The sequence below is a fragment of the Pristiophorus japonicus genome, chromosome 18, assembly GCF_044704955.1.
Source record: "Pristiophorus japonicus isolate sPriJap1 chromosome 18, sPriJap1.hap1, whole genome shotgun sequence".
Taxonomy (NCBI): Eukaryota; Metazoa; Chordata; class Chondrichthyes; family Pristiophoridae; genus Pristiophorus; species Pristiophorus japonicus.
The window spans coordinates 831,393-903,210 of NC_091994.1; the positions used below are offsets into that span (position 1 = coordinate 831,393).

Genomic DNA, 71,818 nt, shown 5'->3' on the forward strand with positions numbered 1-71,818 from the left:
GACAGTTGAACCGTTTACAGCAGTGTGACGTATTTCCATTTCGCCCGCAGAAGCCACTCTCTAAATGAGAATGCAGTTGCTTGCCGTGTCAGTGTGCCATCGACCCCATGCCCATTAGGAACGAGCCAAACACGGGACTCCCGAGGAAGGATTGCACAGTCAAGCCCATCATTCGGGGAAGGATTTGAATGTGCATCCCAGCGCTCGCGAGTTTGAAGTCTCAACCAGAACATTAGAGGGAACAAAACCCTCACGGGAAAATGGTCAGAGAGTCGGACCGGGAGTGTTGCATCAAGTCCTGGCAATTTCTTTTCCTGTTCGGAATCTTCAATCCAAGGGAACGGTGCATGGGTAGGTTGTAGGGCACATTAACTTTTTTAAAAAAGTCTAAAAATGACAAAATATATGATCTGTATTAAAACATCAGCAGGCAGAACAATCTAGTGAGTAGCTGAAGGGCAAAGTCCAAATCTATCGGCGATTTCAAAATTCTCATCCTTGTTTTCAAATCCCTCCATGGCCCTCGCCCCTCCCTATCTCTGTAAACCCCTCCAGCCCCACAACCCCCCGAATATCTGAACCTCTCTAATTCTGCCCTCCTGACCATCCCTGATTATAATCACTCCACCATCGGTGGCCGTGCCTTCTGTTGCCTGGGCCCCAAGCTCTGGAACTCCCTCCCTAAACCTCTCCGCCTCGCTACCTCTCTTTCCTCCTTCAAGACGCTCCTTAAAACCGACCTCTTTGACCCAGCTTTTAGTCACCTGCCCTAATTTCTACTTATGCGGCTCGGTGTCAAATTTTTATCTCCTAATACTCCTGTGAAGTGCCTTGGGAAGTTTCACTATGTTAAAGGCGCTATATAAATACAGATTGTTGTTGTAAAGAGTAGACGAGATGGAGGTAAACCGGAGCGGAGTGACTTGGCGGGGGTGCAGGTGTTGGGCACCAAGTTTGGGTTTTCGAACACCTGAAGGAGGTGGGGGTCCGAGAGAGGTAATAAGTTCCAGAGTTGTGGGGCCTGGGCAAGGGAGAGTTGAAGAGCAGAGGGTATGCGAGTAGTCTTGGCTTCGATACGGGAACATACCGCGTGGGATGTGTGGAGCGGAGAGAATTGTTACGCTCAGGGGAGGCACAGCCAACGGGTAGTTTCCAGGCTGTACATTTGATAAGCTCCTGAACTGACTGTATGCAACAAGTGGCCACAAACTCATTACTCCTGGGTGAAAGCTTGTACAGTAGTTTGGAAGGAATCTGGTACAGTTTTTGCAATAACATATTGTAGCCTTTGATCTGAGATCACAGAATGCCAATCAATCGAAAATCAGCCCTGTCTTCCACCTCCCAAATTGTCCCTCCTTGAAAGCCATGCTGATTGTCCCATTGGCACGAGCAGCCCTCCGGTATTTGCCCTCCTCGTGGCCATCCTTTCCGCGTTAGCCCAGGGAACACGTGCGGCAATGGGCTATTCCACTGTGACGGCATCGCACCAAATCTCAACGCCCCCCGCCCCCTCATCCTCACCTGAAGTCTGCACTTTCCGGGTCACGGGATGACACTCGGGGGGGAGGAGCCCTTGCTGACTGACTCCTATCCCGGCTCAGCAGGCTGTGGCTGTAGCACACTTGAGCGCTACCCTGCCTGAACTCAGCCTAGAGCGGGAGCTCGAAGCTGGGGCTTTTCCTGGCCAGCTGAGCAGGAGGTTGGCGACGGCCACACACCCGTGCCCAGCAGCGTGTGCCAGCTGCTTCCGGCGGGCAAAGGAACTGCGGGTGTCACGTAAGCTGAACCGGGATTGCCAGACCTCGCAGAAACACACTCCCAGCCAGCACCGCCATCCTGTAAGGGTCATAGAATCACAGAAATTTACAGCACAGAAGGAGGCCATTCAGCCCATCGTGTCCCTGCCGGCCGACAAAGAGCTACCCAGTCTAATCCCACTTTCCAGCTCGCGGTCCGTAGCCCTGCAGGTTACGGCACTTCAGGTGCACAGCCAAGTACTTTTTAAATGTGTTGAGGGTTTCTGCCTCTACCACCCTTTCAGGCAGTGAGTTCCAGACCCCCACCACCTCTGGGTGAAGAAATCTCCCCTCAAATCCCCTCTAAACCTTCTACCAGTTACTTTAAATCTATGTCCCCTGGTTATTGACCCCTCTGCTAAGGGAAATAGGTCCTTCCTATCCACTCTATCCAGGCACCTTGTAATTCTATACACCTCAATAAGGTCTCCCCGAGATAAGGGATCGATTCAAACTGCTTCCAAATCCATCCCTCATCTCCAAGGTGATTCATCGACCAATCAATTGATGGTTGCAACCTCCTATTTAAACACACATTACAAAAATAAAAGTGAAACACAGTTAGGATCTGGAGAAGACTTCTATACTGAGACCCAACACATAATGGCCATCAGAACCTCATTCCAAGGTGGATTTCAGAATACCACACAGCAATGTAGTGCAGTGATCACTTATCGCCCCTCGCTCAGTGAACGCACCCTCAGGTTATTCGTTTCACAAGTGGCAGATGTTTGTCGCACAGCACTGACCACTGGCTACCCCTTGTGATTGATGTTAAAAATAATTACGCTTTTTCAAAATTAAAGTGTTTTTGTCTCCCCCTCCCCCCCAACCTCCTCCCGTTTTACGTCCAACCTTAATTCTGGGGATGAATACAACATCTTAAAAAATCAAATACAGAGAATAACGTATACCCGGGAGTGAGTTACAGGCTGGAATCTAATCGAGGGGTTCAAATGATATAAACGGCAAGGACAAAACCGAGTCTGTTTAAATCTATTATTAGAACTCCAAAATAAAGAACTCCCTTGGTATTTCTCCCATGGATCCATAATTTTTATAAAACAATATGCATCGGTATTAGTGGGGACCAATATATCCCATATTATCATATTTTTAACAACATAGAGTATAATATAAATAACAGTGAATATTACACACTAGTATATATACTGTAAATAACTAACATTCTGTATATTATATAACAGCACATTTCATCGGTCAGTGTATATAGTACACGATACGTGATGCAAGTACCCTTCGGTGCTCAGGTTGTGAGTGGGTTAGTATTTGGGAGAGGCGAGTGGGTGGGTGGTGACGGATTGAGGTGTCACATGATTCCACGATGGGTCAGGTGACCAGACCTGGTGGAAACGCAGAGCAAAGCTGGCCAATAACTTGAAAAAGAGAGATTGCAATCTCATAAAAATGTGATTTTCAAATGCAGAAGTGGTGAGGGGGATGGGGGTTGTCACGGTCTCGCGGAACGTAATGCCCCAATTCCAGGAGCTTCCATTCCCCTCCCCCACCCACACCAAACTTGCCTGGGCTTGGGTACGTAAGGACTTGAGACTCCAAGCCCTCCGCGTTACTTGTACGGCCATTCAGTCGGCCCAGGATGCGCGGATTTGGCGCGTTTGACCCATTCTCTGGGCCTCCCGGATTATGACAACACTGGGTGGGCGTATTCCAGGAAGATTTCATCACATGACCTCCAATGACCCCACCCTGCCCCCTCACCCTCCCGCCATTGGTTGCCCGACACATCCGTCCTCGCAGTGCCCCCCTCCCCTTCCCTGCAGCCAATCAGAAAGCAAACAGACTCTTCGTTACCCCCTCGGCTGCCAATCAAACCCCCTCCCCCCCCATCTGGAGTATTTTCCCAACTAATAAAAAGTGTTAAAAAAAAATGGGGTGATAAAAGCCCCACTTGCAATTTATTTAATGCCCCGATGATTTGTCCCCTGGGTGTTGCTCGCGGCAATATCCTGGAGATTAATTGCTGGAGACTCCAGGCCAGTTCTGGAGGGGTGGACAATCACTATAGTACTCCCAAAACACTGCGTGACGCCTTGCTCTTTCACTTAATGCCGTTTCGGATTATGTGGAGATTTGTTTTGTTAAATAAAAAATTACACGAGGGATGATAAACCACCACAGTTAGCTGCCGTTTATCGAATATACATTGTACAGGTTGTCACTCCGTTACACCAACACCTGAGGCCTCGGTTGAGGCCCAGTCACAGGCTAAATCCTCTCGGCCAATCACATGACCTAAGCAACATAGCCGCACGTCTCAAGCAGCCTCAAAGTGTCGAGAATCTCTGACAGCTTCTCTCAATCGGCATGTCAACCAAGCCATTTGTTGTTTCTCCCCCCAGAGTTTGCGGATAAACAGTTGTACCATCGAGCGAGCGACTTTACTTGTTGTTTTCCGTCGTCCGTTCGGTCTCTGCTTTCTCGCTGGCCGTGACCTCTGGTTCCCACAGCAGGAACTCGTGCAGCAGGGTGTTCACCATCTCGGGGCACTCCATCATCACCATGTGACTCCCCTCATCAATGACTTTCAGGAAGGCAATCAGTAAGATCTGATTGGTGAAAAGAATCTGTGGTTAATAGAGGTTTGGTTGGAAAAACCAAATAAAGCCAATTATTATTTAAATAGAGAGAGATTACAAAGTGCTGTGGTACAGAGGGATCTGGGGGTCCTTGTGCATCAAACTCAAAAACTTAGTATGCAGGTACAGCAAGTGATCAGGAAGGCAAATGGAATGTTGGCCTTTATTGTAAGGGGGATGGAGTATAAAAGCAGGGAAGTCCTGCTACAACTGTACAGGGTATTGGTGAGGCCACACCTGGAATACTACGTGCAGTATGGGTCTCCATATTTACGAAAGGATATACTTGCTTTGGAGGCAGTTCAGAGAAGGTTCACTCGGTTGATTCCTGAGATGAGGGGGTTGACTTTTGAAGAAAGGTTGAGCAGGTTGGGCCTCTACTTATTGGAGTTTAGAAAAATGAGAGGTGATCTTATTGAAACATATAAGATTCTGAGGGGGCTCGACAAGGTAGATGCAGAGAGGATGTTTCCCCTCGTGGGGGAATCTAGAACTAGGGGGCATAGCCTCAGAATAAGGGGCCGCCCATTTAAAACTGAGATGAGGAGGAATTTCTTCTCTCAGAGGGTTGTAAATCTGTGGAATTCTCTGCCCCAGAGAGCTGTGGAGGCTGGGTCATTGAATATATTTAAGGCGGAGATAGACAGATTTTTGAGCGATAAGGGAGTAAAGGGTTATGGGGAGCGGGCGGGGAAGTGGAGCTGAGTCCATGATCAGATCAGCCATGATCTTATTGAATGGCGGAGCAGGCTCGAGGGGCCGAATGGCCGACTCCTGCTCCTATTTCTGATGTTCTTGACTCAGCCTAGCTGCTGTTGAAACCCTCATCCATGCCTTTGTTAACTCCAGTTACTTCAAAAATCTGTCCATCTCCACCTTAAATATATTCAATGACCCAGCCTCCACAGCTCTCTGGGGCAGAGAATTCCACAGATTTACAATCCTCTGAGAGAAGAAATTCCTCCTCATCTCCATTCTAGATGGGCGACCCCTTATTTTTAAACTATGCCCCTAGTTCTGGATTCCCCCACGAGGGGCAGAGATGGAAGGGGTTACGGAAGTAGATCACGGCCGCTTCTGAGTACAGTGTGACATCCGGAAACCTTGGGACCAAGGCCGTTCCGGGTTCCAGGTATTTCCGGATTTCGGAATGTCTCTGCCTGGGCCGAGGTCGGACCGCTGAGGTGGGGGAGTCTGGATTTCAGAACATTTTCCCGTTTCCGGATGACCTCGCCACGGATCGGTCCGGATTCCGGAACATTCCGAATTTCGGAACTCCAGATTTTGGACGCTCAACCTGTATATATAAAATCGGGGATGACAGCTTGATTGAGACGGAAGAGAGTCCATTACCTCAGCCATGCGTTGGTCTTCATCCACAGGGACAAACCTGTCGTGCATCCCGTGCATCAGCAGGACGGGTACAGTCAGCTCCGCATGGTACACCTCATCACCCTCGGGCCAGTACTGCCCGCTCATCATCGCCCGCAGCACGAACGAGGTTACCTTGAAAGCATTGCCCTCCTTCAACAACTGCTTCTCCTTGGCCCCCTGACGAGCAAATGCCGCCCTGGTGAGTCACCGGAAAAAAGCAAAGACACGAGTCGATTAATGAACAACACCCACGGGGTGGCCCGACCAGACCAGGACCGGACTATCACAAAGGCTCAACAATCGTGGAAAAGAGAAGGCTGAGGGGGCCGTGACAGTGTGTACGATGAGGAATAGGGGCGATGTAGAGATGTTTCCAAGTGTGGGGGAGACCAGAACTAGGGGGCCATCAATATAAGACAGTCACTAATAAACCCAATGGGGAATTCAGGAGAAACTTCTTTCCCCAGAGAGCGGTGAGAATGTGGAACTCGCTGCCACAGGGAGGGGTTGAGGCGAATAGTATCGATATATTTAAGGGGAGGCTGGATAAACACATGAGGGAGAAGGGAATAGAGGGATATGGTGATGGGGTGAGATGGAGAGGGGTGGGAGGGGGCTGGTGTGGAGCATAAACCCCGGCACGGACCCGATGGGCCGAATGGCCTGTTTCTGGGCTGTACGTTCCATGTAATGAGTTGATGAACATCTGTTTCGTGGGCAGCACTCTTGCCCCTGAGTCAGAAGGTTATGGGTTCATGCCCCACTCCAGAGACTTGAGCACAGAAATCTAGGCTGATACTCCAGTGCAGTGCTGAGGGAGTGCTGCACTGTCTGAGGTGCCGCCTTTCGGATGAGACGTTAAACTGAGGCCCCGTCTGCCCTCTCAGGTTTGATATAAAAGATCCCCGGTGTCCTGGGACCAACATTTATCCTTCAACTAACATCACAAAAAACAGATTATCTGGTCATTATCACATTGCTGTGTGTGGGAGCTTGCTGTGCGCAAATTGGCTGCTGCGTTTCCCACATTACAACAGTGATTACACTTCAAAAAGTACTTCATTGGCTGTAAAGCACTTTGAAACATTCAGGTTGTGAAAGGCGTTATAGAAATGCAAGTCTTTATGGTGATTGAGTTAGGAGAGTATCTCACTCTACAATGCCACCCAGTGGCCAGATGCTGCAACTACATTGTGACTGTTGACATAGCAAAATTGAATGGGAAATATTGAAGTAGCAATTTGGAAAATGTGACCAAAGATTGTGACAGCAGCAGTAAGGTATCCCATCTATAACCAACGTCCACATTATAGAGCAGAGGTCACTGGGATAGTAAACAGTAGCGCTGGCTGATCATTCCAGCTCCTCGCCCAGCAAGGCCAAAGAACAATGGTAGCAGCCAATGCTGCCCCTGCTGGGAGCAGCTAACTCAGCACAGAGCAGGGATTAAACCCCGGGGCCTTCCTGATCCAGGTCTGCACCATCGGAACCGCTGTGTTCATTTCTTGTGAGGCACATTAATGCTGGGAAATTAATCACAGCTCAACCTCGAGAACATAGGAACAGGACAAGGCCCATTCAGCCCCTCGAGCCTGCTCCACCATTCAATGAGATCATGGCTGATCTGCGACCTAACTCCATAAACCCGCCTTTGCCCCATATCCCTCAACACCTTTGGTTAACAAAAATCTATCATCTCCGATTTAAAATTAACAATTGACCCGGCATCAATTGCCGTTTGGGGGAAGAGAGTTCCAAACCTCTCCCACCCTGTGTGTGTAGAAATGTTTCCTAATTTCACTCCTGAAAGGTCTGGCTCTAATTTTTAGACTGTGCCCCTAGTCCCAGACTCCCCAACCAGCGGCAATAGTCTCTCTCTATCTACCCTCTCTGTTCCCCTTAATATCCTGAAAACTTCCATCAGATCGCCCCTTAACCTTGTAAATTCCGGGGAATACAACCCGTTTGTGTAATCTCTCCTATTGCTGCCAGTATCACATGACAGAAATTTATTTACATTTCCCATAGCAACCATTATAACAACATCAGAAATAGGAGCAGGAGTCGGCCATTCGGCCCCTCGAGCATGCTCCACCATTTAATAAGATCATGGCTGATCCGATCATGGACTCAGCTCCACTTCCCTGCCCGCTCCCCATAACCCTTTATTTCCTTATTGCTCAAAAATCTGTCTATCTCCACCCCAAATATATTCAATGGCCCAGCCTCCACAGCTCTCTGGGGCAGAGAATTCTACAGATTTACAACCCTCTGAGAGAAGAAATTCCTCATCTCAGTTTTAAATGGGCAGCCCCTTATTCTGAGACCAGGCCCCCTAGTTCTAGATTCCCCCACGAGGGAAACATCCTCTCTGCATCTACCCTGTCCAGCCCCCTCAGAATCTTATATGTTTCAATAAGATCACCTCTCATTCTTCTAAACTCCAATGAGTAGAGGCCCAACCTGCTCAACCTTTCCTCATTAGTCAACCCCTTCAACTCAGGAATCAACCGAGTGAACCTTCTCTGAACTGCCTCCAATGCAAGTATATCCTTTCGTAAATACGGAGACCAAAACTGTACGCAGTACTCCAGGTGTGGCCTCATCTTACAGATATCCAGCTCTAGCCATTTCTCAATAACCGTTATTAATTTCTCCACTTCCTCATGGAGGAAATTCTTGGTTCTTCTTGCACGCTCTTGCGCCATTCGTCTATTGAAATCAAACGCAGGTAATGTTCAAAGATCACACTTACACCTCTCTTACACCTATCCAGCACTCCTTTCCACTTCCTCAGCCACACAAACATCAATATTCAGACCTCACCTTTATATATGCTCCATAGCCACTTAGCCTGTCTATATCCCATTGCAGACTTTTTTGTGTCCTTCTGAGTTAGTTGGCCAATGACTGACCAAACCAAGTTGAGTTTTGTGCCAAGTCCAGTTAAGTTTTGTGCTGTTCACTAAAACCCTCCAGAGACTGGACTTGAGGTGCTGCCCAAATTAATGTCACAAGCCCCTCGACAGCTACCAGTCAGAAAGGATCAGCAATCCTCCAGAATTAAACTGACATCTCCAGGAATTAAAGATCAATCTCCCGGAACACTTTTGCCAGCGACACCTGGGAAGAAATATCAGAGGGGCATTTTTCAAATTTACGCTCAACACTTGCTTGTTCATCGATTATAATAATATGGGAGATTGGACAATGGTCGTTTGATCGAGCGAGGCGGTCGGAGGCAAGAGGTCAAATTTCCGGGAATACCTCTGTAATGTATTTGCTTCATGGGATCTTGCTTCAGAATTCACAGCAACACATTGCTATTAAGAACTAGTTGGTTTATCAGTAAAAGGTTTAACAATCACACGACACATTACCGGTCCATCCACCAGGCTCACAACCACCTGCCCCATCGTGGATCCCCCGAACCCAACTGGCTGGGGTTTTATTGAGTCTTGTGAACATCACGTGACTGGCTAAGCCACTCACAATGCAACAGCTCTACAACTATTTTAAACTAAACTTTTAATCAAGTGTCCCCTTTGGTAAGGGCATGACAACTCATAAATTTAGACACTAAACTTTAAGGAAGCTTAGCTCAAATTAAAATTTGGTTGCCGGGGGTGATGATGCACTCCAGTCCCTCCGGTGCCCACCTCTCGCGGAAGGCCGCGAGCGTACCGGTGGACACCGCGTGCTCCATCTCCAGGGACACCCTGGCTCGGATGTAACGACAGAAGAGAGGCAGGCAGTCGGGCTGAACGACCCCCTCGACCGCCCGCTGCCTGGACCGGCTGATGGCACACTTGGCCGTGCCCAGGAGCAGTCCTACGAGGAGGGCCTTGGACCTACCCGCTCCCCACCGCACAGGGTGCCCAAAGATCCGGAGTGTGGGACTGAAGTGCAACCAGAATTTCAGGAGCAGCCCTTTTAAATAATGGAACAGGGGCTGCAACCTCGTGCCTTCAATAAAAACATGGAACACGGACTCTTCCAGACCGCAGAAATTGCAGGCGGCCTGGGAGTCTGTGAACCGGCTTAAAAATTTATTGCACGGCACTGCTCCGTGCACCACCCTCCAGGCCAAGTCCCCGATAAATAAGGGGAGGACTCCCGCGTAGAGTGCCCTCCATCGGGGACCCCCGCCTCCTCCGGACGGCAAGATGGTACGCCATGGCGTGTCCGGACGGCAGGCGAGGGTGGCAAGGTGGAGAGTGTGCAGGAGCAGCCCGTACAGGAATCCCCTCCGCGCGGAACTGAAAGGCACAGAGGGGATTTCCCGGAGGAGGCTCAAGTTGTGAGGCGCCGGCTCCCGATGGAGGTAGCTCTACAAACCTGTGAACATACTCATAGGAGCCTACATTACAGCCACCAACCAGAAACATAGAAAATAGGTGCAGGAGTAGGCCATTCGGCCCTTCGAGCCTGCACCACCATTCAATAAGATCATTGCTGAACATTCACCTCAGTACCCCTTTCCTGCTTTCTCTCCATACCCCTTGATCCCTTTAGCCGTAAGGGCCACATCTAACTCCCTTTTGAATATATCCAATGAACTGGCATCAACAACTCTCTACAGCAGGGAATTCCACAGGTTAACAACTCTCTGAGTGAAGAAGTTTCTCCTCATCTCGGTCCTAAATGGCTTACCCCTATCCTTAGACTGTGTCCCCTGGTTCTGGACTTCCCCAACATCGGGAACATTCTTCCTGCATCTAACATGTCCAGTCCCGTCAGAATTTTATATGTTTCTATGAGAACACATCTCATCCTTCTAAACTCCAGTGAATACAGGCCCAGTCTCTCCTCATATGTCAGTCCAGCCATCCCGGGAATTAGTCTGGTGAACCTTCGCTGCACTCCCTCAATAGCAAGAACATCCTTCCTCAGATTAGGAGACCAAAACTCTAAACAATATTCCAGGTGAGGCCTCACCAAGGCCCTGTACAACTGCAGTAAGACCTCCCTGCTCCTATACTCAAATCACCTAGCTATAAAGGCCAACATACCATTTGCCTTCTTCACCGCCTGCTGTACCTGCATGCCAACTTTCAATGACTGATGTACCATGACACCCAGGTCTCGTTGCACCTCCCCTTTTCCTAATTTGCCGCCATTCAGGTAATATTGTGCCTTCGTGTTTTTGCCACCAAAGTGGATAACCTCACATTTATCCACATTATACTGCATCTGCCATGCATTTGCCCACTCACCTAACCTATCCAAGTCACCCTGCAGCCTCTTAGCGTCCCCTTCACAGCTCACACCGCCACCCGGCTTAGTGTCATCTGCAAACTTGGAGATATTACGCTCAATTCCTTCATCTAAATCATTAATATATATTGTAAATAACTGGGGTCCCAGCACTAAACCCTGTGGCACCCCACTAGTCACTGTCTGCCATTCAGAAAAGGACCCGTTTATCCCGACTCTCTGCTTCCTGTCTGCCAACCAGTTCTCTATCCACGTCAGTACATTACCCCCAATACCATGTACTTTAATTTTGCACACCAATCTCTTGTGCGGGACCTTGTCAAAAGGACTTTTTAAAACCAAAGCTGGTAAACATACTGACAGAGGAGACTTTCATCCGGTTAGACGGAGGTTGGATTTGAACCCGGGTCCCAGAGATAAAAGGTTGGTGGCAAATCCGCGGCCCCGCCCACTTCCCCGCAGCATTGCCGTTAAACCATTCACACACGCTAAGCAGCTCGGCCTTACTTGAGAAAACTCCAGACGAGACAGGGCGAGAGGCAGTGCAGGACACAGATCGGGAGGTTGAAGATTGAGTAGAGGCTGGGTTCCAGTGCAGTCGGTCCGCCCCCGTTTATCATCACCACCTTGTGCACTTGATCCGGATACTCGTGAGCCAGGAACGTACAGAATGAAACCCTGCGGGAGAAAGACTTCAGGGTAAGACACCGGACACATACTGCTGGGATACCCGAGAAACTACACCTGACAGACCCTTCCGGCCTTCAAGCTCTCCCTCCATTGCAACCTTCCTCGTGCATTCTAGCAACACTGCTGTAGCTATCTCTCCTCATGAACTTTCCTCTCATCCCTCAATAGAACACTTCTTTACCTTCACCCACCCCTCAGCCACGGGTCCTGAGGCCAAGTACAGTCCCCGAACGGCCGAATCCCCCTCACCAACCCAGTTCATGCCAACGCCAGTTGGCGCATTTACCCACGGGAGGGAGGTTGAAGACAATGGCTCGGTATAAACGTACCCGTAGGAGTGTCCGATCAGAATGTTGCGCTTTTTCCCGTAGCGCTTGAAGATGGCTCTCATGTCCTCGGCGAGGGCGTAAAAGGTGTAGGCAGCGCCAATCTTTGGCGCGGAGCTGGAGCCATGCCCAGCGAGGTCGGGGGCCACCACCTCGTAGCCCAGTTTGCCGAAGAAGTCCAGCTGCTCTTTCCAGATATCCAGCGAGCCACCCACGCCGTGGATGAAGAAAAGAGCCACGTCGGAATGTGTGCCCTTGCAGCTGGTGATCCGCTTCTTGCAGTCGATCACCACCGTCTTCTTGGGCTTGCGCCTGCGCCGCTTGGCCGTGCCCGGCTCCGGGGCGGTGTGGCCGTTGGCAGCAGCGGGCTGGGGCCCGGTGGAGTTGGCATCGGAGAGCTCGATCTCCACCGTTCTGCCAGGCTCGGTGTTGCCGTTGCGACAGTGCAGGATCTCGGAGCAGACGACGTCGCCCAGGTTCTCGATCACCACCTGCCCGTTGCGATAGACGGAGATCTTGCGCTTGCAGTGCACCACGCCTTTACCGGACAGCTCCTCCTCCTCCTCCCGCTGCTCCACCGGCACCACCGCCACCGCATTCTCCTCTTCCACAGGAGTCCGGCACGGCACAATGTGCTTGACCCGCAGGACACGCCCGGGCTTCACCTCGACGTAATCGTAGCCGTCGCTGGACTCCACGCTGTCAATGGCGCCCACCATGTTCAGTGTCCCGCCGGTGATGCAGCACATGATCCCGTCGGTTATGCTGGTCAACATATTGGTCCTTGGAAGGGCAGAAAATTGGAGACAGAGACAACGTTAGGGAAGCATTTCAGACTTTCTACCTCCATTCCAATTAAACAAATCTTTAAAAAACTTTTTTGAATCAAAAGATAGATTTGCATTTCTATAACACCTTTTCCCGAAGTCCCAAAGCACTTTACAGACAATGAAGTACTTTTTGAAGTATAGTCATTTTTTTATTGTAGGGAAACGCAGCAGTTAATTTGCGCACAGCAAGCTCCCACAAACAGCAATGTAATAATGACCAGATAATCTGTTTTAGTGATGTTGGTCGAGGGATAAATATTGGCCCCAGGACACCGGGGAGAACTCCCCTGCTCTTCTTCGAAATAGTGCCCTGGGATCTTTTACATCCACCTGAGAGAGCAGACGGGGCCTCGGTTTAACATCTCATCCAAAAGACGGCACCTCCGACAGTGCGGCGCTCCCTCAGCATTACACTGAAGTGTCAGCCTGGATCTTTGTGCTCAAGTCCCTGAAGTGGGATTTGAACCCACCGCCTTCTGACTGAGGCGAGAGTGCTGCCCACTGAGCCACAGCTGACACAGTGCTGCACTCCCTCGGCACTGCATTGGAGTGTCAGCCTAGATTATGTGAAACTCCCGAAAGTCCAAGAACGCAGGCTTGAATGCTTATGGCGGAAACCTGGTTTAGCCATTCATTGCCAGATCTGGCTGGACCAGATCATGCACTATCGGGTCTTGCCAAAACTACTCACTATTCCAGGATCATCCGGCTTCTCTCTTCAATTACCAAACATCTTCTTAAACCCCTCTCCCTTCCACCCCGTTTCCAACAAGTGCGAGGAGTTCATGGACTTCTTTGTCATTGATATTGAGACCATCCGTCCAGCTGACCCAGTCGTATTCCTCTCTCCCTCGCCCACCAAACCAATCTTCCCCCAGAGTTTCCTCCTGCCTTATCCCGGAACTTGCAACTTTAGGCCCTCTCCTATCTCCCCTCATGCCCTCTCCAAACTCATTTTGTCGATGGGACTCAACTCCTGATCCCTCGACCCTATTCCCACCAAACTGCTGACAACCCACCTTCCTTGCCGAGCTGATATTAACAGTTCTCTTTCCTCAGGTATGTCATGTTTGTAGCCACAATGTAACACCACTGTATTACTGTATACACTCAACTTAGATGCACACCTTGACCACAAGGGGTGAACTTGTGGGAGACACTCCTCACCTGATCACACAGGTATAAAAAGGGAGGTCCCACACAGGGTCATCACTTCTGGAGTGCTGTAATAAAGAGTTAAGGTCACAGAGTGACCTTGTCCCTGGAATGTGCCTCGTGTGGTTTCATACTGTAGAGTAAGGACTTTACATTGGCGACGGGAATTCACGACCCACGAGAATGGCCACCGGTAGCACAGAGGAACGGTACTGTGTCGGGGAAGACTGGGACGATTTTGTCGAGAGGCTTCAGCAAAGCTTCGTTATGAAAGACTGGCTGGGGGATGCAGCGGCCGACAAGAGAAGGACTAATCTGCTGACCAGCTGCGGGCCAAAGACTTACGCGCTCATGAAGGACTTACTAGCACCCGAAAAGCCGGCGGACAAAACCTTTGAAGAGCTCAGCAAATTAATCAGGGAGCACCTCAAACCGGCGAGCAGCATACATATGGCCCGACACAGATTCTACACCCACCAACGTCGTGAAGGACAGAGCATACCGGACTTTGTAGTGGACCTCCGGCGTTTGGCCAGCCTCTGTAAGTTCACAGATGCCTGCAGGGGGGAGATGCTAAGGGACTTCTTTATCGAGGGCATCGGTCATGCGGGAATTTTTCGCAAGTTAATTGCGACCAAGGATTTGACCTTGGAAGCGGTGGCGTTGATAGCTCAAACTTTCATGGCGGGAGAGGAAGAGACAAAAATGATTTACGCGCGCAATTCTGCCTCTAACGTGGTGATGGATCAGGGAGTCAACATCATAAATGCTACTCAGAGCCCCGCAGGCAGGCAGGGGCAGTCCAACATTTACCAGGCAGCAAGAGACCCCAGAGCAGGACCTCAACAGAGACAATGGCAGGCTGAACAGACATTCACATCATCACAGTGGACAATGCGGCTCGGGATGGGGCCATTGACAACCTCTAATAGGATACTTAAGATCAGTCAAAGCGACAGTCAGCGCGGAATTCCTGGCCATAGTCCCTTTGTCCCCAACAATGGAAACTTTAACTCGTGCTGGAGGTGTGGGGGAAAACATTCAGCCAGATCTTGCAGATTCCAACATTTTGTCTGCAGAAACTGCAATCTCAGTGGCCATTTAGCCCGAATGTGTAGAAAACCTGTAACCAGACTGATACATGAGACAGAGGGACCAGAAGAGGGTTCTGTGAGGCAGGATGACTTTTGGGGCAAATCGATGGATGCCGAGGTTCAGCGGGTCCATGTGGCGAATATTCACAGTTCATACACCAGAACACCACCAATGATGATGAGGGTTTTGTTGAACGGTATCCCAGTACGCATGGAGCTGGACACTGGGGCCAGCCAGTCACTCAGCAATTCGAGAAGCTATGGCCACTCAAAGCCAGTGGACCCAAATTAGAACATATTGAGACACAATTACGGACTTACACCAAGGAAATCATTCCGGTGCTAGGCAGTGCAATGTTGGCTGTCACACACAATGGGCTAGTGAACCGGCTGCCGCTCTGGATTGTCCCGGGCAATGGTCCCGTTCTGCTGGGGAGGAGCTGGTTAGTCGAGATGAACTGGAAATGGGGGGATGTTCACGCAATGTCCTCGGTGGGGCGAAGTTCGTGCTCACAAGTTCTATAACAATTCGAGTCACTATTTCAACCGGGCATCGGGACTTTCAAAGGCACTAAAGTAGTGATACACATCACCCCGGATGCCAGGCCAGTGCACCACAAAGCCAGAGTGGTGCCGTATGTGATGCGTGAAAAAATCGAGAGCGAATTGGACCGGCTGTTGCGAGAGGGCATCATCTCGCCTGTTGAATTCAGTGACTGGGCGAGCCCCATTGTTCCCGTCCTAAAAGCGGATGGCTCTGTCAGGATCTGTGGCAACTACAAGGTCACCATCAATCGGATGTCCCTACAAGATCAATACCCGCTCCCGAGAGCGGAGGACCTCTTTGCCACACTGGCAGGCGGCAAGCTGTTCACCAAGTTGGATCTCACTTCAGCCTATATGACCCAGGAACTGGCTGATGAATCCAAATTACTGACCACCATCACCACGCACAAGGGACTGTTTGTGTATAACAGGTGCCTGTTTGACATTCGATCAGCGGCTGTGATTTTCCAACGTAACATGGAAAGCCTGCTTAAATCCATTCCTGGAACGATCGTATTCCAGGACGACATCCTCATCACGGGTCGAGACACCGAGGAACACCTCCACAACCTGGAGGAGGTGCTACGCCGACTGGACCGGGTAGGCCTGCGACTCAAGAAGTCTAAATGTGTGTTTTTAGCTCCCGAGGTTGAGTTTCTGGGCAGGAGGATTGCTGCAGATGGGATTCGGCCCACCGAATCCAAAACAGAGGCGATTCGACGAGCACCCAGGCCCTGCAACACATCGGAGCAGCGTTCATTCCTGGGACTGTTGAACTATTTCGGGAACTTTCTGCCGAACTTGAGCATGTTGTTGGAGCCGCTACACGTGCTCCTGCGTAAGGGTTACGATTGGTTTTGGGGGACTGTCAGGAACGGGATTTTGATCGGGCGCAAAACCTACTTTGTTCAAACAAGTTGTTGACCCTGTACGACCCCTGTAAACGTTTAGTTCTGAATTGTGATGCATCGTCCTATGGGGTTGGGTGCGTGTTGCAGCAGGGTAACGCTGAGGGTCAGCTACAACCTGTGGCTTATGCCTCCAGTCACTCTCTCAAGCAGAACAGGGATATGGGATGATCGAGAAGGAAGCGCTTGCATGTGTCTATGCTGTAAAAAAAAATGCATCAGTACCTCTTCGGTCGGAAGTTTGAATTAGAGACGGACCACAAGCCACTCACATCCCTGTTGTCAGACAGCCAGGCTGTCAATGCCAACGCATCAGCTCGCATACAGCGATGGGCCCTCACGCTAGCGGCCTATGACTACTCCATCCGGCACCGGCCCGCCATTGAAAACTGCGGTGACGCACTCAGCAGGCTCCCACCGGCCACCACCGAGAGGGCAGCGGAGCAAAGCGCTGAGATGGTCATGGCTGTCGATGCCTTTGACAGCGCAGGCTCCCCCATCACAGCCCGCCAGATCAAAATCTGGACAAACAGAGATCCCCTCCTATCCCTAATTAAGAAATGTGTCCTGACTGGGGATTGGGCGCCCGCACACAGAGCATGCCCTGAGGAGGTCAGACCGTTCCACAGGCGGATGGATGAGCTCTCCATCCAAGCCGACTGCCTACTATGGGGCAGCCGGGTAGTCATATCCCAGAAGGGCAGGGAGGCATTCATCAGGGAACTCCACAGCGAGCACCCAGGCATTGTGATGATGAAGGCCATTGCCTGGTCACACGTTTGGTGGCCTGGAATTGATTCAGACCTGGAACACTGGGTTCGCAGGTGCACGACGTGTGCCCAGCTGGGTAATGCCCCCAGGGAGGTCCCACTCAGCCCGTGGCCCTGGCCCACCAGGCCATGGTCACGCATTCACATTGACTACACGGGCCTGTTCATGGGGAAGATGTTCCTCATTGTAGTAGATGCACACTCGAAATGGATCGAGTGCATCATCCTGAATTCATGCACGTCATCCACCACCGTGGAAAGCCTACGTGCGATCTTCACAACCCATGGCTTGCCGGACATCCTGGTTAGTGATAGCGGCCCATGTTTCACGAGCTATGAATTCTGGGAGTTTATGTCGGGCAATGGCATCAACCTCGTCAGGACTCCGACGTTCAAGCCGGCCTCTAATGGCCAGGCGGAACGGGCAGTCCAAATCATTAAGCAAGGTATGCTCGGGATTCAAGGACCCTCCCTACAATGCCGCCTATCGCGTCTCCTGCTGGCCTATAGATCCCGCTCGCACTCGCTCATGGGGGTCCCGCCCGCAGAGCTACTCATGAAACGGACACTCAAAACTCGGTTGTCCCTCATTCACCCAGTCCTGACCGACATAGTTGAGGGCAAGCGCCAGTCCCAAAACGAGTACCATGACCGTAATTCGAGGGGGAGATGTATAGAAATAAATGATCCTGTATTCGTCCTCAATCACGCCATGGGGCCCAAATGGCTTGAGGGCACTGTAATTGGCAAAGAGAGGAATAGGGTCATCGTGGTAAAACTCAACAATGGTCAGATATGCCGTAAGCATCTGGACCAAGTAAAAATAAGGTTCAGCATGGACACGGAGGAACCTGAAGAAGACCATGAGATGGAGCTCACAACACCGCCAGTGAATGAGCAACAAGAGCAATCAGAAGAATGCACAGTCCCTGCGGTCAGCCCGGACAGGCCGGAATCACCACAGGTGACAGACACTCACGTCAGTGTCCAACAACCAGAGCCCCAACTGCGGCGCCCCACGAGGGAGGTAGACCACCTGACAGACTAAACCTATGATCCCAATAAAACTTGGGGGGGGGGGGCGGTGGGGGAGGTGATGTCATGTAACACCACTGTATCACTGTATACACTCAAACTAGATGCACACCTTGACCACAAGGGGTGAACTTGTGGGAGACACTCCTTACCTGATCACACAGGTATATAAAAGGAGGTCCCACTCAGGGTCATCACTTCTGGAGTCCTGTAATAAAGAGTTAAGGTCCCAGAGTGACCTTGTCCCTGGAATGTGCCTCGTGTGGTTTCATGCTGTAGAGTAAGGACTTTACAAGTTACTGTCCCCCTCCCCTTCAATTCTGCCGTCATCACCCCCCCAAAAAACTCTTGACCCCTCAGTCCTTGCAAACTGTCAGCCCATCTACAACCTCCCTTTCCTCTCCAATGTCCTTGAAACTCATGTCCCATCCCAAATCCATGCCCATCTTTCTCATAACTCCATGTTTGAACCCCATATCCTCTCCATCACAAAGACCAGCTAGTGCCAGCTCCGTAACATCGGCCATCTCCACCTCTGCCTCATCCCTATTTATTGTGGTGTCAGCTGTCCGAAGGTCGTGGGTTCGAGTCCCACTCCAGGGACCAGAGCACAAAATCCAGGTCGACACTCAGTGCAGTACTGAGGGAGTGCCGCACTGTCGGAGGGGCAGTGCTGAGGGAGCCTCGCACTGTCGGAGGGGCAGTACTGAGGGAGCGCCGCACTGTCGGAGGGGCAGTGCTGAAGGAGCGCCGCACTGTCGGAGGGGCAGTGCTGAAGGAGTGCCGCACTGTCGGAAGGGCAGTACTGAGGGAGCGCCGCACTGTCGGAAGGGCAGTACTGAGGGAGCGCCGCACTGTCAGAGGGCAGTACTGAGGGAGCGCCGCACTGTCGGAGGGGCGGTACTGAGGGAGCGCCGCACTGTCGGAGGGGCAGTACTGAGGGAGCGCCGCACTGTCGGAGGGCAGTACTGAGGGAGTGCCGCACTGTCGGAGGGGCAGTGCTGAGGGAGTGCCGCACTGTCGGAGGGGCAGTGCTGAGGGAGTGCCGCACTGTCGGAGGGGCAGTACTGAGGGAGTGCCGCACTGTCGGAGGGGCAGTACTGAGGGAGTGCCGCACTGTCGGAGGGGCAGTACTGAGGGAGTGCCACACTGTCGGAGGGGCAGTACTGAGGGAGCGCCACACTGTCGGAGGGCAGTACTGAGGGAGCACCTCGGTTTAATGAGATGTTAAACTGAGGCTCGGTCTGCTCTCTCAGGTGGATGTAAAAGATCCCACGGAACTATTTCGAAGAAGAGCAGGGGAGTTCTCCCCGGTGTCCCAGGGCCAATATTTATCCTCAATCACTAAAACAGATTATCTGGTCATTATCACATTGCTATGTGTGGGAGCTTGCTGTGCGCAAATTGGCTGCCATGTTTCCTACATTACAACAGTGACTACACTCCAAAAGTACTTCATTGGCTGAGGTGTGTGGGGGGCCTGACCCATCCACCTCCATGGCACGAACCTGGTATTGCAGTACTTCCAGGAACGGTGCAGTGGCTCTAGGCCTTTTGGCTAAGAGCATTGGCGCAGAGTGATCCTTGATGTGTGCAAGGTGACCTCTGGCGTTTGTGATTTGACAAAGAATTGGAAAGATTGGCTGTAAAGTGCTTTGAGATGCCCGCTGGTCGTGAAGGGCGATATAAATACAAGTCTTTCTTATGTTATCTCGAGACTCGACTGTTCCAATGCTCGGATGGTCGGCCTCCCACCCTGAGCTCATCCAAAACTCTGCTGCCCCCGTGTCCTAACTCGCACCCAGTCCCGCTCACCCATCACCCCCTGTGCTCACTGACCCCGTGTCCTAACTCGCACCCAGTCCCGCTCACCCATCACCCCCTGTGCTCACTGCCCCCGTGTCCTAACTCACACCCAGTCCCACTCACCCATCACCCCCTGTGCTCACTGCCCCCGTGTCCTAACTCACACCCAGTCCCACTCACCCATCACCCGCTGTGCTCGCTGCCCCGTGTCCTAACTCACACCGAGTCCCACTCACCCATCACCCCTGTGCTCACTGCCCCGTGTCCTAACTCACACCCAGTCCCACTCACCCATCACCCCCTGTGCTCACTGACCCCGTGTCCTAACTCGCACCCAGTCCCACTCACCCATCACCCCCTGTGCTCACTGCCCCGTGTCCTAACTCGCACCGAGTCTCACTCACCCATCATCCCCTGTGCTCACTGCCCCGTGTCCTAACTCACACCCAGTCCCACTCACCCATCACCCCCTGTGCTCACTGCCCCGTGTCCTAACTCACACCGAGTCCCACTCACCCATCACCCCCTGTGCTCACTGCCCCGTGTCCTAACTCACACCCAGTCCCGCTCACCCATCACCCCCTGTGCTCACTGCCCCGTGTCCTAACTCACACCCAGTCCCACTCACCCATCACCCCCTGTGCTCACTGCCCCGTGTCCTAACTCACACCCAGTCCCGCTCACCCATCACCCCCTGTGCTCACTGCCCCGTGTCCTAACTCACACCCAGTCCTGCTCACCCATCACCCACTGTGCCCACTGCCCTACATTGGCTCCCGGTTAAGCAACACGTCGATTTCAAAATTCTCATCCTTGTTTACAAATCCCTCCCTGGCCTCGCCCCTCCCTCATTTCCCACATTACAACAGCGACTACACTCCAAAACGTACTTCATTGGCTGTAAAGTACTTTGAGACATTTGGTGGTCATGAAAGGCGCTATATAAATGCAAGTCTTTCTTTTTCCTCCAGCCCCACAACCCCGAGATCTCTGCGCTCCTCTAATTCTGCCCTCCTGACCATCCCTGATTATAATCGCTCCACCATCGGTGGCCGTGCCTTCTGTTGCCTGGGCCCCAAGCTCTGGAACTCCCTCCCTAAACCTCTCCGCCTCTCTACCTCTCTTTCCTCCTTCAAGACGCTCCTTAAAACCTCCCTCTGACCAAACATCGGCCGTAATTTCATCTTAAAATGGCTGAGTCAGATTTATTGTATGTTTAATAACACACCTGTGAAGTGCCGTGCTATATAAATACAAGTTGTTGTTGTTGGATTGTGAGCCATTGGGAGAGGGTTCCTTAAAAACGAAGGAAATCCGTTCCCCGGCCTCCCCTCACAGGCTGACAGGAGGGCAGACTGGAGCGGCGAAGACCTACTCGCAGACTCTGCCAATTTCACTGTGTAATGCAACAGTCAGTGCTGCCTTGCAATATCCGACCTGAAGCCTAACACACTACATCCGTGACATTCCGCAGTCGCTCGCCAAGCCGCTCCTGTCAGTAACTGAGACATACTGATGACGAGGGAGAAGGTGACTTGCATTTATATAGCACCTGTCACGCCCTCAGGATGTCTCAAAGCGCTTTGCAGCCAATGAAGGACTTTTGGAGTGTAGGCGTTAAAAACCTAACCGTGTCACTTATGTCCTTCAGAGAGCAGAACTTGGTTACTCTTCCTGGCCTACATGTGACTCCAATCCCACACTACCCTGTTGACTCAATGTCTCCTGAAGCGGTCTCATGCGAACAATGACGGACAGGTAATGACCTGCTGGCCCATCCCACACAATTGCAATACATCGTGTATCACAATATATTCTCTCCACCCCACTCCAAATGATGTGATCTAAAACACTGGTTAGGCCACAGCTAGAGTACTGCGTGCAGTTCTGGTCACCGCATTACAGGAAGGATGTGACTGCACTAGAGAGGGTGCAGAGGCGATTTACCAGGATGTTGCCTGGACTACAGAATTTTAGCGATGAGGAAAGAGTGGATAGGCTGGGGTTGTTTTCTTTATACAGAGGAGGCTGAGGAGAGATCTTATTGAGGTGTATAAATGATGAGGGGCCCAGATAGAGTGGATAGGAAGGACCTGTTTCCCTTCCAACAACCAGGGGGCTATAGATTTAAAGTGATTGGGGGGAGGTTTAGAGGGGATTTGAGGGGAAATGTTTTCACCCAGAGGGTGGTGGGGGTCTGGAACTCACGGCCTGAAAGGGTGGTAGAGGCAGAAACCCTCACCACATTTAAACAGTACTTGGTGTGCACCTGAAGTGCTGTAACCTGCAGGGCTACGGACCGAGAGCTGGAAAGTGGGATTAGGCTGGGTAGCTCTTTGTCGGCCGGCACGGACACGATGGGCCGAATGGCCTCCTTCTGTACCGTAAACTTTCTGAATTGAAGAGGATTTACTGTGATTGAAAGGCTGCATTACAGGGAGCAGGAGACGACGGTTGTGAAGTCCGGTCACTGACTGCAGTGCGGGCAGGCACAGCAGGAGGGGCGACGGAGCAGCAAGGGTTTGTAGAAGGAAGTGACAGGGGCCTGGGACAGGCGTGAGTTCGGGGCCCAGGAGAGGCGAGGGCCCAGGGGCAGCACGGGCCCAGCCCACACTGCGATATGTGCGCACTGGGTCCGTGCAGCAGAGCAGGTCTCCAGTCCTGGTTAACCCTTGCCTCTGGACCGAGACCTGGCTCTGTCAAGCCCGTGTGGTGGCTGGTGTACAACGATCACCCCACGTTAAAAAATCCACCCACAGGCATCTTCCAACCTTCAGGATGTAGTTCGGGATCCGGAATATTAGGCCCTTCATTGAAACACCTGTGAACTCGACCCTTTTTGGCGTGGAAGCGAGTCACCCTCGATACGAGGGAGCGCCTATCTCCTGGTTGCAGTGCGGGCAGACTCAGCAGAAGGGGCGAAGGAACGGCAAAAGTCCGGGGCCCAAGAGAGGCGAAGGCCCAGGGGCAGCAAAGGTCAGCGATATAGACACATAGAAACATAGAAAATAGGTGCAGGAGTAGGCCATCAGCCCTTCGAGCCTGCACCACCATTCAATAAGATCATGGCTGATCATTCCCTCAGTACCCCTTTCCTGCTTTCTCTCCATACCCCTTGATCCCTTTAGCCGTAAGGGCCACATCTAACTCCCTCTTGAATATATCCAATGAACTGGCCTCAACAACTCTCTGCGGTAGGGAATTCCACAGGTTAACAACTCTCTGAGTGAAGAAGTTTCTCCTCATCTCAGTCCTAAATGGCTTACCCCTTATCCTTCGACTGTGTCCCGGTTCTGGACTTCCCCAACATCAGGAACATTCTTCCTGCATCTAACCTGTCCCGTCCCGTCGGAATTTTATATGTTTGTATGAGATCCCCTCTCATCCTTCTAAACTCCAGTGAATACAGGCCCAGTCGATCCAGTCTCTCCTCACATGTCAGTCCTGCCATCCCGGGAATCGGTCTGGTGAACCTTCGCTGCACTCCCTTAATAGCAAGAATGTCCTTCCTCAGATTAGGTGACCAAAACTGAACACAATATTCCAGGTGTGGCCTCACTAAGGCCCTGTACAACTGCATTAAGACCTCCCTGCTCCTATAATCAAATCCCCTAGCTATGAAGGCCAACATGCCATTTGCCTTCTTCACCGCCTGCTGCACCTGCATGCCAACTTTCAATGACTGATGTACCATGACACCCAGGTCTCGTTGCACCTCCCCTTTTCCTAATCTGCCGCCATTCAGATAATATTCTGCCTTCTTGTTTTTGCCACCAAAGTGGATAACCTCACATTTATCCACATTATACTGCATCTGCCATGCATTTACCCACTCGCCTAACCTGTCCAAGTCACCCTGCAGCCTCTTAGCGTCCCCCTCACAGCTCACACCGCCACCCAGCTTAGTGTCATCTGCAAACTTGCCGATATTACACTCAATTCCTTCATCCAAATCATTAATGTATATTGTAAATAGCGGAGGTCCCAGCACTGAACCCTGCGGTACCTCACTAGTCACTGCCTGCCATTCTGATATGTGCGCACTGGGCCCATGCAGCAGAGCAGGTCTCCAGTCGTCCTGGTTAACCTTGCCATTGGACCAAGACCTCGCTCTGTCAAGCCCGTGTGGTGGCTGGTGTGCAACGGTCACCCCACGTTAAAACAATCCACCCACAGGCATCTTCCCCCCTTCAACATGTAGTTCGGGATCTGGACTATTAGCTCCTTCATTGAAACACCTGGGAACTCATCCCTTTTTGGCGTGGAAGCAAGTCATCCTCGATATGAGGGAGCGCCGATGATGATGATGATGAATGGATCTCCTGGGAGAGGCGAGAAACCAGATAACAACCCAGGCCAATTTGGTGGAGGAACATCTGGGAAACTGGTCTCTGACCCAACGAGGTGATCGACACTAGTTCAGGCGATCATAGATCTCGTAAGTCACTGTGATATCTTCGCCAAGCGACTCACCAGGTTGGAGCTCTTTTCTCTGAGGGGTCTTTAAAATCATGAAGAGGTATATAGGAAAGACCTAGAGAAGGTGTTTTCTCTTATGGGGGAGACTGAAACTAGAGGTCATGAATATAAGACAGTCACTAATAAATCAAATGGGGAGTTCAGGAGAAACTTCTTTCCCCAGAGAGCGGTGAGAATGTGGAACTCGCTGCCACAGGGAGGGGTTGAGGCGAATAGTATCGATGTATAGGTACAGGTACATGAGGGAGAACAGAATAGAACGATATGCTGAAAGAAAGACTTGTACCTTTCATGACCACCGGACGTCTCAAAGCGCTTTACAGCCAATGAGGTACTTTTGGAGTGTAGTCACTGTTGTAATGTGGGAAACGCGGCAGCCAATTTGCGCACAGCAAGCTCCCACACACAGCAACGTGATAATGACCAGATAATCTGTTTTAGTGATGTTGATTGAGGAATAAATATTGGCCCCAGGACACCGGGGAGAACTCTCCTGCTCTTCTTCCAAATAGTGTCATGGGATCTTTTACATCCACCTGAGAGAGCAGACGGGGCCTCGGTTTAATGAAAGACGGCATCTCCGAAAATGCAGCGCTCCCTCAGTACTGCCCCTCCGACAGCGTGGGGCTCCCTCAGTACTGCGCTCCCTCAGTACTGCGCTCCCTCAGTACTGCCCCTCCGACAGTGCTGCGCTCCCTCAGTACTGCCTCTCCGACAGTGCGGCACTCCCTCATTACTGCCTCTCCGACAGTGCAGCGCTCCCTCAGTACTGCCCCTCCGACAGAACTGCGCTCCCTCAGTACTGCGCCTCCGACAGTGCAGCGCTCCCTCAGTACTGCACCTCCGACAGTACTGCGCTCCCTCAGTACTGCCCCTCCGACAGTGCTGCGCTCCCTCAGTACTGCCCCTCCGACAGTGCGGCACTCCCTCAGTACTGCCCCTCCGACAGTGCGGCGCTCCCTCAGTACTGCCCCTCCGACAGTGCCGCGCTCCCTCAGTACTGCCCCTCCGACAGTGTGGCACTCCCTCAGTACTGCCCCTCCGACAGTGTGGCACTCCCTCAGTACTGCCCCTCCGACAGTGTGGCACTCCCTCAGTACTGCCGCTCCGACAGTGTGGCACTCCCTCAGTACTGCCCCTCCGACAGTGTGGCACTCCCTCAGTACTGCCCCTCCGACAGTGTGGCACTCCCTCAGTACTGCCCCTCCGACAGTGCAGCACTTCCTTGGCACTGCACTGGGAGGGTCAGCCTGGATTATTTTGTGCTCAAGTCCCTGGAGTGGGACTTGGACCCACAACATTCTGACTCAGGGGTGAGAGTGCTGCCCACTGAGCCATGGCTGAGGTGCAGTAGGGTGGGAGGAGGTTACTGCGGAGCATAAACCCCGGCACGAAACAGTGGGGCCAATGGTCTGTTTCTGTGCCGTACACTCTAATCTCAGCGTGGATGGTGTTGGAGTGCCACAATCGCCCAGAGTACCCTGGGTCAGGCAGAGGAGGAAAGTATCAGCCAGGTTCCCACTCCTGATTGCTGTGCAGTGACATCTACATATGTCTGCATGCATGTCGCGAGAGTGGACAGGACAAAGCAGCCGCTTGATTGGCCCCCCATCCACCACCCTCAACACTCACTCCCTCCACCACCTTCAACACTCACTCCCTCCACCACCCTCAACACTCACCCCATCCACCACCCTCAACACTCACTCCCTCCACCACCTTCAACACTCACTCCCTCCACCACCTTCAACACTCACTCCCTCCACCACCGGCGCACCGTGGCTGCAGTGTGTACCATCTACAAGATGCACTGCAGCAACTCGCCAAGGCTTCTTCGGCAGCACCTCCCAAACCCGCGACCTCTACCACCTAGAAGGACAAGGGCAGCAGGCACATGGGAACACCACCACCTCCACGTTCCCCTCCCAGTCACACACCATCCTGACTGGGAAATATATCGGCCGTTCCTTCATCGTCGCTGGGTCACAATCCTGGAACTCCCTCCCTAACAGCACTGTGGGAGCACCTTCACCACACGGACTGCAGCAGTGTGAGCTGCGAGGAGGATGCTGTGAGGCTGCAGAGTGACTTGGATAGGTTAGGTGAGTGGGCAAATGCATGGCAGATGAAGTATAATGTGGATAAATGTGAGGTTATCCACTTTGGTGGTAAAAACAGAGAGACAGACTATTATCTGAATGGTGACAGATTAGGAAAAGGGGAGGTGCAACGAGACCTGGGTGTCATGGTACATCAGTCATTGAAGGTTGGCATGCAGGTACAGCAGGCGGTTAAGAAAGCAAATGGCATGTTGGCCTTCATAGCGAGGGGATTTGAGTACAGGGGCAGGGAGGTGTTGCTACAGTTGTACAGGGCCTTGGTGAGGCCACACCTGGAGTATTGTGTACAGTTTTGGTCTCCTAACCTGAGGAAGGACATTCTTGCTATTGAGGGAGTGCAGCGAAGATTCACCAGACTGATTCCCGGGATGGTGGGACTGACCTATCAAGAAAGACTGGATCAACTGGGCCTGTATTCACTGGAGTTCAGAAGAGTGAGAGGGGACCTCATAGAAACGTTTAAAATTCTGACGGGTTTCGACAGGTTAGATGCAGGAAGAATGTTCCCAATGTTGGGGAAGTCCAGAACCAGGGGTCACAGTCTAAGGATAAGGGGTAAGCCATTTAGGACCGAGATGAGGAGAAACTTCTTCACCCAGAGAGTGGTGAACCTGTGGAATTCTCTACCACAGAAAGTAGTTGAGGCCAATTCACTAAATATATTCAAAAGGGAGTTAGATGAAGTCCTTACTACTTGGGGGATCAAGGGTTATGGCGTGAAAGCAGGCAGGGGGTACTGAAGTTTCATGTTCAGCCATGAACTCATTGAATGGCGGTGCAGGCTAGAAGGGCTGAATGGCCTGCTCCTGCACCTATTTTCTATGTCTATGTTTCTATGTTCAAGAAGGCGGCTCACCACCACCTTCTCAAGGGGCAATTAGGGATGGGCAATAAATGCAGGCCTTGCCAGCGACGCCCACATCCCAGGAACGAATAATTAAAAAAGAGGCTTAGGGCTGGCTGTGCTGCCCCTGTAGTTGAATGGCTGCATCTTTTTTTCTATTCACAGTACGTGGGAGTCGTTGGCAAGGCCAGATTGCTGGGCCATTTCAGAGGGCTGTTAAAAGTCACCCACATTGCTGGGGGTCTGGAGTCACATATCGGCCAGACCGGGTAACAGCAACAGATTTCCTTCCCTAAAGGACATTAGTGAACCCGATGGGTTTTTATGACAATCAGGCAATTCCATGGTCACCTTTACTGATACCAGCTTTTTAATTCCAGATTTATTTATTAACTGAGTTTAAATTTCCCAGCTGCCGTGGGATTTGAACCCGTGTCTCTGGTACATTGGTCCAGGCCTCGGGATTATTAGCCCAGTAACGTAACTGCTGTGCTACTGTACCCTTAACCTTAAAAAATAACAGACAAATGTTCCAACAGCTGCAGAATCCAACGTAAATGGTTTGCTCTGTACATCAGTGCTCCAACATACCTGTTACCACGGTGACCTGACACTTTCCTCCAAGAGCCTTCAGGAGGTCGGTTAAGAATTCCAGTCGTTAGACTGGTGCCTCCTGTTGCCTGGAGACATGCACAGAGACCGAAGGCTTCATTCAGGATCCGGCTGAGTGAGTTTACCCCGCGGGATGCCAGTAATATCCGGCACAGGCTCCCGAGAAAGGACACAGCAAAGTCCCACATCTCGGCACTGAATGTAGCAGTCACTGCATAAACCCTCCGGTGTAATAGCTGCTGGGCGGGGCCACGTCGTCCACATGCCCGACACGAGACTCCCAAAGCAAGTGCTCCATGCGTAACTCCTACACGGCAGGCGAGCCCCAGGTGGGCAGAGGAAACATTACAAGGGACCACCCTCAAAGCCTCCCTGATAAAGTGCAACATCCCCACCGACACCTGGGAGTCCCTGGCCAAAGACCGCCCTAAGTGAAGGAAGAGCATCCGGGAGGGCGCTGAGCACCTCGAGTCTCATCGCCGAGAGCATGCAGAAACCAAGCGCAGGCAGCGGAAGGAGCGTGCGGCAAACCAGTCCCACCCTCCCCTTCCCTCAACCACTGTCTGTCCCACCTGTGACAGAGTCTGTGGCTCTCGTATTGGACTGTTCAGTCACCGAAGAACTCACTTCAGGAGTGGAAGCAAGTCTTCCTCGATTCCGAGGGACTGTCTATGGTGATGTGGTGACAGAGCACGGCAGTGGGATTAATTCTTTCAATGAGCTGGCACAGGCAGGTGGGCCCAAATGACCTCCTTCTCTGTCGTAAGATTCTGCTGCCCTTGTCCTTCAAGGTGGTCGCGGGTTTGGGAGGTGCTGCCGAAGAAACCTTGGCGAGTTGCTGTAGTGATCTTGTAGATGGGACACACTGCAGCCACGGTGAGCATGTCCTGTCTCAGTGACCAGAAAATTAACCTAAAATATAAAGCTTCCTATGCTGCTTCTGACAGGTGCTCCATGAGATGGCAGGCTGTACAATGTGTAACTAACACACACACTGAAACAAACTGAATAGAGAAATATACGGCACTTAACTCTGGTCTAACGGGCTCCCCCTGACTCTGCTAAACTGCTCGCGGTTAGCTTCCACTCAAACTAGGGGCTTTAAATGTCTTGTGGTGTACTCACATACTGCCAACTTAGAAGCTTCGAGTCTTCTAACCACTGCATCTCAGTCCATCCCGTCTTCTCCTTCCATCTGGCCCGTAGCCAAGAGCAATACCTGCTCTGTGGTCCAGATTCTGAGTACTACATCAGTGTGTCAGCTGTGGCTCAGTGGGCAGCATTCTCGCCTCTGAGTCAGAAGGTTGTGGGTTCCAGTCCCACTCCAGGGACTTGAGCACAAAACAATCCAGGCTAACACTCCCAGTGCAGTACTGAGGGAGCGCCGCACTGTCGGAGGGGCAGTACTGAGGAAGCGCCGCACTGCCGGAGGGGCAGTACTGAGGGAGTGCTGCACTGCCGGAGGGGCAGTACTGAGGGAGTGCTGCACTGTTGGAGGGGCAGTACTGAGAGAGCGCCGCACTGTCGGAGGGGCAGTACTGAGGGAGCGCCGCACTGTCGGAGGAGCAGTACTGAGGGAGTGCCGCACTGTCGGAGGGGCAGTACTGAGGGAGCGCCGCACTGTCGGAGGTGCCATCTTTCAGATGAGACATTAAACCGAGGCCCTGTCTGCTCTCTCAGGTGGATGTAAAAGATCCCATGAAGAAGAGCAGGGGACTTCTCCCTAATGTCCTAGGACCAATATTTATCCCTCAATCAACATAACAAAAAAAAACAGATTATCTGGTCATTATCACATTGCTGTTTGTTGGAGCTTGCTGTGCGCAAATTGGCTGCTGCGTTTCCCACATTACAACAGTGACTACACTCCAAAAATACTTCATTGGCTGTAAAGCGCTTTGGGACGTCTGGTGGAAGGTGCTATATAAATGCAAGTCTTACGGAGCTATTATCTCTAGCCCAAGATGGTCTAACGCACAAGGTCAGATATTATGTCCCTGGGCAATCACCCATCTGTCTTTTTGCCGATTTCCTTTCCCCGGCCCCTCCGCTTCTTTCTTGGGCATGTTCCACAGATGCAAAGGGCTCTGCAGCATCTTTCCCAAACAACTATTCTTCCCGGTGAGTCTGGCAGTGAGTGACTCATAGGCTATGCGACTGTGGAGGCATCAGCACCGAACCGATCCTGTTCTCATCCAACATCAACACGTCTGCGCCTTCGAGCGGGGAGTGGTGGCAGGGGCACTGTCTAACTATTAGAGGCAGGGACTTTCACTGAGCCTTCCGTTCCTTGGCCCGTGTGTGCTGAGGCAAATGGTAACGTCCTACCTGTAGCTCCAGGTGAAAGAGCGAACAGCACCGGCTTGAGTCAGCCGTGGGAACGCTGCGAGCATAAGGCACCTCGCCACCGATCTTCGAGATAGAAGAACCTACCTGCCCTCCCACGTGTAAGTTTAATGCAAATGTATAAAGATTAAGATGGAATATTCAAAACAAATCAATCAGTAATCATGGTGTCAAATGGAAATTTCATGTAAAATCTTTGTAAGGATATATCGATGCCAATTCATTTAGCTCGCCTGTAATTATTAGGCATTATAGATACGGAGTTAGACGATAATATGTTGTCATTGATATTGAAAAAAGATGTGCAAGTTCTTTCTTTCGTTCAAATGCTCCCATACACTGTCCCATCAAACACTCCCAGGGCAGGTACAGGGGGTTAGATACAGAGTAAAGCTCCCTCTACACTGTCCCATCAAACACTCCCAGGGCAGGTACAGGGGGTTAGATACAGAGTAAAGCTCCCTCTACACTGTCCCATCAAACACTCCCAGGGCAGGTACAGGGGGTTAGATACAGAGTAAAGCTCCTTCTACACTGTCCCATCAAACACTCCCAGGGCAGGTACAGCATGGGGTTAGATACAGAGTAAAGCTCCCTCTACACTGTCCCATCAAACACTCCCAGGGCAGGTACAGCATGGGGTTAGATACAGAGTAAAGCTCCCTCTACACTGTCCCATCAAACACTCCCAGGGCCAGTACAGCATGGGGTTAGATACAGAGCAAAGCTCCCTCTACACTGTCCCATCAAACACTCCCAGGGCAGGTACAGGGGGTTAGATACAGAGTAAAGCTCCCTCTACACTGTCCCATCAAACACTCCCAGGGCAGGTACAGCATGGGGTTAGATACAGAGTAAAGCTCCCTCTACACTGTCCCATCAAACACTCCCAGGGCAGGTACAGCATGGGGTTAGATACAGAGTAAAGCTCCCTCTACACTGTCCCAAAGAACACTCACGGGTTAGATACAAAGTAAAGCTCAGAGAAACATAGAAACATAGAAAATAGGTGCAGGAGTAGGCCATTCGGCCCTTCTAGCCCACACCGCCATTCAATGAGTTCATGGCTGAACATGCAACTTCAGTACCCCATTCCTGCTTTCTCGCCATACCCCTTGATCCCCCAAGTAGTAAGGACTTCATCTAACTCCTTTTTGAATATATTTAGTGAATTGGCCTCAACAACTTTCTGTGGTAGAGAATTCCACAGGTTCACCACTCTCTGGGTGAAGAAGTTTCTCCTCATCTCGGTCCTAAATGGCTTACCCCTTATCCTTACACTGTGACACCTGTTTCTGGACTTCCCCAACATTGGGAACATTCTTCCTGCATCTAACCTGTCTGAACCCATTAGAATTTTAAACGTTTCTATGAGGTCCCCTCTCATTCTTCTGAACTCCAGTGAATACAAGCCCAGTTGATCCAGTCTTTCTTGATAGGTCAGTCCCGCCATCCCGGGAATCAGTCTGGTGAACCTTCGCTGCACTCCCTCAATAGCAAGAATGTCCTTCCTCAAGTTAGGAGACCAAAACTGTACACAATACTCCAGGTGTGGCCTCACCAAGGCCCTGTACAACTGTAGCAACACCACCCTGCCCCTGTACTCAAATCCCCTCGCTATGAAGGCCAACATGCCATTTGCTTTCTTAACCGCCTGCTGTACCTGCATGCCAACCTTCAATGACTGATGTACCATGACACCCAGGTCTCGTTGCACCTCCCCTTTTCCTAATCTGTCACCATTCAGATAATAGTCCGACTCTCTGTTTTTACCACCAAAGTGGATAACCTCACATTTATCCACATTATACTTCATCTGCCATGCATTTGCCCACTCACCTAACCTATCCAAGTCACTCTGCAGCCTCATAGCATCCTCCTCGCAGCTCACACTGCCACCCAACTTAGTATCATCCGCAAATTTGGAGATACTACATTTAATCCCCTCGTCTAAATCATTAATGTACAGTGTAAACAGCTGGGGCCCCAGCACAGAACCTTGCGGTACCCCACTAGTCACTGCCTGCCATTCTGAAAAGTACCCATTTACTCCTACTCTTTGCTTCCTGTCTGACAACCAGTTCTCAATCCACGTCAGCACACTACCCCCAATCCCATGTGCTTTAACTTTGCACATTAATCTCTTGTGTGGGACCTTGTTGAAAGCCTTCTGAAAGTCCAAATATACCACATCAACTGGTTCTCCCTTGTCCACTCTACTGAAAACATCCTCAAAAAATCCCAGAAGATTTGTCAAGCATGATTTCCCTTTCACAAATCCATGCTGACTTGGACCTATCATGTCACCTCTTTCCAAATGCGCTGCTATGACATCCTTAATAATTGATTCCATCATTTTACCCACTACTGAGGTCAGGCTGACCGGTCTATAATTCCCTGTATTCTCTCTCCCTCCTTTTTTTTAAAGTGGGATTACATTGACTACCCTCCACTCGATAGGAACTGATCCAGAGTCTATGGAATGTTGGAAAATGACTGTCAATGCATCCGCTATTTCCAAGGCCACCTCCTTAAGTACTCTGGGATGCTCCTTCTACACTGTCCCATCAAACACTCCCAGGGCAGGTACAGCACGGGGTTAGATACAGAGTAAAGCTCCCTCTACACTGTCCCATCAGACACTCCCAGGGCAGGTACAGGGGGTTAGATACAGAGTAAAGCTCCCTCTACACTGTCCCATCAAACACTCCCAGGGCAGGTACAGGGGGTTAGATACAGAATAAAGCTCCCTCTACACTGTCCCATCAAACACTCCCAGGACAGGTACAGGGGGTTAGATACAGAGTAAGGCTCCCTCTACACTGTCCCATCAAACAGTCCCAGGGCAGGTACAGGGGGTTAGATACAGAGTAAAGCTCCCTTTACACTGTCCCATCCAACACTCCCAGGGCAAGTACAGCACGGGGTTAGATACAGAGTAAAGCTCCCTCTACACTGCCCCATCAAACACTCGCAGGGCAGGTACAGCCCGGGTTAGATACAGAGTAAAGCTCCCTCTACACTGACCCATCAAACACTCCCAGGGCAGGTACAGGGGGTTAAATACAGAGTAAAGCTCCATCTACACTGTCCCATCAAACACTCCCAGGGCAGGTACAGGGGGTTAGATACAGAGTAAAGCTCCCTCTACACTGTCCCATCAAACACTCCCAGGGCAGGTATAGGGGGTTAGATACAGAGTAAAGCTCCCTCTACACTGTCCCATCAAACACTCCCAGGGCAGGTACAGCACGGATACTGAGCATGTACAGCTTACACCAGTACTTAATTCAATCCTTGTTTCTCCTAATTGCCAAGTATGCCAGTCCACACACACTGTCTCCTCCTGCATCCTCACTGTGTTGTTATCAATTTTCCCGAGACCCAAAAGCTAAAGAACTATTACCCTCCCTCAGTCTTTCATTTTTTGGATGAGACGTTAAACTGAGGCCCTGTCTGCAACCTCGGGTTGATGTAAAAGATCCTATGGCACTATTTCAAAGAAAAGCAGAGCCAGTTATCCCCAATGTCTTGAACAATATTTATCCCTCAATCAATATAACAAAAACAGATTATCTGATCATTGTCACATTGCGGTTTGTGGGAGCTTGCTGTGCACACATTACAACATTGACTACACTGTGAGAAGTAATTCATTGATTATTAAATGCTTTGAGACATCTTGAGGTCGTGAAAGGCACTATAGAAATGCAAGTCTTTCTAATTACAATCTACAGGCTTTTAAAACTCAACCGTGCCCTTGCCTGATCAGTATAATTTAATTAATCTTGTTGTCTCCACTACTCATCCCAATCCTTGCTCGCTTCCAGCTCTATAGATCTTGGCTCCACATCTTGATTTCTCAAAACTGTAACAACAAAAATGTACCGATAATAGAAAGATTTCTCTCCCGCAAAATTAAAGGTGATGGAGAAATTACCAAACTGTGTAGTCAATTGCAGAACTGTTATACACACACTATGCACTGTCTTCAAACAGCCAACCATAAAGATCTTTCTGAAATATCTTTTACAACAGTGACTACACTTCAACAGTTCTTCCTTGGCTGTAAAGCACTTTATGGCATTCTGAGGCGATGTAACTACAAATCCTTTCTTTCATTCTAAAGTTCCCTCTACACTGTCCCATCAAACACTTCCAGGGCAGGTACAGGGGATTAGATACAGAGTAAAGCTCCCTCTACACTGTCCCATCAAACACTCTCAGGGCAGGTACAGCATGGGGTTAGATACAGAGTAAAGCTCCCTCTACACTGTCCCATCAAACACTCCCAGGTCAGGTACAGGGGGTTAGATACAGAGTAAAGCTCCCTCTACACTGTCCCATCAAACACAGCCAGGGCAGGTACAGGGGGTTAGATACAGAGTAAAGCTCCCTCTAAACTGTCCCATCAAACACTCCCAGGGCAGGTACAGGGGGTTGGATACAGAGTAAAGCTCCCTCTAAACTATCCCATCAAACACTCCCAGGGCAGGTACAGGGGGTTAGATACAGAGTAAAGCCCCCTCTACACTGTCCCATCAAACACTCCCAGGGCAGGTACAGGGGGTTAGATACAGAGTAAAGCTCCCTCTACACTGTCCCATCAAACACTCCCAGGGCAGGTACAGGGGGTTAGATAGAGAGTAAAGCTCCCACTACACTGTCCCATCAAACACTCCCAGGGCAGGTACAGGGGGTTAGATACAGAGTAAAGCTCCCTCTACACTGTCCCATCAAACACTCCCAGGGCAGGTACAGCATGGGGTTAGATACAGAGTAAAGCTCCCTCTACACTGTCCCATCAAACACTCCCAGGGCAGGTACAGCATGGGGTTAGATACAGAGTAAAGCTCCCTCTACACTGTCCCATCAAACACTCCCAGGGCAGGTACAGGGGGTTAGATACAGAGTAAAGCTCCCTCTACACTGTCCCATCAAACACTCCCAGGACAGGTACAGTGGGTTGGATACAGAGTAAAGCTCCCTCTAAACTGTCCCATCAAACACTCCCAGGGCAGGTACAGGGGGGTTAGATACAGAGTAAAGCTCCCTCTACACTGTCCCATCAAACACTCCCAGGGCAGGTACAGCATGGGGTTAGATACAGAGTAAAGCTCCCTCTACACTGTCCCATCAAACACTCCCAGGGCAGGTACAGGGGGTTAGATACAGAGTAAAGCTCCCTCTACACTATCCCATCAAACACTCCCAGGGCAGGTACAGCACGGGGTTAGATACAGAGTAAAGCTCCCTCTGCACTGTCCCATCAAACACTCCCAGGGCAGGTACAGGGGGTTAGATACAGAGTAAAGCTCCCTCTACACTGTCCCATCAAACACTCCCAGGTCAGGTACAGGGGGTTAGATACAGAGTAAAGCTCCCTCTACACTGTCCCATCAAACACTCCCAGGGCAGGTACAGGGGGTTAGATACAGAGTAAAGCTCCCTCTACACTGTCCCATCAAACACTCCCAGGGCAGGTACAGGGGGTTAGATACAGAGTAAAGCTCCCTCTGCACTGTCCCATCAAACACTCCCAGGGCAGGTACAGGGGGTTAGATACAGAGTAAAGCTTCCTCTACACTGTCCCATCAAACACTCCCAGGGCAGGTACAGGGGGTTAGATACAGAGTAAAGCTCCCTCTGCACTGTCCCATCCTGTGCCTCAGTCCCATCCTGAGGAGAGCGCCCCCTATTGTACCAGTTTTCTATAAGCCACACGGCCCCTTTTGGTCGCCTCATTGATGGAGACTGACAATCTATTGCCAAAGGAGGTCAGTTTTGCGCTGTGGTTCAATGTCAATAATACTCCACAAAGATTTAATATAAGAGGATGGATTTAATTATCAAATCTTTAATTGCAAACTTTGCTTTCTAAGTGCATTGTGGAATAGCACGGATTTGGGGCTAGTGAGTGCACAGATTGGCTCATTGCTAGAACATGGCTGCATGTGAACATTGTAGATTAACCTTTCGCCTCTCTCCATTTCAGCGATGGGACTCGCAATGCACATCCCCCCAGCTGGTTTATACCTGGAAAAATCTCATCATTGTCCCAGTTTAATCCGCCGATGCAAACGGTTCTTTATTTAAATGCAATACCTTGTTCGATTCAATTGCAATTATTTCTGTTCCTGTTTTTTAAATATTGCAGGTATCAAGCTAATCCCAGGAGATTTACTCAGGGTAGCGTTTTATTCCTATCGACAGAGAGAGACAGACGTTGCATTGCAAGAACCGCAAAGTAAAAAATATTGTAAAACTCTGATAAATACACAAAATCCTGTTATAGCAATGAAAATTTTAACATCAGACAATGCAAACGAACCTGAATTGCATCTAGGTGAAATACATATATTCAGGTCCCGAATTCCCAAATGCAATTTCGTTTTAAATGTACAAATTAAAAATGCATGGAAATTTGCCGTTCTCGGGTGAATTGCAAAGATAACGGCAGTAAAATCCATCAATAAATGCCTGTGGATGGTCGAGGCTGGAGCAACGCGATGAACCGGTTGCCTATTTGAGAAATACGTTCAATAAATAAAACTGGGCTAAAAAATGTAAAATATGAAATTTCCCCCTTACCTCATTCATTAAAAGCAAACTCCGGGTACTCTTCGAAAAAAATTACAACTGCACGTATTTTCATGAAATAAATAAATTCAGATATTCAGGTATCTGCAGCTTCTCGGTGTTTGGCCCTGTGCGTGGTGTCAATGGTACAAATTGCTGGGATACTGTATCTCTGTCTGTCCTGCTCCGGCCAACAGCAGGTCTCCAGGTTATTTACAGGATGTCTCCAGTTTGTCCTTGATCGCCACATCGAGGAAAAGCCCAACCAGAATCTTTGGCACTGCCTCCCCTTGTCCTGATTGGCATCTCGGCTAGCCAATAAATCGCACAGACCTTCAGAGAGCCTCTTGCCAATGGCACTAAACACAGCCAGCCTCGCTCCGCCTCCACAAGGCGAGTTATGGTTGGGTCGTTGCTGAAAATGCGTCAATTGTACAGACTTGCAGCCAGGGTCTTGCCTGCCCAGCTCGCTGCTCTGGTATCTGTGACTTGGCATGTGTCTCCCCGGCCTGACCTCCCTTCAGCTGCAGAAAGGCTGAGGGAAACATAGAAACATAGAAAATAGGTGCAGGAGTAGGCCATTCGGCCCTTCGAGCCTGCACCACCATTCAATAAGATCATGGCTGAACATTCACCTCAGTGCCCCTTTCCTGCTTTCTCTCCATACTCTTTAGCCGTAAGGGCCATATCTAATTCCCTCTTGAATGTATCCAATGAATATATCCAATGAAGGTCGACAGCAAAACTTGCATTTATATAGCGCCTTTCATAACAACATAAGAAATAGGAGCAGGAGTCGGCCATACAGCCCTTCGAGACTGCTCCGCCATTCAATAAGATCATGGCTGATCTGATCATGGGCTCAGCTCCACTTCCCCGCCCGCTCCCCATAACCCTTTACTCCCTTATCGTTCAAAAATCTGTCTATCTCCACCTTAAATATATTCAATGTCCCAGCCTCCACAGCTCTCTGGGGCAGAGAATTCCACAGATTTACAACCCTCTGAGAGAAGAAATTCCTCCTCATCTCAGTTTTAAATGGGCGGCCCCTTATTCTAAGATTATGCCCCTTAGTTCTAGTCTCCCCCATCAGTGGAAACATCCTCTCTGCATCCACCTTGTCGAGCCCCCTCATTATCTTAAATGTTTCGATAAGATCACCTCTCATTCTTCTGAACTCCAATGTGTATAGGCCCAACCTACTTAACCTTTCCTCATAAGTCAACCCCCTCATCTCTGGAATCAACTTTTCACGACCACTGGACATCTCACAGAGCTTTACAGCCAATGAAGTACTTTTGAAGCGTAGTCACTGTTGTAATGTGGGAAACGCAGCAGCCAATTTGCACACAGCAAGCTCCAACAAATAGCAATGTGATAATGACCGGATAATCTGTTTTTGTTATGTTGATTGAGGGATAAATATTGGCCCCAGGACACCAGATAACTCCCCTGCTCTTCTTCGAAATAGTGCCGTGGGATATTTTACGTCCACCTGAGAGAGCAGACGGGGCCTCGGTTTGACACCTCATCTGAAAAACAGCACCTCTGACAGTGCGGCGCTCCACCAGCACTGCACTGGAGTGTCAGCCTAGATTTATGTCCTCAGTTCCTGGAGTGGGACTTGAACCCATGACCTTCTAACTCAGAGGCGAGTGTGCTGCCCACTGAGCCACAGGTGCTCAAAACCATGAAGGGCTTTGTTAGAGTAGATATGGAGAAACTGTTCCCATTGGCAGAAGGATCAGTAACCAGAGGGTACAGATTTAAGGTGATTGGCAAAAGAACCCGAGGCGACATGGGAAAACAAAGATGATGCAGGGAGTTGTTATGATCTGGAATGCACTGCCTGAAAGGCCGGTGGGAGCAGAGCCAATAATATATTTCCAAAGGGGACTCACTTGTGCTTGAAAAGGAAAACATTGCTGGGCTGTGGGGAAAGAGCGAGAGAATGGGTCTAATTGGATCGCTCTGTCAAAGAGCCCTTCTGTGCTGTGTCATTCTACGGTCGGATTTGTACCGCTCAAGCTCCAGAACCTTGCCTAAGTGGCTGTTCTTGGTGGGAGAACCTGGACATTGAATGTCCGTGGGGTGTTCCACCATGACAATCAGTCACCACCTGTCCTTGCCCCAATACCCGCACACTCCCAGCACGGGTCACTGGATCACAGTCAGGAAGAGGGTCCCCGGTTGATCTCCCCTTCCCTGTCTCAGGGGCTGCTGAAGCTCATTTGGCACATTCTTTCCACCGCCCCCCGCATCTGACGTAGCTACTCCCTGGAGAAACATAACTTTAAAAAGAACGCTGGATTGGTAGGTCTGAGAAAGAAAAAGATGGAATTACACGGAATGTACAGCCCAGTAACAGGCCATTGGGCCCCAGCGCTCCGTGCCGGGGTTTATGCTCCACACCAGCCCCCTCCCACCCCTCTCCATCTCCCCCCATCACCATATCCTTCTATTCCTCTCTCCCTGATGTGTTTATCCAGCTTCCCCTTAAATGCATCGATACTATTCGCCTCAACCCCTCCCTGTGGCAGCGTGTCCCACATTCTCACCGCTCTCTGGGGAAAGAAGTTTCTCCTGAATTCCCCATTGGATTTATTAGTGACTGTCTTATATTGATGGCCCCCTAGTTCTGGTCTCCCCCACAAGGGGAAACATCTTCTCTACGTCTACCCTATCGAACCCCTTCAGTGTCAGCTGTGGCTCAGTGGGCAGCACTCTCGCCTCTGAGTCAGAAGGCTGTGGGTTCAAGTCCCACTCCAGAGACTTGAGCACAAGGTCTAGGCTGACCCTCCAGTGGGGTACTGAGAGTGCTGCATTGTCAGAACTGCCATCTTTCGGATGAGACATTAAATTGAGGTCCCGGCTACGCTATCAGAGGGACATAAAATATCCCATGGCACTATTTCAAAGAAGAGCAGGGGAGTTCTCCCCGGTGTCCTGGGGCCAATATTTATCCCTCAATCAACATCACTAAAACAGATTATCTGCTCATCATCACATTGCTGTGTGTGGGAGCTTGCTGTGCACAAATAGGCTGCCGTGCTGCCATGTGTCCCTACATTACAACAGTGACAACACTCCAAAAAAAGAGTACGTCATTGGCTATAAAGCACTTTGGGATGGGCGGTGCTCATGAAAGGCGCTATATAATTGCAAGTCTTTCATAATCTTAAGGACCTCTATCGGGTCATCCCTCAGTCTTTTCGTTTCAGGAGAAAAGAGGCGTGGCCTCCTCAATCGTTCCCAATCGGTATAAACACATATTTATAACCTGCATTTCTATAGCACCTTCCATGACCTCAGGAAGTCCCAAAGCGATTTACAGCCAATGAAGAACTTTTAAACAAAATATAGTCTATTACTGTAGTAATGTTATAATATCATTTTCATCTCTGTCTCCATTCCTCGTGTCCTAGGTCCGTCCGTACACATTATATTCATCTCGCTGAGTATGACCATATTCATCTTTTATCTTCACCTATCTATCTCGCAATGTTCTGGGAGCTACCCCAGAAGATTGTGAGGGGGCTGGACAGGGTAGATGCAGAGAGGATGTTTCCCCTCGTGGGGGAATCTAGAACTGGGGGCACAGTTTCAGAATAAGGGGCCGCCCATTTAAAACTGAGATGAGGAGGAATTTCTTCTCAGAGGGTTGTAAATCTGTGGAATTCTCTGCCCCAGAGAGTTGTGGAGGCTGGGTCATTGAATATATTTAAGGTGGAGATAGACAGATTTTTGAGAGATAAGGGAGTGAGGGGTTATGGGGAGCGGGCGGGGAAGTGGAGCTGAGTCCATGATCAGATCAGCCATGATCTTATTAAATGGCGGAGCAGGCTCGAGGGGCCGAATGGCCAACTCCTGCTCCTATTTCTTATGTTCTTATGAGCATTTCAGTTAGCCCAAATAAAAGCAGAATACAATGGAACAACATTGTAAGTCAGGTGGCATCTAAAAGATTACTGTTAGCATTTGGGAACCTCTTTCTCCAGACTGTGACCAGTTGATACAACATTAAACTGCCATTCCTCATTTCAGATAGTGACTGTGACTCACCTGCTGTGAATAACCAGATGTTCCAGATATTTTCACCCCTTATGTTTTTTCTTTTTATCTATCTTTTCTATCTATCGGGTCAGCCATGGCTCAGTGGGCAGCACTCTCGCCCCTGAGTCAGAAGGTTGTGGGTTCAAGTCCCACTCTAGAAACCTGAGCACAAAATCCAGGCTGACTCTCCCAGTGCAGTACTGAGGGAGTGCCACACTGTCGGAGGGGCCGTCTTTCGGATGAGACGTTAAACTGAGGCCCTGTCTGCTCTCTCAGGTGGATGTAAAAGATCCCACGGCACCATTTCGAAGAAGAGCAGGGGAGTTCTCCCTGGGGCCAATATTTATCCCTCAACCAACATCACTAAAACAGATTATCTGGTCATTATCACATTGCTGTTTGTGGGAGCTTGCTGTGCACAAATTGGCTGCTGTGTTTCCCACATTACAACAGTGACTACACTCCAAAAGTACTTCATTGGCTGTAAAGCGCTTTGAGACGTCCAGTGGTCGTGAGGGGCGCTATAGAAATGCAACTCTTTTTATTTTTATATCTATGAATCTCTCCTTTCTTTGTGTCCATCTATCCTTCTGTCTATCAATAAATCGATATGTGTATCCATCTGTGAATCTATCTCCCTATCTATAAATGTATCCATGAGTTTATCTAGGTACAACAACAACTTGCATTTATACAGCGCCTTTAAGGTAGTAAAACGTCCCGAGGCGCTTCACAGGAACGTAATCAGACAAAGTTTGTCACCGAGCCCCATCATCATCATCTTAGGCAGTCCCTCGTATCGAGGATGACTTGCTTCCACGCCAAAAAGGGATGAGTTCACAGGTGTTTCAATATTCCAGATCCCGAACTACATCCTGAAGGGTGGAAAATGCCTGTGTGTGGATTTTTTTGACAGAGCGAGGTCTTGGTCCAGTGGCAAGGGTTAACCAGGACGACTGGAGACCTGCTCTGCTGCACGGACCTAGTGCACTCACATATCGCAGTGTGGGCTGGGCCGTGCTGCCCCTGGGCCCTCGCCTCTCCTGGGCCCCAGATTCATACCTCTCTTGGGCCCCGATCACTTCCCTCTGTGGACCCTCGTGCTGTGCCTGCCCGCGCTGCAGTCAGTGACCTGGCTTCACAGCCGTCGCCCTCCTGCAGTGCTATACCGCCGCAAGCTGCTCCCTCCAATGGCCCCGACCTGCTGATGGTCTTGCAGGCCGGGACGGAGCTACATAAGGAGACAATAGGGCAGAAAGAGGTAGGTTTTAAGGAGCGTTTTAAAGGAGGTGGAGAGGCGGAGAGGTTTAGGGAGGGAGTTTCAGAGCTTGGGGCCCAGGCAACAGAAGGCACGGCCACCGATGGTGGAGCGATTATAATCAGGGATGCTCAAGAGGCCAGAATTAGAGGAGCGCAGAGATCTCGGGGGGTTGTGGGGCTGGAGGGGATTACAGAGATAGGGAGGGGCGAGGGCCATGGAGGGATTTGTAAACAAGGATGAGAATTTTGGAATTGAATCATTACCGGACTGGAAGCCAATGTAGGTCAGCGAGCACAGGGGGTGATGGGTGAACTGGTTAATTATCTTTTTATGTATCTTAGCCCGTACCTGGCTGTGTAACTATTTAATCAGCTCGCTCCTCTCAGCACCTTGGGATAATCAGTCAGTGGAAAATTCCAGTCCCTAGGAGGTGAGTTAGTTTCAGCTTTACTGAGCTGAAAAACAAACTGAATAGCTTGCTAATAACACCAGCGTGATACTCCACTCTTCCTGAATCCTTAAACTGCTTTAATCTCTCTCGTTGCAGCCTGTTGCATCAGCCCTCCTCGCACCTCTCTATGGCGAAGATCACAGAATCTCACAGCACAGAAGGGGAGTCCATTCGGTCCATCGTGTCTGCTCGACTCTGTGATAGAGCGATTCAATTAGCCCCCTAATGTTCCCCTTAAGCTGCACGGCTGCGCGCACGTGCAGCAGGCTTGGTGGGTGCCGTGTAGTAAATGTACAGGGCTGGGCAGTCCTGCAGGGACCGGCTTCAATGTGCAGGTGCTCCGATTTAAAAAAATTGTTCCAGGATGTGGGCGTCGCTGGCAAGGCCGGCATTTATTGCCCATCCCTAATTGCCCCTTGAGAAGGTGGTGGTGAGCCGCCTTCTTGAACCGCTGCAGTCCGTGTGGTGAAGGTGCTCCCACAGTGCTGTTAGGGAGGGAGTTCCAGGATTGTGACCCAGCGACGATGAAGGAACGGCCGATATATTTCCCAGTCAGGATGGTGTGTGACTGGGAGGGGAACGTGGAGGTGGTGGTGTTCCCATGCACCTGCTGCCCTTGTCCTTCTAGGTGGTAGAGGTCGTGGGTTTGGGAGGTGCTGCCGAAGAAGCCTTGGCGAGTTGCTGCAGTGCATCTTGTAGATGGTACACACTGCAGCCAGGGGGCGCCGGTGGTGGAGGGAGTGAGTGTTGAGGGTGGTGGAGGGAGTGAGTGTTGAAGGTGGTGGAGGGAGTGAGTGTTGAAGGTGGTGGATGGGGTGAGTGTTGAAGGTAGTGGAGGGAGTGAGTGTTGAAGGTGGTGGAGGGAGTGAGTGTTGAAGGTGGTGGAGGGAGTGAGTGTTGAAGGTGGTGGAGGGAGTGAGTGCTGAAGGTGGTGGAGGGAGTGAGTGCTGAAGGTGGTGGAGGGAGTGAGTGTTGAGGGTGGTGGAGGGAGTGAGTGTTGAAGGTGGTGGAGGGAGTGAGTGTTGAAGGTGGTGGAGGGAGTGAGTGTTGAAGGTGGTGGAGGGAGTGAGTGTTGAGGGTGGTGGAGGGAGTGAGTGTTGAGGGTGGTGGAGGGAGTGAGTGTTGAGGGTGGTGGAGGGAGTGAGTGTTGAGGGTGGGGAATGGGGGCGAGTGACGCGAGTCACAATCCCAATGTCTTCAGTCCTGCAGGAGCAGAGAGCTGCCTGGACATTGGGGACCGGACATGCCCTGTCGTTTCCCCACAGCCCGGCACATCTTTCCCTTTCAAGTATTTATCCAACTCCCGTTTGAAAGTTACTGTTGATTCTGTTCCCACCGCCCTTTCAGGCAGCGCGTTCCCGATCACAACAATATATTATTGCAGTGCTCTTTCTATTTGACTAATAGATTTTGACAAATAAAAAGTTAATTTCGGAGAGTAAAACAAAACCATACTTGCCAATCCCGATCACTCTTGAGCAGAGAGACATTGCTGTGACACACATTTCTAGCAGTGATTTGCATTCCCAGGATTAATGCAATACTTCAGTCTGGAATGTAACTGCAAATGCTGCAATTAATAAGAATGGACATTCGACTTTCTTCAGAGTCAAGATTTCAATCAGAAATTTACACACGTGACCGGAGTGACTCCCACTGATGGCTCAGATGGTAAATGGAGCTGTTATATGTGTCAACTGTGGCTCAGTGAGTAGCACTCTCGTCTCTGAAACAAGAAGGTTGTGGGTTCAAGTCCCACTCCAGAGAATTCAGCATTAAAATCTAGGCTGACACTCCAGTGCAGTACTGAGGGAGCGCGCACTGTCGGAGGGGCAGTACTGAGGGAGCGCGCACTGTCGGAGGGGCAGTACTGAGGGAGCGCGCACTGTCAGAGGGGCAGTACTGAGGGAGCGCGCACTGTCGGAGGGGCAGTACTGAGGGAGCGCGCACTGTCGGAGGGGCAGTACTGAGGGAGCGCGCACTGTCGGAGGGACAGTACTGAGGGAGTGCCGCACTATCGGAGGGGCAGTACTGAGGGAGTGCCGCACTGTCGGAGGGGCAGTACTGAGGGAGCGCGCACTGTCGGAGGGGCAGTACTGAGGGAGCGCACACTGTCGGAGGAGCAGTACTGAGGGAGTGCCGCACTGTCGGTGGGGCAGTACTGAGGGAGCGCGCACTGTCGAAGGGGCAGTACTGAGGGAGTGCCGCACTGTCAGAGGAGCAGTACTGATGGAGTGCCGCACTGTCGGTGGGGCAGTACTGAGGGAGCGCCGCACTGTCGGAGGGGCAGTACTGAGGGAGCGCCGCACTGTCGGAGGGGCAGTACTGAGGGAGTGCCACACTGTCGGAGGGACAGTACTGAGGGAGTGCCACACTGTTGGAGGGGCAGTATTGAGGGAGTGCCACACTGTTGGAGGGGCAGTACTGAGGGAGCCCCGCACTGTCGGAGGGGCAGTACTGAGAGAGTGTTGCAGGTGCATCTTTCGGATGAGACATTAAACCAAGGGCCCTGTCTGCCTTCTCAGGTGGATGTAAAAGATCCCATGGCACTATTTCGAAGAAGAGCAGGGGAGTTCTCCCTGGTGTCCTGGCCCAATATTTATCCCTCAACCAACATCACTAAAACAGATTATCTGCTCATTATCGCATTGCTGTGTGTAGGAGCTTGCTGAACACAAATTGGCTGCTGCATTTCCCACATTACAACAGTGACTACACTCCAAAAGTACTTCATTGGCTGTAAAACGCTTTGAGATGTCCAGTGATCATGAAAGGTGCTATATAAATGCAAAACTTTTATTTTTCCCGCTGAGGTGCACAGACGAAAAAGTTTCCCAGAGTCAAGCACCGATCGCCTGTGCTGGGTTACCTGATCTGAGCAAAACACAAAACTGGTCTGAGTGTACCTGGCCTAGCGAGCGGGAAAAGCTATCGAAGGCTCTGGAGTGCTGCCCACATCCATCTCTTCCTCCCCCTCGTAGGCTGATGATTCCTGTGGACAGTATCTTTGGGGAAGAGGAAACGTTACAAGGACACCCTCAAAGCCTCCCTGATAAAGTGCAACATTCCCACCGACACCTGGGAGTCCCTGGCCAAAGACCGCCCTAAGTGGAGGAAGTGCATCCGGGAGGGTGCTGAGCACCTCGAGTCTCGTCACCGAGAGCGTGCAGAAACCAAGCGCAGGCAGCGGAAGGAGCGTGCGGCAAACCATCCCACCCTCCCCTTCCCTCAACCACTATCTGTCCCACCTGTGACAGACTGTAATTCCCGTATTGGACTGTACAGTCACCTGAGAACTCACTGTTAGAGTGGAAGCAAGTCTTCCTCGATTCCGGGGTCTGCCTATGATGATGATGATGATGATGCTATATTGTTACTTGGAGAGTGGACAGAACGTGTGGAACTCACTACCGCATGGAGTAACTGAGGCGAAAGCATAGATGCCTTTGAGGGGAAGCTGGAAGGAGAAAGGAATAGGATGTGTGATCGGGTGGGATGTCGGGGTTGTCTTATGAAGAAAGGTTGATCAGGTTGGGCCGATACTCATTGGAGTTTAGAAGAATGAGAGGTGATCTTATTGAAATGTATAAGATTCTGAGGGGGCTGGACAGGGTAGATGCAGAGAGGATGTTTCCCCTCGTGGGGGAATCTAGAACTAGGGGGCACAGTTTCAGAATAAGGGGCCGCCCATTTAAAACTGAGATGAGGAGGAATTTCTTCTCTCTGAGGGTTGTAAATCTGTGGAATTCTCTGCCCCAGAGAGCTGTGGAGGCTGGGACATTGAATATATTTAAGGGGGAGATAGACAGATTTTTGAGCGATAAGGGAGTCGAGGGTTATGGGGAGTGGGCAGGGAAGTGGAGCCGAGTCCATGATCAGATCAGCCATGATCTCATTGAATGGCGGAGCAGGCTCGAGGGGCCGAATGGCCTGCTCCTGCTTCTATTTCTGATGTTGTTATGAAGTACTTAGAATGGGAGGAGGCTCGTGTGAAACAGAAGCATTTGAGCTGAATGGCCTGTTTCCCAGCTGTAAATTCTATGTGTTGCTGTCTCAGCGTGAACCATTGGTTTTACAGCACAGGAGGCCATCTGGCCCATTGTGTCTGGGTCAGCTCATCACTCAAAACCTCAGAAACCAATCCCACTGCCCACTCTCTCCTCACGGCCCAGTATCTCCCACTTCTCCCTTAAAAGGTGCAATGATCCCCAGCTTTGCATCTTTCCCCGTGACAAAGAACTTCTTCCTCTCCGAACCCTCTGGGAGAGAAATTTCCCCAAATCTCCCCCTTCACTGTCTTGGTGACAATTTTAAATTGATTAGCCACTGTCACTGCCTCCCAACCAGAGCAAATCAGTTCTCCTTATTGACCCGTCAAAATTTAAATAAATCACAGTCTCAGGATAAGGGGTCGGCCATTTAGGACTGAGATGAGGAGGAATTTCTTCACTCAGAGGGAGGTGAATCTTTGGAATTCTCTGCCCCAGAGGGCTGTGGAGGCTCAGTCTCTGAGTATATTCAAGACAGAGATCTATAGATTTGGGACTCCAGGGGAATCAAGGGATATGGGGATCGGGTGGGAAAGGGGAGTTGAGGCAGAAGATCAGCCAGGATCTCATTGAATGGTAGAGCAGGCTCGAGGGGCCGAATGGCCCACTCCTGCTCTTTGTTCTTATGTTCTAATTGTTTGTAAGTTAGTGTCTTTAGGAGAGGAAGAAGAAAGGAAGAAGGGATTATTGAAATAAGCCCTCAGAATGTATGGGAGTAAATTCCAGCTTCATGGGGGTGGATAACTGGTGATATTGGATTGATTGTCCATTATATATCACTGAAGGAAAATCAGGCAAGGTGTGTAATGGGAGGCCCGTCCAATGCCGTCAGTTTCTGGCCCTCACTATAACGCTAAATAATAACACATGTACATATTTTTTAAAGAAAGAAAGACTTGCATTTATATAGCACCTTTCACAACCATCAGAAATCTCAGTGCTTTACAGCCAATGAAGTACTTTTGAAGTGTTGCCACTGCTGTAATGTGGGAAACACGACCGATAATTTGCACACCTCCCACAGTGCAGCACTCCCTCAGCACTGCACTGGGAGTGTCGGCCTAGATTTATGTACTTAACTACCTGGAGTAAGACTTGAACTTACGACCTTCTGACTCAGAGGCGAGGGTGCTGCCCACTGAGCCACAGCTGTCACTCACGGGATGTGGGTGTTACTGGCAAGGCCGGCATTTATTGTCCATCCCTAATTGCCATTGAGAAGGTGGTGGTGAGCCACTTTCTTGACACCTGAGTGTCTCGCTGGGCCATTCCAGAGGGCCGTTAATGGTCAACCACATCGCTGGGGGTCTGGAGTCGCATAACGGCCAGACCGGGTAAGGGCGGCAGATTTCCTTCCCTGAAGGACATTAGTGAACCAGACGGGTTTTACAACATCTGGAAGTTTCATGGTCACTTTTACTGACACTAGCTTTTTATTTCAGATTTATTTAATTGAATTTAAATGTATTTTTTTAATTATTAAAATGGTAAGAAAAGCAAGGAGCTCACATATTACTTGGAAAATATGTAATACGGCAAATGGGGGAGTGGGGTATGGAGGGACATTTCACTACCCTTGGAGGCAGTGCTTTCAGAAGTCACACGAATAGCAAGAAAGGCTTACATTTATATAGCCTCTTTCATGGCCTTGGGATGTCCCAAAGTGCTTTACACCTTTGTAAATACTAGGCCGTAGGCATACAAATGTTTCTGGGCTAATTTCAGGGCTTTCGTCAATCAGGTATCACTAAGATTACAAGTTAATAAAAGTGTATCCACGGAGGTGAAGTATTTAACAGCTTGCGTCTAGAGTTTTTTTCCTGTCATTTCTGACAATGATACTTTTAAGAACAGTGACATTTTATCTTTTATAATTTTCTCAATTGTCTTATTGCCAAGGTTCTTTTGTGCCTTTTGAAATAATTCTGTCACTGGCATTATTAATATGTTTTTTCTTGAGATATTTCAGTTGGATTAATTGCAATCCTAAACCGTAGGGGTGAGCGTGGAGGTGTTAGTAATATGCCAGAACGCTTGAGAATATGGGATTTGTTTTTGTTTGGGAATACTGTATTTTGGATTTCACTTCAGATATGGCCATCAGATAAGGCCATAAAAAGCAAAACAAGCACGAGGGTTTATTTCTAGAGGGATAGAATTGAAAAGTAGGGAAGTTATTCTAATCAGAGTAGAGGGAGCAGGATAGTTAGAATAAATACGTGGCTTGAGCAGTGGTGCAAGAGGGAGGGATTCAAATTCTTGGGACATTGGAACCAGTTCTGGGGAAAGTGGGACCTGTACAAAAGGGATGGTCTGCACTTGGGCAGGACTGGAACTGATGTCCTAGGGGTAACATTTGCTAATGCAGTTCGGGAGTGTTTAAACTAATATGGCAGGGGGATGGGAACCTATGCAGCGAGATAGGGCGAAGTAATATGGAGTCAGAAACAGATGGTAGAAAGGTAAAAAGCAATAGTGGAAGGCCGAGTAAACAAAGGCAAGAAACAAAAAGGGCCACACTACATCATAATTCTAAAAGAACAAAGGGTGTTAAAAAAACAAGCCTGAAGGCTTTGTGTCTTAATGCAAGGAGTATCCGTAATAAGGTGGATGAATTAACTGTGCAAATAGATGTTAACGGATATGATGTGATTGGGATTACAGAGACGTGGTTCCAGGATGATCAGGGCTGGGAACTCAACATCCATGGGTATTCAACATTCAGGAAGGATAGAATAAAAGGAAAAGGAGGTGGGGTAGCATTGCTGGTTAAAGAGGACATTAATGCAATAGTTAGGAAGGACATTAGCTTGGATGATGTGGAATCTATATGGGTAGAGCTGCAGAACACCAAAGGGCAAAAAAACGTTAGTGGGAGTTGTGTACAGACCGCCAAACAGTAGTAGTGATGTTGGGGAGGGCATCAAACAGGAAATTAGGAGTGCATGCAATAAAGGTGCAGCAGTTATAATGGGTGACTTTAATATGCACATAGATTGGGCTAGCCAAACTGGAAGCAATATGGTGGAGGAGGATTTCCTGGAGTGCATAAGGGATGGTTTTCGAGACCAATATGTCGAGGAACCAACTAGGGGGGAGGCCATCTTAGACTGGGTGTTGTGTAATGAGAGAGGATTAATTAGCAATCTCATTGTGCGAGGCCCCTTGGGGAAGAGTGACCATAATATAGTGGAATTCTAAATTAGGATGGAGAATGAAACTGTTAATTCAGAGACCATGGTCCAGAACTTAAAGAAGGGTAACTTTGAAGGTATGAGGCATGAATTGGCTAGGATAAATTGGCGAATGATACTTAAGGGGTTGACTGTGGATGGGCAATGGCAGACATTTAGAGACCGCATGGATGAACGACAACAATTGTACATTCCTGTCTGTCGTAAAAATAAAAAAGGGAAGGTGGCTCAACCGTGGCTATCAAGGGAAATCAGGGATAGTATTAAAGCCAAGGAAGTGGCATACAAATTGGCCAGAAATAGCAGAGAACCCGGGGACTGGGAGAAATTTAGAACTCAGCAGAGGAGGACAAAGGGTTTGATTCGGGCAGGGAAAATAGAGTACGAGAGGAAGCTTGCAGGGAACATTAAGACGGACTGCAAAAGTTTCTATAGATATGTAAAGAGAAAAAGGTTAGTAAAGACAAACGTAGGTCCCCTGCAGTCAGAATCAGGGGAAGTCATAACGGGGAACAAACAAATGGCAGACCAATTGAACAAGTACTTTGGTTCGGTATTCACTAAGGAGGACACAAACAACCTTCCGGATATAAAAGGGGTCAGAGGGTCCAGTAAGAAGGAGGAACTGAGAGAAATCCTTATTAGTCGGGAAATTGTGTTGGGGAAATTGATGGGATTGAAGGCTGATAAATCCCCAGGGCCTGATGGACTGCATGCCAGAGTACTTAAGGAGGTGGCCTTGGAAATAGCGGATGCATTGACAGTCATTTTCCAACATTCCATAGACTCTGGATCAGTTCCTATTGAGTGGAGGGTAGCCAATGTAACCCCACTTTTTAAAAAAGGAGGGAGAGAGAAAACAGGGAATTATAGACCGGTCAGCCTGACATCGGTAGTGGGTAAAATGATGGAGTCAATTATTAAGGATGTCATAGCAGCGCATTTGGAAAGCGGTGACATGATAGGTCCAAGTCAGCATGGATTTGTGAAAGGGAAATCATGCTGGACAAATCTTCTGGAATTTTTTGAGGATGTTTCCAGTAGAGTGGACAAGGGAGAACCAGTTGATGTGGTATATTTGGACTTTCAGAAGGCTTTCAACAAGGTCCCACACAAGAGATTAATGTGCAAAGTTAAAGCACATGGGATTGGGAGTAGTATGCTGACATGGATTGAGAACTGGTTGTCAGACAGGAAGCAAAGAGTAGGAGTAAATGGGTACTTTTCAGAATGGCAGGCAGTGACTAGTGGGGTACCGCAAGGTTCTGTGCTGGGGCCCCAGCTGTTTACATTGTACATTAATGATTTAGACGAGGGGATTAAATGTAGTATCTCCAAATTTGCGGATGACACTAAGTTGGGTGGCAGTGTGAGCTGCGAGGAGGATGCTATGAGACTGCAGAGTGACTTGGATAGGTTAGGTGAGTGGGCAAATGCATGGCAGATGAAGTATAATGTGGATAAATGTGAGGTTTTCCACTTTGGTGGTAAAAACAGAGAGTCAGACTATTATCTGAATGGTGACAGATTAGGAAAAGGGGAGGTGCAACGAGACCTGGGTGTCATGGTACATCAGTCATTGAAGGTTGGCATGCAGGTACAGCAGGCGGTTAAGAAAGCAAATGGCATGTTGGCCTTCATAGCGAGGGGATTTGTGTACAGGGGCAGGGAGGTGTTGCTACAGTTGTACAGGGCCTTGGTGAGGCCACACCTGGAGTATTGTGTACAGTTTTGGTCTCCTAACTTGAGGAAGGACATTCTTGCTATTAAGGGAGTGCAGCGAAGGTTCACCAGACTGATTCCCAGGATGGCGGGACTGACATATCAAGAAAGACTGGATCAACTGGGCTTGTATTCACTGGAGTTCAGAAGAATGAGAGGGGACCTCATAGAAACGTTTAAAATTCTGACGGGGTTAGACAGGTTAGATGCAGGAAGAATGTTCCCAATGTTGGGGAAGTCCAGAACCAGGGGTCACAGTCTAAGGATAAGGGGTAAGCCATTTAGGACCGAGATGAGGAGAAACTTCTTCACCCAGAGAGTGGTGAACCTGTGGAATTCTCTACCACAGAAAGTTGTTGAGGCCAATTCACTAAATATATTTAAAAAGGAGTTAGATGTAGTCCTTACTACTAGGGGGATCAAGGGGTATGGCGAGAAAGCAGGAATGGGGTACTGAAGTTGCATGTTCAGCCATGAACTCATTGAATGGCGGTGCAGGCTAGAAGGGCCGAATGGCCTACTCCTGCACCTATTTTCTATGTTTCTATGTAAACCTGAACCTTGGTTAGATCGCACAGAGCACTGTGCACAGTTCTGGTCGCCATATTATAAAAAGGATATGGAGGCACTGGAGAGGGTGCAGAGAGGATTTACAAGGATGATACCAGAAATGCGAGGGTATACATATCAGGAAAGGATGAACAGGCTGGGTCTCTTTTCTCTTGGAAAAATAAGGTTGAGGGGTGACCTAATAGAGTTCTTTAAAATGATGAAAGGTTTGATCGAGTGGATACAGAGAGAATGTTTCCATTTGTGGGGAAGAGCATAACTAGAGGCCATCAATATAAGATCGTCACCCAGAAATCCAGAAATCCAATGGGGAATTCAGGAGAAATGTCTTTACCCAGAGAGTGGTGAGAATGTGGAACTCGCTGCCACAGGGAGGGGTTGAGGCGAATAGTATCGATGCATGTAAGGGGAGGCTGGATAAACACATGGGGGAGAAGGGGATAGGGGGTTATGGTGATAGATTTAGATGGGGAAAGACGGGAGGAGGCTCGAGTGGAGCATAAACGCCGGCCTGGACTGGTTGGGCCGAATGGCCTGTTTCTATGTAAAAATAAAAATGCATCAACAGTCCAATATAAGTACTTGTGTGTGGAAAACAAAAGTAAAACTTGCATTTCTATAGCGCCTTTTATGACCACCGGATGTCCCAAAGCGCTTTACAGCCAATGAAGTACTTTTGGAGTATAGTCACTGTTGTAATGTGGGAAACGCGGCAGCCAATTTGCGCACAGCAAGCTCCCACACACAGCAATGTGATAATGACCGGATAATCTGTTTTTGTTATCTTGATTGAGGAATAAATAGGTCACTGGGAAGAACTCCCCTGCATTTTTTCGAAATAGTACCATGGGATCTTTTACATCTACCTGAGAGGGCAGACGGGGCCTCGGTTTAACGTCTCATCTGAAAGACGGCACCTCCAACAGTGCAGCGCTCCCTCAGTACGTCAGCCTCGATCTAGTGCTCAAGTCTCTGGAGTGGGACTTGACCCCACGACCTGCTGACTCAGAGGCGAGAGTGCTGCCCACTGAGCCACAGCGGAGAATCGAGTGGCAGGTGACAAAGCACTAATCTCATAAGATTCAGGTGGCGTCGTCATTCATGAAGAACAAAGCTCGTGGCTTGCTTTTGTTTTAAAGCATTTTTTTCCCCTCCTCTCCTGAGTTCATCTCGCAACCAGTCTGCACCGGAGGGACTGGAGGGAAGTGTTGACATGGAAAATAATATTCTGATTTCATAGAATCGTAGAATCAGAGAAATTTACAGCATGGAAGGAGGCCATTCGGCCCATCGTGTCCACGCCGGCCAACCAAGAGTTACTCGGCCTAATCCCATTTTCCAGCTCTTGCCCTGCAGGTTACGGCACTTCAGGTGCACATCCAAGTACTTTTTAAATGTGGTGAGGGTTTCTGCCTCTACCACCCTTTCAGGCCGTGAGTTCCAGACCCCACCACCCTCTGGATAAAGAAATTTCCCCACAAATCTCCTCTATACCTCCCCCCCAATTACTTTAAATCTATGCTCCCTGGTAGTTGACCCCATCGCCAAGGGAAACAGGTCCTTCCTATCCACTCTATCCAGGACCCTCATAATTTTATCCATCTCAATCAGGTCTCCCCACAGCCTCCTCTATTCCAAAGAAAACAGACCCAGCATCTCCAATCCTTCCTCATAGCCAAAAATCTCCTGTCTAGGCAACATTCTTGTAAATCTCCTCTGCATCCTTTCCAGTGCAATCACATCTTTCCTGTAATGTGGTGACCAGAGCTGCACGCAGTACTCCAGCTGCGGCCTAACCAGTGTTTTATACAGTTCAATATTTTAATATAATTTGATCAGTTTCCTTTGGTTTTATTTATAATTTGGAGTGTATTGTTTGTGCCTCTTTAAAAAGGGGGCGCATTTATAGATTGATCTGTGCAACCCAGTGTCATTCTATAAATAAGATGCCCTGTTTCTGCGCTCCTCCAATTCTGGCCTCTTGAGCATCCCTGATTATAATCGCTCCACCATCGGTGGCCGTGCCTTCTGTTGCCTGGGCCTCAAGCTCTGGAACTCCCTCCCTAAACCTCTCCGCCTCTCTACCTCTCTCACGTAAAAGATCCCATGACACTGCTTCAAAGAAGAACAGGGAAATTTTCCCAGGTGTCCTGGACCAATATTTATCCCTCAATTAACGTCACTAAAACAGATTATCTGGTCATAGTCTCAGGATAAGGGGTTGGCCATTTCTGACTGAGATGAGGAGGAATTTCTGTATTTAGAGGGTGATGAATCTTTGGAATTCTCTGCCCCAGAGGGCTGTGGATGCTCAGTCGTTGAGTATATTCAAGGCTGAGATAGATTTTTTGACTATAGGGGGATATGGGGATCGGGCGGGTAAGTGGGAGTTGAGGTCGAAGATCAGCGATGATGTTATTGAATGGTGAAGCAGGCTCGAGGGGCCGAATGGCCGACTCCTGCTCCTATTTCTTATGTTCTTATACTTTTATCACATTGCTGTTTGTGGGAGCTTGCTGTGCACAAATTGTTTGCCACGTTTCCTACAATACAGCATTGACTACAATTCAATAGTACGTCATTGCCTATGAAGCATTTTGGGACAGCCTGAGGTGGTGAAAGACATTATATAAATGCACGTTTTTCTTTCTGCAACTTTAGAACGTTCTTTGAAACCTACCTCTTTGATTACTGGTTCTAATATTTTGTTAAATTTTGTTTGATAACCTGAAGGAACAACATTTTCAGGGCTACGGAGAAAGGACGGGAGAGTGGGACTAGCTGAAGTGCTCTTGAAGAGAGCCAGCACAGGCTTGAGGGGCTGTGATTGAATGATAATAATGCTGTGAAGCACATTGGGACTTTCTACCATGTTACAGGCGCTATATAAATGCAAGTTGTTGTTGTTGAAGGCGCTATATAAATGCAAGTTGTTGTTGAAGGCGCTATATAAATGCAAGTTGTTGAAGGCGCTATATAAATGCAAGTTGTTGTTGAAGGCGCTATATAAATGCAAGTTGTTGTTGAAGGCGCTATATAAATGCAAGTTGTTGTTGAAGGCGCTATATAAATGCAAGTTGCCGAGTTGCTGAGTTTCGAGGGAGCCAGTTAACTACAACTCCCAGAGGGCTGAGCGCTGAGCGCGCACGCGTGCGAAAGCTGCTGTCGCAAAGCGCGCTGTGATTGGCTGCGGCGCGGACCCGACTGGGCCAATGAGGCGGCGGGAGAACGGCGGGTGGGCCGAGCGCACTGAGGCGATGAGCGGCCTGAGGGCGGCGGCGGCGCGGGCCGGCAGGTACCGGGGGGGGGCAGGCTGAGGGAGGGGGCGCCGCGGCCTAGCGGGACACGGGACACGGGACACGGGCTGGGGGATCTCCGGCGGCTCAGTCACACAAAGGACAGACTTGCATTTCTGTAGCGCCTTTTACCGCCGTCCTTCAGCCCTGGCTCAGTGACAGCTTCCGGGTCAGAAGGTCGTGGGGTCAAGTCCCAGGGCAGTACTGAGGGAGTGCTGCACTGTCGGAGGGGCAGTACTGAGGGAGCGCCGCACTGTCGGAGGGGCAGTACTGAGGGAGAGCCGCACTGTCGGAGGGGCAGTACTGAGGGAGTGCCGCACTGTCGGAGGGGCAGTACTGAGGGAGCGCCGCACTGTTGGAGGGGCAGTACTGAGGGAGCGCCGCACTGTCGGAGGGGCAGTACTGAGGGAGAGCCGCACTGTCGGAGGGGCAGTACTGAGGGAGCGCCGCACTGTCGGAGGGGCAGTACTGAGGGAGCCCCGCACTGTCGGAGGGGCAGTACTGAGGGAGTGCCGCACTGTCGGAGGGGCAGTACTGAGGGAGAGCCGCACTGTCGGAGGGGCAGTACTGAGGGAGCGCCGCACTGTCGGAGGGGCAGTACTGAGGGAGCGTCGCACTGTCGGAGGGACAGTACTGAGGGAGAGCCGCACTGTCGGAGGGGCCGTACTGAGGGAGCGCCGCACTGTCGGAGGGGCCGTACTGAGGGAGCGCCGCACTGTCGGAGGGGCAGTGCTGAGGGAGTGCCGCACTGTCGGAGGGGCAGTACTGAGGGAGTGCCGCACTGTCGGAGGGACTGTACTGAGGGAGCGCCGCACTGTCGGAGGGACAGTACTGAGGGAGTGCCGCACTGTCGGAGGGGCAGTACTGAGGGAGTGCCGCACTGTCGGAGGGGCAGTACTGAGGGAGTGCCGCACTGTCGGAGGGGCAGTACTGAGGGAGCCCCGCACTGTCGGAGGGGCAGTACTGAGGGAGTCCTCCTCAGGTGGATGTAAAAGATCCCAAGGCCACTATTTTGAGCAAAAACATAAGACATAGGAGCAGGAGTCGGCCATTCGGCCCCTCGAGCCTGCTCCACCATTCAATAAGATCATGGCTGATCTGATCATGGACTCAGCTCCACTTCCCTGCCCGCTCCCCATAACCCCTTCACTCTCTTATCTCTCAAAAATCTGTCTAGCTCCCCCTTAAATATATTCAATGTCCCAGCCTCCACAGCTCTCTGGAGCAGAGAATTCCACAGATTTACAACCCTCTGAGCAGGGGAGTTATTCCTGGGGTCAATATTTATCCCTCAACCTACATCACTAAAAAAAAAGATTATCTGGTCATTATCACATTGCGGTGTGTGGGAGCTTGCTGTGCGCAAATTGGCTGCCGCGTTTCCCACATTACAACAGTGACTACACTCCAAAAGTACTTCATTGGCTGTAAAGCGCTGAGCTGGTTGTGAAAGGTGCTATATAAATGCAAGTCTTTTTTTTTCTTTACCTCAAGATATGAAAAGTGCGAAGTTAAACATTAGAAAGAACAAGGAGAGGAAATCTAAACTAAAGGGTACAATCCTAAAGAGGATGGATGTACGAACAGAGAGACCCGGGGGTTTGTGTCCACAAATCATTGAAAGTGGCGGGACAGGTTCAGAAAGTGGTTCAAAAAGCTTACAGGATCCTGGGCTTCATGTATACAGTACAAAAGTGTGGAAGTTATGATGAACCTGTATAAAACACTGGTTCAGCCTCACCTGGAGTATTGTGTCCAATTCTGGGCCCCGCACTTTAGGAAGGATGTGAAGGCCTTAGAGAGGGAGCAGAAAAGATTTGCGAGAATGGTTCCCGGGATGAGGGACTTCAGTGACGGGGATAGACTGGAGAAGCTGGGGTTGTTCTCCTTGGAGCAGAGAAGGTTGAGAGGAGATTTGATCGAGGTGTTCAAAATCATGAGGGGTCTGGACAGAGTAGATCGAGAGAAACTGTTCCCATTGGTGGAAGGGTCGGGAACCAGAGGACACAGATTTAAGGCGATTGGCAGAAGAACCAAAGGCGACACGAGGGAAAACGTTTTTACGCAGCGAGTGGTTAGGATCTGGAACGCGCTGCCTGAGAGGGTGGTGGAGGCAGACTCAATCGTGGCTTTCAAAAGGGAATTGGATAAGTTCCTGAAAGACACAAAATTTGCAGGGCTATGGGGAAAGGGCGGGGGAGTGGGACTGGCTGAAGTGATCTTACAGGGAGCCGGCACGGGCCGTTTGGCCTCCTTCCGTGCTGTAACCGTTCTGTGATTCTATGAACCACACCATGTGGTAACGCATTCCACATTCTGACTACTCCCTGGGTAAAAACATTTCTCCTGAACTTCCTAGAATTTATTAGTTTCTGGTCCCTAGTTCTAGTCTCCTCAGCAAGTGTAAACCTCTCTCTCCTCGTCTCTCCCCTTGTTCTTGTGCCAATTATTCTAAATCTGTGTCCAGTTACTGACCCTCCCCCTGCCCCCCTCGGCCAGTGGGAAACGTTTCTCCTCATTTACTCTCTTCAAACCCCCTCCCCTCCACTCCGTATTGAAATGAATGGGTGATATTGGTGTACTACCAAAGTGGACCAGTTAGACTGGTATACACAGTGCCACACTGCTGCACTTCAGTGGTCGGTGTATGAGCTCAGTGCAGGAGACAGTTAACAATAGTCTGACTACATGCTTGGACTTTCAAAAATGGACCAAATGGCCATGGAATCATAGAAAATTTACAGCACGGAAGGAGGCCATTCGGCCCATCGTATCAGCGCCGGCCGACAAAGAGCTACCCAGCCTAATCCCACTTTCCAGCTCTGGGTCCGTAGCCCTGTAGGTTATGGCACTTCCAAGTGCACATCCAAGTACTTTTTAAATGTGGTGAGGGTTTCTTCCTCTACCACCCTTTCAGGCCGTGAAAATCTGTCTATCTCCACCTTAAATATATTCAATGATCCAGCCTCCACAGCTCTCTGGGGCAGAGAATTCCACAGATTTACAACCCTCAGAGAAGAAATTCCTCCTCATCTCAGTTTTAAATGGGCGGCCCCTTATTCTAAGACTATGTCCCCTATTTTAGTTTCCCCTATGAGTTGGAAATAACCTCTCAGGATCCACCTTGTCGAGCCACCTCATTATCTTATAAGTTTCAATAAGATCACCTCTCTCTTCTGAATTCCAATGAGTAGAGGCCCAACCTCCTCAACCTATCTTCATAAGTCAACCCTCTCCTCTCCGGAATCAACCTAGTGAATCTTCTCTGAACAGCCTCCAAAGCAAGTATATCCTTCCTTAAATACGGAGACCCAAACTGCACGCAGTACTCCAGGTGTGGCCTCATCAGTAGACACTCCAGCCAGGGGGAAACAGCCTCTCAGCAGCTACCCTGCCATCTTTGTTGCTTCCCGCAGGTGGCTCTCGGCGCAGTTCTTGGCCCCCGTCGTGTGGGTGAATGGCAGTCCGCGCGGGATCTGCAGCTCCGCCCTGTCGCGGCCCAGCGTCCTCCTGACCCCGGACCCAGCGGCGATGGCAGGGGCCCGGGCAGGGACCGGTGTCCTGGCCGCCCAGATCTTCCCCTGGTGCCAGCAACCGGTCCGGACGAAGACTCGTGGCACCGAGTACCAGCCGAAGACCATCAAGCGGATTCGCACCCACGGCTGGAAGAAACGTATCAGCACCCGGGGTGGCATCGAGGTGATTCTGCGCAGGATGCTCAAGGGCCGGAAATCGCTGACTCACTGAGTCTCTGCGGTGATGTGAACTGACGGTGAATGGACGACTGAGTGACCCCACACCCTGAACATCTTTGTATATATTATATTAAACTCTTAGGGCTCAATTGGGTGTCTGCTGTTTTTGTTTGGGGCGTTATCGGTCGGGAAAAGGGCGAGTAATGGCCCAGATATTGCCGTTCGTTACAATTATCCCTGCACACTTCTGCCCGAAGAGTCTTTGCCCTGGATATTGCGGGGGCATCTGGGACCTCAATGAATGACAGGACCGACAGTCTTAATCCAAGAGATACAAGGATTGAGAAAGAAACAGGAGGTAACAACACAGCAGGAAGTAGGGTGAATTAGAGTCAAATTGGGAACAGAAAGAGGCAAAGCAAGATTGGAATAAGAGCGAGAGGGAAAACCAGAGGCAGAAAGGACTTTTAGAAAATGTAAGCCTCTAAGAAGAATTTACTACCTGCAGGAATGAGACTCAGCAGTTTAAATTGTTCCCATTCTGGGCCAGAGAGGTTGAGTGGCAATAACAATGATCACGTTGTTAAAAGGGTATTCCGTTCCAGCCCTAACTTTCTGCAGCAAAACATAATGGGCAATTAATGTGTAAATACAGCAAGTTCTTAACAATAGCGGGGAGGTTGAAGCCCAGACGCTGTTTGTGTGAGACAGACGGAGGGGCAGTGTAAATTGACCGGGAGATTCCCAACTCTCGGCGTATCCCTTCGCCTGAACTTGCTGATTGTGTGCTGCATTGTCGGACGTGCTGTCTTTTGGATGAGACGTTAAGCCGAGGTGGACGCAAAAGTTGCCATGGCATAAATTTGCCGTTACTCGTCCAGCAGGATTTGGGTCACTACAGTTTGCCTCAACATTACAACAGTGACTACACTCCAAAAGTACTTCATTGGTTGTAAAGCACCTTGAGACATGTGAGTGGGCAAATGCATGGCAGATGCAGTATTACGTAGATAAATGTGAGGTTATCCACTTTGTGGCAAAAACAGGAAGGCAGAATATTATCTGAATGTTGACAGATTAGGAAAAGGGGAGGTGCAACGAGACCTGGGTGTCATGGTACATCAGTCATTGAAAGTTGGCATGCAGGTACAGCAGGCGGTGAAGAAGGCAAATGGTGTGTTGGCCTTCATAACTAGGGGATTTGAGTATAGGAGCAGGGAAGTCTTACTGCAGTTGTACAGGGCCTTGGTGAGGCCTCACCTGGAATATTGTGTTCAGTTTTGGTCTCCTAATCTGAGGAAGGACATTCTTGCTATTGAGGGAGTGCAGCGAAGGTTCACCAGGCTGATTCCAGGGATGGCAGGACTGACATATGAGGAGAGACTGGATCGTCTGGGCCTGTATTCACTGGAGTTTAGAAGGATGAGAGGGGATCTCTTAGAAACACACAAAATTCTGACGGGATTGGACAGGTTAGACGCAGGAAGAATGTTCCCAATGTTGGGGAAGTCCAGAATCAGGGTCACAATCTAAGGATAAGGGGTAAGCCATTTAGGACCGAGATGAGGAGAAACTTCTTTACTCAGAGTTGTTAATCTGTGGAATTCTCTACCACGGAAAGTTGTTGAGGCCAGTTCGTTAGATATATTCAAAAGGGAATTAGATGTGGCCCTTACAGCTAAAGGGATCAAGGGGTATGGAGAGAAAGCAGGAATGGGGTACTGAAGTTGCATGATCAGCCATGATCTTATTGAATGGTGGTGCAGGCTTGAAGGGCCGAATGGCTTACTCCTGCACCTATTTTCTATGTCCGGTGGTCATGAAAGGCACTATATAAATGCAAGTCTTTCAACGCTCCTGGGCTGAAGGGGGTGCAAAAAAACCTACCTGCTGCTCCTGATCTCTCTCCAGTGATGCCCACTGGAAATGCACGTGCTGAGTGTCGTGCATTTGGAAGTTTGACCTTGGCTGTGATGCCCCCACAGTCGAGTAGCCCATCAACATTATCTAGGCTCATGGCTGCAGAATTGTCACTTAGAGGTGCTGCCTTCGCCCGAGAGATCATTGTCGAGCGCAGATTGTGTTGGGTGATTTGTAAATCTTTTCTTTTAAATAAAACTTTGGAGTTTTGAGACCCAATCTCTGCATTGAACGCTCAAGGTAAATTTTGCAAAGGCCACAATGAGCCACAGAGTACCACACCGGATGATGCATTTACTCACTGAGCCTGGAGGGGGAGGGAAGCAAACATCCCATTAAATGGTGCGCGGGGCACACAACCAGTTAACCTGAGTGCTGACAAAGTATTTGATTTTTATATCTCAACACCTTTGGAGCAGAAACTCTTTATATCGACGGACTGCATTGAGATGCGCCACAGTCGATGCAGTCTCCACCAGCCTTTAGATTATCCCTTTGAAGTTAAGGCAGAGATGGCCTGACCTCGAAGCATACCGTGGAGTTGTCCTGAAATATAATTGGGAGTTGGACGGAAGCCAGCCCTTCAGCGATTCTCTGTCAGACAGTGAGATAAAACCTGGCGACAGTGGTTTGGCATCGGAGTGCGCTTGTTTCTGGCTGGAATGAATCTGTTCTTCACTCACTTGTGAGATTGAGGCCACACTGTGCTTTCTTTCACGAGATCAATATAGATGCTGAAGGCCCTTCAGCCCATTTCGTCTCACCCTGCCGCAATAACAATCCTACAGTCTCCCCCCATTACAGCACTGGCTGTTTCTTTAGTGCATCTAGCGCCACAGAATCTTGCAGCACAGGAGGAGGCCATCGGCCCATTGTGCCTGTGGTGGCTCTTTGAAAGAGCGATCCCATTAGTCTAACTCCCCCGCTCTTTCCCCCATAGCCCTGCAAATCTTTCCTGGCCACCATCACTGATGACCACAGAACCAGGTGTCAATCAACTCTCTTGCTGGTGATTGTCTAAATCTTACCCTTCACAGCCCAAACCTTACACTCTCTTGTCCTGCACCCTTTGGAGTGTCAGCTGTGGTTCAGTGGGCAGCACTCTCGCCTATGAGTCAGAAGGTTGTGGGTTCAAGTCCCACTCCAGGGACTTGAGCACAAAAAAAATCTAAGCTGACACTAGTGCAGTGCTGAGGGAGTGCTGCACTGTCAGAGGTGCTGTCTTTAGTATGAGACGTGAAAACGAGGCCCGGCCTGCTCTCGCCAGTGGACGTAAAAGATCCCATGGCACTATTTCGAAGAAGAGCAGGGGAGATCTCCGCGGTGTCCTGGGGCCTACATTTATCCCTCAATCAACATCACTAAAACCAGATTATCTGGTCATTGTCACATTGCTGTTTGCGGGAGCTTGCTGTGCGCAATTTGGCTGCTGCGTTTCTTACATTGTAGAAGTGACAACACTTCAAAAGGTGCTTAATTGGCTGTAATAAAAACAAAATGTTGGAAAAGTATCTGTGGAGAGAAAAGCAGAGTTAATGTTTCATGTCGACGACCCTGCGTCAGAACTGAAGTCCTGAGATCGTGAAAAGCACTATAGAATTCCAAGTCTTTTCCCCGCACACTTTCCCCATAGAGGACAGAATTAAGGGCCTAGGTTAGATGGGAAACACTCACTCCCTCCACCACCGGCGCACCGTGGCTGCAGTGTGTACCATCTGCAAGATGCACTGCAGCAACTCGCCAAGGCTTCTTCGGCAGCACCTCCCAAACCCGCGACCTCTACCCCCTAGAAGGACAAGGGCAGCAGGCGCATGGGAACACCACCACCTCCACGTTCCCCTCCCAGTCACACACACACACCATCCCGACTTGGGAAATATATCGGCCGTTCCTTCATCGTCGCTGGGTCACAATCCTGGAACTCCCTCCCGAACAGCACTGTGGGAGCACCTTCACCACACGGACTGCAGCGGTTCAAGAAGGCGGCTCACCACCACCTTCTCAAGGGGCAATTAGGGATGGGCAATAAATGCCGGCCTTGTCAGCGACGCCCACATCCCAGGAATGAATTTTTTAAAACATCCCCTAACCCATAAAGTGACAGTGCACCTCAACTTTCAGCACCCGACGAGAAATTCTACACTACATACACGTTTCTATCGATTTGTCATATTCAGGCCTGTGACTTTTAATTCTGCAGCTCAGAATATTCTGCAAGGCTGGCACATTGTTCCTGGTCCAAAGGAGGGTGGAACTGGGACTCAGGTTCTGAGGTTTGAATAGCTAATAACATTCCCACATCAGATGCAAAGGTGAGTGAGAAAAAAATAAACTCAGTTCACAAATCTTTTTTTCTGTCCCCATTACCAAGACTGCCTACTTCCACCTCCGTAACATCACCCGTCTCGATCCCTGCCTCAGCTCATCTGCTGCTGAAACCCTTACCCCTGCCATTGTTACCTCTAGACTAATGCTCCCCTGGCTGGCTTCTCAAAGCTCGGCTGCCTGTGTCCTAACTTGCACCCAGTCCCGCTCACCCATCACCCCCTGTGCTCGTTGCCCTGTGTCCTAACTCACACCGAGTCCCGCTCACCCATCACCCGCTGTGCTCACTGACCCCGTGTTCTAACTCGCACCCAGTCCCACTCACCCATCACCCGCTGTGCTCGTTGCCCTGTGTCCTAACTCACACCCAGTCCCACTCACCCATCACCCCCTATGCTCACTGACCCCGTGTCCTAACTCACACCCAGTCCCACTCACCCATCACCCCCTGTGCTCACTGACCCGTGTCCTAACTCACACCCAGTCCCGCTCACCCATCACCCCCTGTGCTCACTGACCCCGTGTCCTAACTCACACCCAGTACCACTCACCCATCACCCCCTGTGCTCACTGACTTACATTGGCTCCTGGATAAGCAATGCCTCAATTTTAAAATTCTCATCCTTATTTTCAAATCCCTCCATGGCCTCGCACCTCTCTATCTCTCCAATGCCCTCCAGCCCTACAACTCCGAGATCTCTGCAATTCTGGCCTCTTGTGCGCCCCCCAATTTTAATCACTCCCCCATTGGTGACCGTGCCTTCCGCTGCCTGGGACCTAAGCTCTCGAATTCCCTCCCTAAACCTCGCTGCCTCTCCTCCTTTAAGATGCTTCTTAAAAACTGACTTCTTCGACCAAGCTTTTGGTCATCTCCTTTTGTGGCTCAGTTCAAATTTTGTTTGATAATCGCTCCCGTGAAGAGCCTTGGGATGTTTTACTACATTAAAGGCGCTATATAAATGCAAGTTGTCAGCTTTAAATTTCGGAAATTTCTGGATACGCACTGAATGTGAGTGTCCGGACGGATGGTGCTTGGTTTCTGCATGCTCTCGGCGACGAGACTCGAGGTGCTCAGCGCCCTCCCGGATGCACTTCCTCCACTTAGGGGGGACTTTGGCCAGGGACTCCCAGGTGTCGGTGGGGATGTTGCACTTTATCAGGGAGGCTTTGAGGGTGTCCTTGAAACGTTTCCCCACCTGGGGCTCGCTTGCCGTGAAGGAGCTTACTTTGGGAGTCTCGTGTCGGGCATGCGGACAATGTGGCCCGCCCAGCGGAGCTGGTCGAGTGTGGTGTGTGCTTGGATGCTGGGGATGTTGGCCTGATCGAGAACACTGAGTCTACAGGGGGGCGAGCAGCTGACGGTTACTCCAGGCTTTGGGTTGGGTTGGATTCCACGCACAATGAATGACCCGCCGAGAACGAGCCTGGTCCCATTTCCCTTCAGAGACCGGAGTCCATTGACTCCAGTTCTGTAACAGAAGGGGAAGAAATGGAATGGAACAGGGAGGCTGACAGAGCAATTCTGAAGCTTTCTTTTATTAATCTCCAGCTGATGCGCTTTTATTGACCTTGCTGTGGCCAGCATTGATTGACGTACAGAGTGTCCAGCACACATCAGTGGTTTGTGATCTACAATTAGTGGGAGGCAGTGTACAGAGCAGCTGCCCATCAATCAAATGAAACTACTGTTGGCCACGGGCCAACAAAAGACCATTAAATCCATCATTTGAGGGGAGACTCGATATCAGCTCTATTATTAATGGAAGAAGTCAACTTCAACACGACCCATCAATGGCACCTTGGGTTATGGAACTGAGCCATAGAGAAGTTCCTAGGTGTGATATCTGCCCTGTGCTGAGTTGGAAGATCTCAGTGTGCAGCGGTTATGTTACTGATCGAGCGATCCATGTCAGCCAGTAATCCAGAGGATCGCCAGTTCAAATCCCGCAGTTTGAGAATTGGACCTCAGTTTAAAGATAATCTGTTGGCTGTGAAGCTCTAGGATTGTCGTAAAAAAAACCCCAACTTGTTCACTAATGTCTTTTAGGGAATCATAGATGTTTACGGCACAGAAGGAGGCCATTCGGCCCATCGTGTCCATGCCGGAGAAAGAGCTACCCAGCCTAATCCCACTTCCCAGCTCTCGGTCCATAGCCCTGTAGGTTATGGTACTTCAAGTACTTTGTAAATGTGCTGAGGGTTTCTGCCTCTACCACCCTTTCAGGCCGTGAGTTCCAGACCTCACAACCCTCTGGGTGAAGCCATTTCCCCTCAAATCCCCTCTAAACCTTCCACCAATTACTTTAAATCTATGCCCCCTGGTTGTGGACCCCTCTGCTAAGGGAAATAGGTCATTCCTACCTACTCTATCTAGGCCCCCTCATAATTTTATACACCTCAATAAGGTCTCCCCTCAGCCTCCTCTGTTCTGAAGAAAACAACCCCAGCCTATCCAATCTTTCCTCATAGCATAGAAACATAGAAAATAGATGCAGGAGTAGGCCATTTGGCCCTTCGAGCCTGCACCGCCATTCAATAAGATCATGACTGATCATTCCCTCAGTACCCCTTTCCTGCATTCTCTCCATACCCCTTGATCCCCTTAGTTGTAAGGGCCATATCTAACTCCCCCTGCAACAGGGAATTCCACAGGTTAACAACTCTCTGAGTGAAGAAGTTTCTCCTCATCTCAGTCCTAAATGGTCTACCCCTTATCCTAAGACTATGTCCCCTGGTTCTGGACTTTCCCAACATTGGGAACATTCTTCCCGCATCTAACCTGTCCAGTCCCCGTCAGAATCTTATACGTTTCGATGAGATCCCCTCTCATCCTTCTAAACTCCAGTGAATAAAGGCCCAGTTGATCCAGTCTCTCCTCATATGTCAGTCCAGCCATCCCTGGAATCAGCCTGGTGAACCTTCGCTGCACTCCCTCAATAGCAAGAACGTCCTTCCTCAGATTAGGAGACCAAAACTGTACACAATATTCCAACTGAGGCCTCACTAAGGCCCTGTACAACTGCAGTAAGACCTCCCTGCTCCTATACTCAAATCCCCTCGCTATGAAGGCCAACATACCATTTGCCTTCTTCACCGCCTGCTGTACCTGCATGCCAACTTACAATGACTGATGAACCATGACACCCAGGTATCGTTGCACCTCCCCTTTTCCTAATCTGCCGCCATTCAGATAATATTCTGCCTTCGTGTTTTTGCCCCCAAAGTGGATAACCTCACATTTATCCACATTATACTGCATCTGCCATGCATTTGTCCACTCACCTAACCTGTCCAAGTCATCCTGCAGCCTTTAGCGTCCTCCTCACAGCTCACACCGCCACCCAGCTTAGTGTCATCTGCAAACTTGTCGCTAAAATTCTCCAGTTCTGGCAGCACCCTCGTAAATCTCCTCTGCACCCTCTCCAGTGCAGTCACATCTTTCCTGCAATGTGTTGACCAGAACTGCACACAGTACTCCAGCTGTGGCCTAACTAGTGTTTTATACAGTTCAAGCATAACTTCCCTGCTCTTGTATTCTACGCCTCGGCTAATGAAGGAAGGAAATCTGCCATGGTCTCACCATGTCTGGCCTATATGTTGACTGACCTCTAGCAAGCCATTCAGTTGGGGCAACGAGGGCTGGGCAGTACATGCCAGCCTTGCCAGCGACCCGAGAGAATGAATGAAAAACACAAAGTGAGTATTGACACCACTGTGTCAGCCAATGAATTGGAGGTGAGGCAGGACCTACAGCACACAGTTTATTTTACAGCAAAATGTAAATTGATTGCAGCTCCAACAACATTCGAGAAGCTCGACACGATCCAGGACAAAGCAGCCGCTTGATCGGCCCCCCATCCACCACCTTCAACACTCACTCCCTCCACCACCTTCAACACTCACTCCCTCCACCACTGGCGCACCGTGGCTACAGTGTGTACCATCTACAAGATGCACTGCAGCAACTCGCCAAGGCTTCTTCGGTAGCACCTCCCAAACCCGCGACCTCTACCACCTAGAAGGACAAGGGCAGCAGGCGCATGGGAACACCACCACCTCCACGTTCCCCTCCCAGTCACACACCATCCCGACTTGGAAATATATCGGCCGTTCCTTCATCGTCGCTGGGTCACAATCCTGGAACTCCCTCCCTAACAGCACTGTGGGAGCACCTTCACCACACTGACTAGAACATAAGAAATAGGAGCAGGAGTAGGCCATACGGCCCCTCGAGCCTGCTCCGCCATTTAATACGATCATGGCTGATCCGATCATGGACTCAGGTCCACTTCCCTGCCCGCTCCCCATAACCCCTTATTCCCTTATCGGTTAAGAAACTGTATCTCTGTCTTAAATTTATTCAATGTCCCAGCTTCCACAGCTCTTTGAGGCAGCAAATTCCACAGATTTACAACCCTCTGAGAGAAGAAATTCCTCCTCATCTTAGTTTTAAATGGACAGCCCCTTATTCTAAGATTATGCCCCCTAGTTCTAGTCTCCCCCATCAGTGGAAACATCCTCCCTGCATCCACCTTGTCAAGTCCCCTCATAATCTCATATGTTTCGATAAGATCACCTCTCATTCTTCTGAATTCCAACAAGTAGAGGCCCAACCTACTCAACCTTTCCTCATAAGTCACCCCCCTCATCCCCGGAATCAACCTAGTGAACCTTCTCTGAACTGCCTTCAAAGCAAGTATATCTTTTCTTAAATATGGAAACCAAAACTGCACGCAGTATTCCAGGTGTGGCCTCACTAATACTCTGTATAACTGTAGCAAGACTTCCTTGTTTTTATACTCCATCCCCTTTGCAACAAAGGCCAAGATCCCATTGGCCTTCCTGATCACTTGCTGTACCTGCATACTATCCTTTTGTGTTTTATGCACAAGTACCCCCAGGTCCTGCTGCACTGCAGCACTTTGTAATTTTTCTCCATTTAAATAATAACTTGCTCTTTGATTTTTTCTGCCAAAGAGTATGACCTCACTTAGCATCGCATCAAAGTGCATCACCTCAATTTTTGCCCACTCACTTAGCCTGTCTACGTCCTTTTGCAGATTTTTTGTGTCCTCATTACTTTTCCTTCCATCTTTGTAGAAACACAGAAACATAGAAAATAGGTGCAGGAATAGGCCATTCGGCCCCTCGAGCCTGCATCACCACTCAATAAGATCATGGCTGATCATTCACCTCAGTACCCCTTTCCTGCTTTCTCTCCATACCTCGTGATCCCATTAGCCGTAAAGGCCATATCTAACTCCCTCTTGAATATCAACTGGCATCAACAACTCTCTGCGGTAGAGAATTCCACAGATCAACAACTCAGTGAAGAAGTTTCTCCTCATCTCGGTCCTAAATGGCTTACCCCTTATCCTTAGACTGTGTCCCCTGGTTCTGGACTTCCCCAACATCGGGAACATTCTTCCTGCATCTAACCTGTCCATTCCCGTCAGAATTTTATAAGTTTCTATGAGATCCTCTCTCATCCTTCTAAACTCCAGTGAATACAGGCCCAGACGATCCAGTCTCTCCTCATATGTCAGTCCTGCCATCCCTGGAATCAGTCTGGTGAACCTTCGCTGCACTCCCTCAATAGCAAGAATGTCCTTCCTCAGATTAGGAGACCAAAACTGAACACAATATTCCAGGTGAGGCCTCACCAAGGCCCTGTACAACTGCAGTAAGACCTCCCTGCTCCTATACTCAAATCCCCTAGTTATGAAGGCCAACACACCATTTGCCTTCTTCACCGCCTGCTGTACCTGCATGCCAACCTTCAATGACTGATGTACCATGACACCCAGGTCTCGTTGCACCTCCTCTTTTCCTAATCTGCCGCCATTCAGATAATATTCTGCCTTTGTGTTTTTGGTACCAAAATGGATAACCTCACATTTATCCACATTATACTGCATCTGCCATGCATTTGCCCACTCACCTAACCTGTCCAAGTCACCCTGCAACCTCTTAGCATCCTCCTCACAGCTCACACCACCACCCAGCTTAGTGTAATTCCTTCATCTAAATCATTGATGTATATTGTAAATAGCTGGGGTCCCAGCACTGAGCCCTGCGGTACCCCACTAATCACTGCCTGCCATTCTGAAAAGGACCCATTTATCCCGACTCTCTGCTTCCTGTCTGCTAACCAGTTCTCTATCCATGTCAGTGCATTACCCCCAATACCTTGTGCTTTAATTTTGCACACCAATGTCTTGTGTGGGACCTTGTCAAAAGCCTTTTGAAAGTCCAAATACACCACATCCACTGGTTCTCCCTTGTCCACTCTACTAGTTACATCCTCAGATCCTAGAAGATTTGTCAAGCATGATTTCCCTTTCATAAATCTATGCTGACTTGGACCGATCTTGTCACTGCTTTCCAAATGCGCTGCTATTTCATCTTTAATAATTGATTCCAACATTTTCCCCACTACTGACGTCAGGCTAACTGGTCTATAGTTACCCGCTTTCTCTCTGCCTTTTTTTTTTAAAGTGGTGTTACATTAACTACCCTCCAGTCCATAGGAACCGATCCAGAGTCGATAGACTGTTGGAAAATGATCACCAATACATCCACTATTTCTAGGGCCACTTCCTTAAGTACTCTGGGGTGCAGATTATCAGGCCCCGGGGATTTATCGGCCTTCAATCCCATCAATTTCCCTAACACAATTTTCCATCTAATAAGGATTTCCTTCAGTTCCTCCTTCTCATTAGACCCTCGGTCCCCTAGTATTTCCGGAAGGTTATTTGTGTCTTCCTTCGTGAAGACAGAACCAAAGTATTTGTTCAACTGGTCTGCCATTTCTTTGTTCCCCATTATAAATTCACCTGATTCTGACTGGAAGGGACCTACGTTTGTCTTCACTAATCTTTTTCTCTTCACATATCTATAGAAGCTTTTGCAGTCAGTTTTTATGTTCCCTGCAAGCTTACTCTCATACGCTATTTCCCCCCTCCTAATTAAACCCTTTGTCCTTCTCTGCTGTAATATAAATTTCTCCCAGTCCTTAGGTTTGCTGCTTTTTCTGGCCAATTTATATGCCTCTTCCTTGGATTTAACACTATCCTTAATTTCCCTTGTTAGCCACGGTTGAGCCACCTTCCCCATTTTATTTTTTACTCCAGACAGGGGTGTACAATTGTTGAAGTTCATCCATGTGATCTTTAAATGTTTGCCATTGCCTATCCACCGTCAACCCTTTAAGTATCATTCGCCAGTCTATTCTAGCCAATTCACGTCTCATATCATCGAAGTTACCTTTCCTTAAGTTCAGGACCCTAGTCTCTGAATTAACTCTGTCACTCTCCATCTTAATAAAGAATTTTACCATATTATAGTCACTCTTCCCCAAGGGGCCTCGCACAACAAGATTGCTAATTAGTCCTTTCTCATTACACATCACCCAGTTTAGGATGGCCAGCCCTCTAGTTGGTTTCTCTACATATTGTTCTCGAAAACCATCCCTAATACACTCCAGGAAATCCTCCTCCACCGTATTGCTACCAGTTAGATTAGCCCAATCTACATGTGGATTAAAGTCACCCATGATAACTGCTGTACCTTTATTGCGCGCATCCCTAATTTCTTGTTTGATGCTGTCCCCAACATCACTACTATTGTTTGGTGGTCTGTACACAACTCCCACTAGCGTTTTCTGCCCTTTGGTATTCCGCAGCTCCACCCATACATCATCCAGGCTAATGTCCTTCCTTACTATTGCGTTAATTTCCTCTCTAACCAGCAACGCTACCCCACCTCCTTTTCCTTTCTGTCTATCCTTCCTGAATGTTGAATACCCTGGACATTGAGTTCCCAGCCTTGGTCACTCTGGAGCCATGTCTCCGTGATGCCAATTGTATTATATTCGTTAATTGCTACCTGCGCAGTTAATTCGTCCACCTTATTACGAATTCTCATCAGCAAACTTGGCTACGTTACACTTAGTCCCTTCTTCCAATATAGATTGTAAATAGTTGAGGTCCCAGCACTGATCCCTGCGTCACCCCACTAGTTACTGATTGCCAAGCCGAGAATGAAGCATTTTCTGTTTTCTGTTAGTTAGCCAATCCTCTATCGATGCTAATATTGATAAGCTGATAATAAAGGATGAAACATGAGTACTGTG

General features: G+C 49.7%; 2 protein-coding genes across 2 annotated transcripts; one reads left to right on the forward strand and one right to left on the reverse strand.

Moving 5' to 3' along the window:
• Positions 1-3,954: 3,954 nt before the first annotated feature.
• LOC139229093 (protein ABHD8-like) lies at positions 3,955-37,360 on the reverse strand. The gene is made up of 5 exons (XM_070860751.1): positions 37,161-37,360; positions 12,028-12,807; positions 11,516-11,686; positions 5,771-5,987; positions 3,955-4,387 (listed from the first exon to the last, which is right to left on the reverse strand). Exons 1-5 carry the CDS (start codon positions 37,163-37,165, stop codon positions 4,220-4,222), a joined length of 1,341 nt encoding a protein of 446 aa, XP_070716852.1. The 5' UTR covers positions 37,166-37,360; the 3' UTR covers positions 3,955-4,219.
• Positions 37,361-55,675: 18,315 nt separating this feature from the next.
• Positions 55,676-59,588, forward strand: mrpl34 (mitochondrial ribosomal protein L34). Its single transcript, XM_070860752.1, has 2 exons — positions 55,676-55,743; positions 59,161-59,588. The coding sequence occupies exons 1-2, from the start codon at positions 55,706-55,708 to the stop codon at positions 59,489-59,491; spliced, it is 369 nt and encodes a 122-aa protein (XP_070716853.1). The 5' UTR covers positions 55,676-55,705; the 3' UTR covers positions 59,492-59,588.
• The last annotated feature ends 12,230 nt before the right edge of the window (positions 59,589-71,818 follow it).

Bases quoted from the DNA above. Each gene is read 5' to 3' on its own strand.
- LOC139229093 (XM_070860751.1), bottom strand. The intron at 5,988-11,515 runs GTAAGGCCGAGC...GTGACTCACCAG, and splicing joins CTCGTCTGGAGTTTTCTCAA to GGCGGCATTTGCTCGTCAGG. The intron at 4,388-5,770 runs GTAATGGACTCT...TTCACCAATCAG, and splicing joins AAGACCAACGCATGGCTGAG to ATCTTACTGATTGCCTTCCT.
- mrpl34 (XM_070860752.1), top strand. From the start codon at position 55,706: ATGAGCGGCCTGAGGGCGGCGGCGGCGCGGGCCGGCAG. The intron at 55,744-59,160 runs GTACCGGGGGGG...TGCTTCCCGCAG, and splicing joins GCGGCGGCGCGGGCCGGCAG to GTGGCTCTCGGCGCAGTTCT.